We start from the raw sequence: 72,089 nt of genomic DNA, 5'->3' as shown, positions 1-72,089 counted from the left end.
GGTCTATTCAAGAAATGAGACCGAACATGTGAACACCTGTTAGTTAGTGCCGCAAATTTTACGGACAAGCAATTATATGCTAAGTTCAGCAAGTGTGAGTTTCGTTAAGAGAGGTTAGCTTCTTGGGTCATGTGGTATTCAGATCGGGTATTCGAGTCGAATTCAATAAAATTTCAGCCATACTAAATTGGAAGCCTCCGAGAAATATTATCGAGGTTCAAGCTTTTTGGGGCTTGCCGGTTATTACCGACGATTTGTAAAGGCTTCTCAACGATAGCCACGCCGATGACGGCTACTCCAAAAGGACGTTAAGTTCGAATGGACGGAGAAATGCCAAAAAGTTTCGATCAACTGAAAACTTATTTGATCGAAGCCCCAATTTAGTGCAACCCGAGTCCAAGCAAAGAGTTTGTCATCTATAGCGACGCCTCTCTACTTGGGTTAGGTTGCGTATTAATGCAAGAAGGTCGAGTTGTGGCCTGCGCGCCGAGGCAATTAAAGCCACATGAGAAAAATTATCCGACTCATGATCTCGAATTGGCCGCCATCGATTCGCTTTAAAGATTTGGCGACATTATTTATTTGGTGAAAGGTGCCATGTATACTCGGATCACAAAAGTCTCAAGTATTTGATGACCCAAAGAGACTTAAATCTGCGACAAAGACGTTGGCTCGAGCTGTTAAAGGATTATGAGCTGATCATTGACTATCACCGGGAAAGGCGAATGTGGTTATGGATGCCTTGAGTCGTAAATCGTTATTCACATTACGAGCGATGAATGTGCACTTGTCTATCCGATCCGACAAGGTGTTAGTGGCTGAATTGAAAGCCAAACCATTATTGACACACCAAATTCGAGAAGCTCGTAAAGTCGATGACGAGTTGGTTGCAAACGGGCTGCGTGTGTTCAACAAGGACTCGGAGTTTCAAATCAACGATGATGATTGTTTGAGGTTCAAAAGTCGCTCATGTGTCCCAAAGAATTCGAACTCATTTCGATAATTCAATGAAGCCCATTGTAGCCGAATGGCAATCCACCCGGGTAACGAAGATGTACAATGATTTGAAACGTCGGTTTTGGTGGCATGGTATGAAGCGAGACATCTCCGACTTTGTTTCGAGATGTTTAATATGTCAACAAGTGAAAGCGGAACATCAGGTGCCTTCAAGATTACTTCAGCCAATCACGATACCCGAGTGGAAATGGGATCGAGTCACAATGGACTTTGTATCCGGACTGCCATTGTCAGCGAGTAAGAAGGATGCGGTTTGGGTCGTGGTAGATCGATTGACTAAGTCGGCCCACCTTGTCCCCTGACGCACGGATTTTTCAATGGACAAATTAGCGGAATTGTACGCTTTCGATTGTGAAATTACACGGGTGCCTATTTCTATCGTGTGGATAGAGATCCGAGATTTACCTCGCGATTTTGGAAAAAGTTGCAAGAAGCTTTGGGTACCAAGTTGCATTTCAAAGACCGCTTTCACCCCAAACCGATGGTCAATCCGAGCGGATAATTCGGATACTTGAGGATATGTTAAGATGTTGCGTCCTCGAGTTTAGTGGTTCATGGGAACGGTATTTGCCGTTAATTGAATTCGCTTACAACAACAAATTTTCAATCAAGTATTAAGATGGCACCCCACGAGGCCTTGTACGGTCGTAAATGCCGCACGCCATTGTTTTGGACCGAGCTCGGTGAAAGCAAGATTTACGGTGGATTTGATTAGGGATGCTGAATGTAAAGTGAAAGTAATCCGTGAAAGTCGAAGATAGCCTCCGATCGTCGAAGTCATACGTGGATCCGAAGCGTAAGGATGTCGAGTATCGTGGGTGATAAAGTGTTTTCAAGGTATCGCCTTGGAAAAAGATACTGTGTTCTACCGTAAGGGCAAGTTGAGCCCGAGGTTCATTGGACCATATGAGATATCGAGCGAAGTCGGTCCAGTGGCATATCGCTTGATTTTGCCCCTCGAACTCAAAAGGTTCACGATGTCTTTCATGTTTCGATGCTTCGACGCTATAGATCCGATCCATCGCACGTGATTAGTCCATCGAAATTGAAATTCAAGCCAATATGAGTTATGAGGAAGAACCGATTCGTATCCTATCACGGAAGTGAAAGAGTTGCGAAACAAGCGGGTTCCACTAGTGAAAGTGTTATGGCTCAAGCACGGGATAGAAGAAGCTACTTGGGAGACCGAGAACTCTATGAAAGAGCGATATCCAAACCTATTTACAGTAAGATTTTCGGGACGAAAATTTCTTAAGCGGGGAGAGTTGTGACAGACCAAAATTGACCCTAGTCGGAATGTGGTTTCGGGACCACAAAATCGAGGCATAAAAATAATTAAAAATTATTTTGATGCCTATAATATGTGTGTGCTCATGTATGACATTTTATGATGATTGATTTAGTGTTATAAAGGTGAATTCCACTAGAAAGGACTTAGTAGTGAACTTTGAAAGTACGATAGGGAAATGTGTGATGACTAATTAAAGCATGCATGCAAAATAATGGACTTGCATGTCAAATTCCCTTTTACAAGTGATGGCCGCCATGACAAAGAGATATGGGCTAAACATGTCATGAAACATGTTTTGTTGGGCATTAGGGAGAAATAATAAACAAATAAGCATGGGTAAGAAAAGAATGAAAAAAATGTGTGTGAGAGAGTAGCATTCCCACCCCATTGCCGTGCAACCAAGAAGAGAAAAACAAAAAATTTGTTCATGCTTGCTCTCTCCCTTTTGGCCGAAAATACTAAGAGGAAGAAGGGATTTTGCTTCATTTCCTTTGTTTAGAAGAGATCTAGAAGGTGATTTGGCTAAATTTGCATCAAGAGTAAGGTATGTATGAGGTTGTGTTGGGAGTTTCATGCATGTTTTGGTTGCTAATTTGATGTGCATGTTAGCCATGGCTCAAATCTTTGTTATGCCATGAAAATGGCATTTGGCCAAAGTTGTTATGGTGATAAAGCCATTGCATGCTAAGTGTGAAACTTGATGATGATGCATGCAATGATGGATTGTTTACTCATGAGTAAGATTTTGAGCTTTCTTTTGTTTTATCATGATTGAAGTTGAAAAGAAGCATGATTGTCATATTCGCCATGATGCATTCTTGAGCATGATTCATGCTTCTTGCATGTTAGTTAAAATTTGTGTTTTGGATGGCTATGGACACCTTGAAAATTCGCCATGCTCATATATGCATATATATGATTGCACATTATGTTTGGTTATGAACTAAGTGATGAATATATTGGTTTAAAGAAGAAAATGTGGAAGAATGCTTGTGAAATTGCAAGCACAATTCGCCTAGCACACATATAAGTGCTTGATGCTATATTATAAGTTTTGGGCCACAATGTGCAAAGCATTAATTAGTAAATTGCATGCTGTTTTGTGAGGTATTATGCAAAATTGACCTCAACATGTACATGAATATTCGGCCTTGGGTAGCCTATTGAAGGCCTTAGCATTTCCTTGATGCTCAAATAAATTGTATTGAATTGCTTGATGTAGTATAAAATGTGCATGACCATTGTGTATTCAAGCTAAAGAGTGGCCATATGACCATTTAAAATCCTTGTCATATTCGCCATAAGCAAGCACAATGAGGTTTTAATAAATTGAATTTGTTTGAATTAGCTCAAGAGCTAAGAGGGCCACAATTGGACAAGGGAAGGAAAAGGTGATCGAATAGCCGAAAAAGCCGCTCGACAACATCCGAGGTAAGTCCTCAAGAAGTGACCTTACTTGAATTATGTGAGATAAAATATGGATGTGTATGATTGTTGATTATGTGTGTATGAGTATTTGAATTCCACCCGGCTAAGTCCCGAAGGCTAATATGCTAATGATTATAATTGTGTTTGAGCCTTAGTAACTAAAATGAAATATGTATGTCCAATGATTATTGATGTATGTGTGCATGAGAAATTGAATGATATCCGGCTAAGCCTCAAGACAATTATGTTGAATTTATATCCGGTTAAGACCAAGGCAATTGTGCTAGTGGCTATATCCGGCTAAGACCAAGGCATTCGTATGAAGTTATTCTATCCGGGCTAAGACCAAGGCATTTGTGCACGTGATTATATCCGGTTATATTCAAGAATCTTGGGCTGGAGGTGAGTGTTGGTTGCTGTAATGAATTCAATTAGCACACCGAAAAGCCCAAAGGATAAGGTACGTTATATGTGCATTGAAAGTCGACATGTTTGAGCAACATTCGCTCAATCGACTAATGAATTTCAGTTATTGAATTGTTTGATACTTTGTGAAATTATATAATGATGAAGTGTGAAGTAGGAATGTGTACAAATGAAATGATGCATTTGGCTATGTGAATGTATTGCTGTAATTAGAGTTGATTATATCCCTTGAGACTTACTAAGCATAAAAATGCTTACCCCGCTGCTTTGGCTCTCGGCTTTCTAGATTTCGCCGAGGCAATCGGATTTGGGATCGTTGAAGTCTAAGTCATCCACACTATCAAGCCTCCATTTTGGTATAAATTTTGGTTGAACTTGAGATGGCATGTATAGGACTACCCCTTGTTTGTTAAATATGTTGTAATGTAAGTATGTACGGCCATGCTAAAATGGCTCAAAAGGAAGCATGAACTTAGACTAATTGTGGGTTGTATGTATATATTTGGTGTCATGATGTGGCTATGGCTTGAAATGGGAATGTTGGTCATATGATCAGCCATTGGCATGGTTAAAATGATCATATATGAACCTATGTATGGCAAGACTAGTTGAATCATGGAGACTACCAAATAGGTAAGTCCTACCTTAAAACAGATGCTGCCAGCTGCAGTGGCGTGAATGTGAAAAATCACCAAAATTCATAGGAATGGAATTAAATAGTGAATAAGCTATGTAAATGAACCTTGATGAGTCTATTTTCATATGGAAGAAACGAAATGGTCATAGGAGTTACAGGTTAAGAGATATTAAAGCTATTAGAGACAGGGCCAGAATTTTTCTGTTCCTGTCGCAACTTTAAAATTCACTATAAATTATCCAAAAGAATTAGGAGACATACCTTATATGTACAGATTCCATTTTGAGCCTAGTTTCATTAGAAACAAACGACACCAGCATTAAAGCCCTGTACAGAGAGATATTCAAGTTATACCGCGCGAAGGTCAGAGCAGTCGATCCCTGTAACATGGGTAACTTTAACTAATAAACTGTACCAATTGGCCAGACCAAAATCCTAGAAATAAATCCATGGATGGATATATGAGTCTAAATCCAGGAAAATTTACGAAACCAGTTTTCAAGTTTTGAAACTCGAGATATGATTTTAAGGCGACAGTGACGCAGTTTTCCAGCCTGACTGGAAGTGTCAAATTGGTGGGCAAAAACATGTGAACTTGGCTTGTTAACCCCTCGGGTCCGACACCGGCGATGGTCTCGGGTTTGGGGTGTTACAGACACGAGGGGTTAACGAGACAAATCCTCTTAAAGTACCGACCAATTTGGCATTTCTGGACAGGCTAGAAAACTGCATCACCGTCGCTTTAAAATCATATCTCGAGTTTCAAAACTCGAAACTGGTTTCAGAATTTTCCTGAATTTAGACTCATATACCCATCCATGGATTTATTTTAGAATTTTGGTTGGGCCAATTGGTACAGTTTATTAGTTAAAGTCACCCATGTTACAGGGATCGACTGCTCTGACCTTCGCAAGCATTACAACTTGAATATCTCTGTACAGGGCTTTAATACTGGTGCCGTTTGTTTCTAATGAAACTAGACTCAAATGGAATCTGTAAATATAAGGCATGACTCCTAATTATTTCTGGATAATTTATGGTAAATTTTCAAAGTCGCGACAGGGGACCCAGAAACCGTTCTGGCCCTGTCTCACGAGAACTTTAATATTTCTCAGTATACTGCTCATATGGTCGTTTCGTTTCGTCCATATAAAAATAGATTCATCAAGGTTCAGTTCCATAATTTACTCACTATTTAATTCTACTTCTACTATTTTTAGTGATTTTTCAATCTCATCCCACTGCTGCTGTCCGCAACAGTTACTGCAGTAGACTATGCCAATTTCATGAATTTTTCCTTGGCCTTAATCATCCATCATACATGACACAAATTATGGCCACCTTATCAAAATTTGAGTTTCTAAGACTCGTGGCTATAGGTTCTAGCATCCCACTCGACGACCACATAGGCCATTTTCACATGGCTTAAAGTTTACAACCCACAATTCGACAAAATATAATAGCCTATACATGCCAAATGTTCTTCAACAACAAAAACAATACCACAAGATTTCAGCCGTGTGATGACTTCAACGACGTTCCGAGCACGCAACAACACGAGTCCAAGAGACCTAAAATGGGTGACAAGAAAACACCGAGTGAGTTTACAACTCAGTAAGTCATAAGCATTCATCAATCCATCGATAAAGTTACTACTACATGTACAACAAATGAGGCTAGGTACTCGCCCATATCGAATCTATACCATAATACCTCGGACCTTTCGGTCCAATCTCGCATCAATTCATACATCCACATTTCATATTCTACACAACAAGATAATCAAGCATTTTTACACATTAACTCATTTTCCAGCACAACCATACAATTTCAATCATCACATAGATTTAAGGCTTACCAAATTCAACCCCAAGCATGAACGTATTCTCTATTCGTCATGAGCTCGAGGTACTTACCCGATCCGCTGTCCATACTCAATTCAATGGAGACACACCTCCATATATATAGAGTACGCACAAAGTGCTTATTACTTGATTTCGCACACTTAGTGCCACGTAATTTAAGCCCGCACACACAAAGGCCATACCCTCCGAGCTCGCACACCCAAAGGTCGTATTTTTTCAGCTTGCACACTTAGTGCCATATATTTCCAGCACGCACACTTAGTGCCGATCTGCCACCGTACACACGTATTGTTCAAGACACTTAGTGCCGAAAGCAAACTTTCTACACATTTCACTATTTCTTTTACATTCAACAAATGTCATCACTCCATACACATACATTTTCATTTATATATATATATCATCCCATTAAACACAATTGCATAAATTTTACAATCATTTAAGCAATATCAAATACGTGCTTAATGACTTACTTCGTGTTGGGTAAAATAGTTCCAAGTCGGCTACTCGATGACCTTCGCCTTTCCCTTGCTTGATTCTCCTTCTTTAACTCCTTGAGCTTAATCAATAAATCACTAGTTTAACCATCTTGCTAAACATTCATAATTCAACTACACATGCATATGTATGCTTGTATATTCGGCAACTATTCTTACTAATCGCCCATTTGGTCGATTATACACCTAACCGAATATGCACCAAAACTTGATTCAACATTACCTACATACTCACTTTAATGGCCGAATATATATATATATGTACAATGTCAACTAACATCTTTTAATCACCTAATTTCATCTCATGAACATTTAATCAAATTTTCCCAATCTAGCATATATTTTCACATCCATTTGTAACATCATGTACAAACACATATACACATATATCAAAACACAAATTTTTACCTATCATGCAACAAGCATAAATCGCACTTATGAGCATGCCATGGCCGAATACATCCCACACCATCCCCCTTTCAATTTTTGGTCATGGTTAAACAAAGAAAACTCCATGTCTTACTCAAGAATGCTAAAAGAAATTTCAAGAGTAGTCAATCCATCATTACATGTATCATCAACAAGCTTCACATTTAGCATGCAATGGCTTTAACACAATATCAACCTTGGCCAAATACCATTTCCATGGCATAACAAGGATTTGAACCATGGGCTAACATGAACATCAAGTTAGCAACTAAAACATGCATGAATCTCATGACACAACCTCAAACATACCTTAATCTTGACACAAGTATGACCAAATCTCCTTCTAGTTCTCTTCTAAACCAAGCATGAAGCAAAAATCCTTCCTTTTTCCCTTAGTATTTTCAGCCAAGATTTGAGAATGGATGAACAAATTTTTTCCTTTCTTTTTCCTCTACTCACGGCAACAAAAGGGGGGGGGCATCCATGCTCATTTTTTTTCATTTCTTTATTTTTTTCTACATAATCCACTAACTAAACATGTTGGAAACATGTTCCCTTGCCCATATTCTTGTCATGGCCGGCCACTCTTCCCTTTTTTTGGGCAAATTGACATGCAAAACCACTCTTTTGCATGCATGTACTATTAGACCATTGTAAGATTAGCCTATCACCTTTCAACAATGTTTCATACAAGTCCATTTTAATAAATTCACATAGAAATGATCAAATTAATGCATGAAACTTTCACACATGCATTTACTAACATCATAAACATAGAATATAACTTTTAATTACTTATAAGACTCGGTTTAGTGGTCCCGAAACCACTTTCTGACTAGGGTCAAATTAGGGATGTCACAAAGGTTTCGCATATATAAGAATGAGTAGAACTAGGGTCAATCAAAGCAATCACATTAGTATCAAAAAGAGTGAAAGTACCCGTAATAACATCTGGCGAGGAAGTATCCTCGCAGCGCCAGATAGCATAAGCCCTAGCAGAGCGCGAGCCTCGGATCTGGTTGTAGCATCTCTAGATCCTCTCTGACCACCACTAGCATTGCCCCTATTTCTAGATGGTCTACCTCGAGCAGTGATAGCACCCGTTTTCCACTGATTTGTATTCTGCTCAGCAACCCGGGCAATCTTTAATAAAGTGGTCGATCGATCCGCACTTGTAACAGAGCGGTCACGGAACCCACACTTCCGAATGCCATTTGCCATAATGTCGACATTCGCTCGTCTCGACGCTCATTCCCAACATCGGCGACCGACGTGCCTCGTACCCATAGGGGTCGATCACGATCTCGCCTAAAAGGCCAAGTGCCTCTAGACCGCCCACATCATATCTAAATTTCTTCGATGCATGTTGAAGAGACTTTCCGAGGATCTTTTACTTAAACTCTCCGGCCCCACATCAACTTTTTGTTTTTCTTTTCTAAGCTCTTCTACTTTACAAGCTCGCCGACAAGTACTACGAACTCTCGATTTCAAGAATGCCAACGAACATTTTATGTCCTCATTCAGCCCATCCTCGCTGCTTTCACATAACAACCTCTGACGAAACACATTCTTGAGCGATCTACTAAGTCTAACAAATTTTCGTCAGAATCAATAACCGACATAGAACCTTGCTTAAGCTCAAGAAATTCTTCCGCTTTTGACCAACAAATCTCGATCGATATACTTTTTTCCAAACTCCGCTTGGAAAAACTCCCAAGTTACTTGCTCTCGAGGCACAACAAGTCGAGTGCTCCACCAATAGTAGGCGTAATCACGAGCAAGGAGATAGCACACTTTAGGCATTCATCGGTGTACAAGATAGCTCATCGAAAACCCGGATAGTGTTGTCCAACCAAAATTCAGCTTGCTCTAAGCATCGCCGCTATCCGTAGCTTTAAATTCAGAGCCCCATGTTTTTGGATTCTCATCAACTGGGGCTTATTGGACCTTATTTGGTCGGGCCATCAAGGCATTGTAGGTGCGGGGTCGATTAGCCAGAATGGAGGTTGTGGAACAAATGTGTTAGTTTGAATGTATTGGTTAAACCAATCATTCATCACGCTTATAGAAAGCTTGCCTAGCCTCATCATTCAGATTGCTAGCAACAGTTGAGAGTCCACCGCGCTGCTCTCTTGCGGAGCAGCGCCACACTCTCCACATCATCGCCTATCGCCGTTGGGATCGGATCCATTACTATAAAAACACAAATTAACGTTAGAAATCACCATACTATCAAATAATCACATAAAATGGCATGTATAGCTAGACCCAAACGCATTACGGTAGTCCTAGAATCGACTAAACCGTAGCTCTGATACCAATAAAATTGTAACACCCCAAACCCGAGACCGTCGCTGGAGTCGAACACGAGGTGTTAACAGGCTTCAAACCACTTATTGAGAATTTCCCAGACAAGCTGCCAATCTGTGTACTAGTCGCTTCAAAAATCATAACTTGAGTTTTACAACATGAAAATCAGTTTCGTAATTTTTTCCTGAAGCTAGACTCATATGTCCATCTACAAATGTTTTTCTAGAATTTTTGGTCAATCCAATTAGTACATTTTATTAGTTAAAGTCTCCCATGTTACAGGGGTCGACTACACTGACCTTCATGCGTTACAACTCGAATAAATCCCTGTCCAGGGCTTCAATACTGATGCCGTTTGTTTCTATAGAAACTAGACTCAAATAGGAATTTATACATATATGGTATGACTCCTAATTATCTCTGGTTAGTTTATAATGAATTTTCAAAGTCGGAACAGGGAATCCAGAAACCGTTCTGGCCCTGTTTCACGATAACTTTAATATCTCTTAACATATAACTCATATGACCGTTTCGTTTCGTCCATATGAAAGTAGATTCATAAAGTTAATTTACATAATTTATTCACTATTTAATACCATTCCTACTATTTTTAGTGATTTTTCACATCCACATAACTGCTGCTGTCAGCATCTGCCTTTAAGGTAGGCTTTACCTATTTCATGATTTCCATGATTCAATTGGCCCTTTTTACATACATAGCACAAAGTGTGATCATGATTAACCATTCCAATGGCTAATCGTTTCAAAACAATTCCATACCTCATAATGATCAACATACAAACGATTATGGTACTATGCTAAAACGATATAAGCCATTTTCGCATGGCCATCCAAGTTTACACAAAACCGAAAGGTACATGACCTTCAACAAAAGGGTAGTCCTATACATGCCATTTCAAAGTTCAACCAAAATTGTACCAAAATGGGGGCTTTGATAGTGTGGGAGACTTCGACTTCCAAAAATCCCGAGTCCGATAAATGACGAGCCAAAATCTATAAACAAAGAAACAGAGAAAACGGAGTAATCAATTTATGCTTAGTAAGTTTGAGCAAGAAATTCCAGCACAACAAAAGCATAGCATTCGTAAAGCTAACGGATAATTTCATATGCACAAATTCTCAATATCCTACTCATTTCACATTCCAACCCCTATGTTCATACATAAGGGATCATCTTAACCAAATACCGAAACTCATTACTCGATCGAGCTTAATATTGTTCAAGGAATCAACTAATTCAAGCACATACGAACATACCTCATTGCTGGAATTTTTCAAGCGTATTAACTGAAAATTTTACAGCAAGATCGCCATTCTCGAATCACGTACCTTCGAATTTAACCGGATATAACGACTCGCTCAAATGCCTTCGTGACTAAGCCCGGTTATAGTGACTCGCACGAATGCCTTCGGACTTAACTCGGGTTTAGTAACTTGCACAAATGCCTTCGGCTTAGCCCGATTTATTAACTCGCATTTAATGCCTTCGGATCCTAATCCGGATATAGTCACTTAGCACAAAGCCTTCGGACTTAGCCCGACATCATTCAATAACCGAGCACAATTATCAATCAATTATGACACATTCGTATTTCATTTTCAATAGCAAAACTCAAACACAAGGCACTTTTCACACTTTCAATTTCGCTCAATAGCCACACACAAAGAGCATGATTTTAATTTGCTTTAAACATGATCTAATCAATTCGAATTTAAGCTCTATTACTCAAGAACTTACCTAGGATGTCGTCGAACCATTTCAATGGCTATTCGACCACTTTTTCCTTCCCTTTGTCGGATCTAGTTCCCCTTTGCTCTTGAGCTTAATTTAACAAATAAATCGATTTAATCATTTGAGTATCGAAAGAGGAATTCAAGGTACTTAGTCAATATATATACTCATTAGGCATCAAAGTCGCATATGTACGAAATCATGAATCGAACTCAACACATTAGTTAATATTCCTGTGACAGCCCTAAATTGACCCTAGTTGGAAAGTGGTTTCGGGACCACTAAACCGAGTCATAAAAATAATTAATTGTTATATTCTATGCTTACTATGTGTGTGCATGCATATGTGGAAATTTCATTCTCTAATTTTACCCATTTGTATGAGAAAGTATTAAATAGGGATCAAAATGAAACATGGTGAAATATGATAGGCTAATTTTAAATGGCTTATTAGTACATGTTAACAAAAAGGTGGAGTTGCATGTCAAATAATCCCCTTCCTAAGGAGGAGTGGCCGGCCATGACAAGGTTATGGGCAAGGGAACATGTTTCCAACATGTTTTGCTAGTGGTGTATGTAGGAAGTCATAAAATAAAGACTAGCATTAAAGAAATAAAAAAAAATGATGAGCATGGATGCCCCCCCCCTTTGTTGCTGTGAGTAGAGGAAAAAGAAAGGAGAAAAAAAAATTTGTTCATCCATTCTAAACTCTTTGGCCGAAAATACTAAGGGAAAAAGGAAGGATTTTTGCTCCATTTTTTTTTGGTTTAGAAGAGATCTAGAAGGAGATTTGGCTATACTTGCATCAAGATTAAGGTATGTATGAGGTTGTGTCATGAGATTCATGCATGTTTTAGTTGCTAACTTGATGTTCATGTTAGCCATGGTTCAAATCCTTGTTATGCCATGGAAATGGTGTTTGGCCAAGGTGGATTTTGTGTTAATGCCATTGCATGTTAAATATGAAGCTTGTAAATGGTATATGTGATGGGGGATTGATGGCTCTTGGACTTTCTTTTTAGTATTTTTGAGTAAGACATTAAGTTCTTTACTTAATCATGACCAAAATGATGGTGTTGTGATGTATTCGGTCATGGTATATCCATTAAGTATGATTCATGCATGTTGCATGGTAGGTAAGATTTGAGCTTTGGATATGTGTTTATATTTGGATATAAACAACTTAAGATTCGCCCTTGCACCTACATGAATATGTGTTTGCACATGATGAATTGGTATGACATATATACTATTTCAAGGTGTATATTTGCTTGTGATGATGTTTTCGGTTATGTAGTACATGAGAGATGTGTATTGAGCTACAATATGTAATGCGTTAGTTAGTAAAATGCATGCTGTTTTGTGTGGTATTAAGTGCATAATTGGCCTCAACATGGACATGCATATTCGCCACATGAGGGAAATTGGTGTGCATGCATTCGGTTAGAGGCAAGCATATTGATGCCTATTCTTGGCTTAGAAAATTCGCTAAGAGGAATACTAACTAAGGTGTTGAGTTCGATTCATGATTTTGTACATATGCGACTTTGATGCCTAATGAGTAGATATATATATTGGCTAGGCATCTTGAATTCTCTTCGATGCTCAAATGATAAAACCAATTTATTTGTTAAATTTAGCTCAAGAAGCTAGAGGTGGAGAATCAAGCAAAGGCAAAGGAAAGATAATCGAGTAGTCGATTGGAAATCGTTTCATCCAATATAAGGTAAGTCATTAGCATATATTTGATATTGCTTAAATGATTGTAAAAATCTATGCAATTGTGTTTAATGGGATGATATATATATATATAAATGAAATGTATGTGTATGGAGTGATGACATTTGTTGAATGTAAATGAAATAGTGAAATGTGTAGAAAGTTGCTTTCGGCACTAAGTGTGGGCAATACGTAAAAGCGGTGACGAGATTGGCACTAAGTGTGCATGCTGAAAATATATGGCACTAAGTGTGCATGCTGGAAATATATGGCACTAAGTGTGCATGCTGGAAATATACTGACCTTGGGTGTGCGAGCTCAAGGGTATGGCACTAAGTGTGCGGGTTTAAAATTGTACAGCACTAAGTGTGCGAGTTTGATTATATAGCACTAAGTGTGCGAGTTGAATACATATAGCACTAAGTGTGCGGATTCACTATATGCTCTTGCATTACAATTGGCACTGAGTGTGCGACATCATCGAGCTAATCCCGGACAGCGGATCGGGTAAGTACCTCGAGCTCATGACGAATAGAGAATACGTTCATGCTTGGGGTTGAATTTGGTAAGCCTTAAATCTATGTGATGATTGATATTGTATGGTTGTGCTGGAAAATGAGTTAATGTGTAAAAATGCTTCGATTATCTTGTTGTGTAGAATATGAAATGTGGATGTATGACTTGGTACGAGATTGGACCGAAAGGTCCGAGGTATTATGGTATAGATTCGATATGGATGAGTACCTAGCCTCGTTTGTTGTACATGTTGTAGTAACTTTATCAGTGGATTGATGAATGCTTATGACTTACTGAGTTGTAAACTCACTCGGTGTTTTTCTTGTCACCCATTTTAGGTCTCTCGGACTCGTATTGTTTGCGTGATCGGGACCGTCGTTGAAGTCATCACACCGGCTGAAATCTTGTGGTATTGTTTTTGTTGTTGAAGAACATTTGGCATGTATAGGCTATTATATTTTGTCGAATTGTGGGTTGTAAACTTTAAGCCATGTGAAAATGGCCTATGTGGTCGTCAAGTGGGATGCTAGAACCTATAGCCACGAGTCTTAGAAACTCTAATTTTGATAAGGTGGCCATAATTTGTGTCATGTATGATGGATGATTAAGGCCAAGGAAAGATTCATGAAATTGGCATAGTCTACTGCAGTAACTGTTGCGGACAGCAGCAGTGAGATGAGATTGAAAAATCACTAAAAATAGTAGAAGTAGAATTAAATAGTGAGTAAATTATGGAATTGAACATTGATGAATCTATTTTTATATGGATGAAACAAAACGACCATATGAGCAGTATACTGAGAAATATTAAAGTTCTCGTGAGACAGGGCCAGAACGGTTTCTGGGTCCCCTGTCACGAATTTGAAAATTTACCATAAATTATACAGAAAGAATTAGGAGTCATGCCTTATATGTACAGATTCCATTTTGAGTCTAGTTTCATTAGAAACAAACGACACCAGTATTAAAGCCCTGTACAGAGAGATATTCAAGTTGTAACACGCGAAGCTCAGAGCAGTCAATCCCTGTAACATGGGTGACTTTAACTAATAAACTGTACCAATTGGCCCGACCAAAAATTCTAAAAATAAATCCATGGATGGGTATGTGAGTCTAAATTCAGGGAAAATTTACGAAACCGGTTTCTGAGTTTTGAAACTCGAGATATGATTTTTAAGGCGACGGTGACGCAGTTTTCCAGCCTGACTGGTAATGTCAAATTGGTTGGTACCTTGAGAGGATTTGGCCGTTAACCCCCCGTGTCCGACACCGGCGTCGGTCACGAGTTAGGGGTGTTAAAATTCCTCTTAGCCGAATTTTCTAAGCCAAGAATAGGCATCAATATGCTTGCCTCTAACCGAATGCATGCACACCAATTTCCCCTCATGTGGCCGAATATGCATGTCCATGTTGAGGCCAATTATACACTTAATACCACACAAAAACAACATACATTTTACTAACTAACGCATTACATATCGTAGCTCAACACACATCTCTCATTTACTTCATAACCGAATTCCTCTTTCGATGCTCAAATGATAAAACCAATTTATTTGTTAAATTTAGCTCAAGAAGCTAGAGGTGGAGAATCAAGCAAAGGCAAAGGAAAGATAATCGAGTAGTCGATTGGAAATCGTTTCATCCAATATAAGGTAAGTCATTAAGCATATATTTGATATTGCTTAAATGATTGTAAAAATCTATGCAATTGTGTTTAATGGGATGATATATATATATATAAATGAAATGTATGTGTATGGAGTGATGACATTTGTTGAATGTAAATGAAATAGTGAAATGTGTAGAAAGTTGCTTTCGGCACTAAGTGTGCGGGCAATAAGTGTGTGCGGTGACGAGATTGGCACTAAGTGTGCATGCTGAAAATATATGGCACTAAGTGTGCATGCTGGAAATATATGGCACTAAGTGTGCATGCTGGAAATATACTGACCTGGGTGTGCGAGCTCAAGGTTATGGCACTAAGTGTGCGGGTTTAAAATTGTACAGCACTAAGTGTGCGAGTTTGATTATATAACACTATGTGCGAGTTGAATCCATATAGCACTAAGTGTGCGGATTCACTATATGCTCTTGCATTACAATTGGCATCGAGTGTACGACATCATCGAGCTAATCCCGGACAGCGGATCGGTAAGTACCTCGAGCTCATGACGAATAGAGAATACGCTCATGCTTGGGGTTGAATTTGGTAAGCCTTAAATCTATGTGATGATTGATATTGTATGGTTGTGCTGGAAAATGAGTTAATGTGTAAAAATGCTTCGATTATCTTGTTGTGTAGAATATGAAATGTGGATGTATGACTTGGTACGAGATTGGACCTGTGACAGCCTTAAAACGACCCTAGTCGGAATGTGGTTTCGGGACCACAAAATCGAGGCATAAAAATAATTTGATATTTATTTTGATGCCTATAATATGTGTTAACTCATGTGTGACATTTTGATGCTTTAATTTAGAGTTATAAATGTGAATTTCACTAGAAAGGACCTAGTAGAAAACTTTGAAAGTATGATGGGGAAATGTATGATGACTAATTAAAGCATGCATGCAAAACAATGGCCTTGCATGTCAAATACCCCTTTTACAAGTGATGGCCGCCATGACAAGGAGTATGGGCTAAACATGTCATGAAACATGTTTTGTTGGTGCATTAGGGGAAACAATAAACAAATAAGCATGGGTAGTAAAGAAAGAAAAAAAACGTGTGTGTGAGTGAAACCCCCATTGCCGTACATGGAAGAAAAGAAAAGAAAAAATTTTGCTCATCCATTTCATTCTCTCTTGACCGAAAATACTAGAGGGAAGGAGGAATTTTGCTTCATGCTTGGGTTGGAAGAGGATTAGGAAGAGGTTTGGCTATATTTGCATCAAGATTAAGGTATGTTTGATGTTGTGCCATGAGATTCATGCATGTTTTTGGTTGCTAACTTGATGTTCTTATTAGCCCATGGTTCAAATCTTTGTTATATCATGGGGATGGTATTTGGCCAAGGTGGATTTTGAGTTAATGCCATTGCATGTTAAATATGAAGCTTGATGATGATACATGTGATGGTGGATTGAGGACTCTTAGATTTTCTTTGAGCATTTTTGAATGATATACTAAGTTCTTTGTGTAATCGTGACCAAAATTATGGTGTTGTGATGTATTTGGCCATGGTACATCCCCAAGTGTGATTTATGCTCTTTGCATGGAGAGTAAGATTTGTGTTTCGAAATCATGTTCATGTTTAGTTACAATCAACTTGAGATTCGGCTCTAGCATACATATATGTATATATGTTTGAGCATGATGTATTGGTATGACGATATACTATCTTAAGGTATATACTTACTTATGATGATGTTTTGGTTATGAAGGAAATGATAGATGTGTATTGAGTTACAATATGGAAAGGTATTAGTTAGTAATGTATGCTGTTTTTGTGTGGTAATAAGTGCATAAATGGTCTCAACATGGACATGCATATTCGGCCACATGAAGGGAAATTGGTGAGCATGTATTCGGTTAGAGGCAACCATATTGAAGCCTTATCTTGGCTTAGATTGTTGACTAAATGGGTAATAAGTGAGGATGGTTGCCGAATATACAAACATACATATGCATGTGTAATTGAATTATGAATGTTTAGCAAGATGGTTAAACTAGTTGATTTATTGATTAAGCTCAAGGAGTTAAAGAAGGAGAATCAAGCAAGGGAAAGGCGAAGGTCATCGAGTAGCCGACTTGGACTATTTTACCCAACACAAGGTAAGTCATTACATATATTTGATATTGCTTAAATGATTGTAATATCTATGCAATTGTGTTTAATGAGATGAAATATATACAAATGTATGTGTATGAAAAGATGATAATGTTGAACGAAAAGAGATAGTGAAATGTGTAGGAAGTTTGCTTCGCACTAAGTGTGCGAGAAATAGATGTGTACGGTGATTTAGATTGGCATCGAGTGTGCGAGCTTGTAATGTACGGCACTAAGTGTGCGAAGTTTGGACTATATGGCACTATGTGTGCGGGCTTGAATCATATGGCACTAAGTGTGCGTGATTGAGTATTAAGCACTATGTGTGCGAACTCTACACATATCTCCGATTGAACATTTATATGGAGGCGTGACTTTATCGAGATGAGTATGGACAGCGGAAAGAGTAAGTACCTTGAGTTCATGGCTAATAGATGCTATGTTCATGCTCGGGTGGAGTCGGTAAGATTTAAATTTATGTGATGATTTCAATTGCATTCCGTAAATAAGGTATCGTGGAATAGATGAAAGTTCATTTGATTGCATGATTGTTGCGGAAATGAAATGATGTATGGAAATTGCTTCAAATATCCTATTGAACAGATATGAAATGTAAATGTATGACTTGGTATGAGATTGACCCGAAGATCTAAGGAACTATGGTATAGTTCGGTATGGCTGGAACATTTGGCCTTGTTTCATTATTTCATTTTATGATAATTGTATTAATGGATGGTTGTGGAATGCTTATGACTTACCGAGTTATAAACTCACTCGGTGTTTTCTTGTCACCCATTTTAGGTTCCTTGGGCTCGTCTCCTTTTGGTGTTCAGAATCACAACTAAGTCATCACACCGTGAGCAATCTTTGGTATTATCTTCTTAGTCGACTTAGGAGAACATTTGGCATGTATGAGCTATTTTGTTTTGTTAAATTTTGGGTTGTAAACTTTAAGCCATGTGAAAATGGCCTATGTGGTCGTTTGAGTGGGATGCTAGAATCTATAGCCACGAGTCTTAGAAACCTTAATTTTGATAAGGTGGCCATAATTTGTGTCACGATGATGGATGAGTAGTAAGACTAAGGAAGGATTCATGAAATTGGCATAGTCTCATCGCAGTAACTGTTGCGGACAGCAGCAGTGATATGAGATCGAAAAATCACTAAAAATAGTAGAAGTGGAATTAATAGCTAAAAAAATTACGTACTCGAAGCTTGATGGGTCTATTTTCATATGGATGAAACAAAACGACCATATGAGCTGTATTTTAAGAGATATTAAAGTTCTCGTGAAACAGGGCCAGAACGGTTTCTGGATCCCCTGTTCCAACTTTGGAAAATCATTGTAAATTAACCAGAGATAATTAGGAGTCATGCCATATATGTGTAGATTCCTCTCTGAGTCTAGTTTCTATAGAAACAAACGGCATCAGTATTGAAGCCCTGTACAGGGAGATATCCAATTCGTAACGCACAAAGGTCAGTGTAGTCGATCCCTGCAATAGGGGAGACTTTAACTAATAAACTGTACTAATTGGCTCGACAAAAAATTCTAGGAAATAATCTGTAGATGGACATATGAGTCTAGTTTCAGGGAAAAATTACGAAACTGATTTTCGAGTTGTAAAACTCAAGATATGTTTTTGAAGTGACTAGTACACAGATTGGCAGCTTGTCTAGGAAATTCTCAATAAGTGGTTTGAAGTCTGTTAACACCTCGTGTTCGACTCCGGCGACGGTCTCGGGTTCGGCGTGTTACAATTTTATTGGTATCAGAGCTATGGTTGTCGGTTCTAGGATTACCGTAGCGCGTGTGAGTCTAGCTATACATGCCAATGTGTTAGTGCTTAAAAATGTGATGACTTCTGACGGTTGAAATTTTTGTTTTGATTAGCAAATGAAACCCGGGATAGAGAGACCCTTGGCGGATGACGTTGAAAGTGTAGCTGCTGCTCCTGCTCAAGGGACACCGCCTGTTGAGCCTCAGTCATCCGCGAATAATCAAGATGAATGGGCGAAATAAGCCTTCTTCACCATGAACGAGTGGGTCGCGATTATGCCCGAACCAATCCGGCTGTCCAACCATTCCCAAATATAAATAATCCACCCCAAGAGCCCGTAATGCCATCGCTGTTGATCCCGTGAGGCCGAGTAAACTACCGTGGACTTGATTAGGAAGCGCGTGGGGCCGAGGAGTTTAAGGCCATAGTTACCGATAATGCCGAAAGGGCTGAGTTCGCTTGATAACACCATTAGAGTGTTTGATGAACTATCATGCACACCGATGAATGTCTTAAGTGTGCTATATCCTTGTTGTAGACTCAACCTACTATTGGTGGAGGACCTTAATTTCCATAGTCCCAAAGGAGCAAGTTACTTGGGATTTCTTCCAAACGAATTTCAAAGAAATACATTAGTCAACGGTTCATCAATCAAAAGCGTAAGGAATTCTTAGAGCTCAAGCAAGGTCGTATGACGGTATCTGAATACGAACATGAGTTCGTAAGACTTAGTCGGTATGCTCGGGAGTGTGTCGCTGATGAGGTTGCTATGTGCAAAAGATTTGAAGAGAGATTGAATGAAGAGTTAAAGCTACTGATGGGTATTTTGGAGATAAAAGAATTTGTAACACTAGTTGAACGAGCCTGCAAGGCGGAAGAGCTCGGAAGGGAGAAGAGGAAGGCTGAATTTGAAGCTAGAGATTATCATAAAAGATCGACGGGCAAGGCTCCATTTTCGGCTGTAAAGAAGTTCAGAGAGGACACAAATAAGTCGAGGGCGATCATGGGATTTCCATTAGAGCACGACCATCGATGGACTCACGAGCTACCTCGGTAGCTAGTGTGGGCAATAATCGTCAAGAAAAGCCCGAATGCCCCCAATGTGGAAGACGACACATAGGTGAATGTTGGGGTAAGTCTGTTAATAGGGCCTGTTATGGATGCGGTTCGAGGGACCACTTCATTAGAAATTGCACGGAGCTAGATGAGAAGAATAAGATGCAAGGTGTAAGATCTAGTAGGACGACGGCTAGAGGTAGACCCCCGAGGATTTCAGGAGGTAGGGGTGGTAATCAGAGAGAGGGTCTCGATACGCTTGTTCGATCCGAGACTCGTGCTCTCGCTAGAGCATATGCTATCCGCAAGACGAGAGGAGGCATCCTCCCCGACGTTATCACCGGTACTTTCACTCTCTTTGATACTAGTGTGATTGCATTGATTGACCTCGTGATCTACTCATTCATATGTATGTGAAACCTTAGCATCCAAGAAGACTCTACCGTTGAGTCTATCGAGTTCGTAATTCGGTGTCAAATTCCTTGGGTCGTTATACGCTGGTCGATAAAGTGTGTAAGAAATGCCCCTAGTCATTCGAGGTTCTGCTTTTCCTACGGACTTGATGCTTTTGCCGCTCGATAAATTTGATGTTATTCTTGGGTTGGATTGGTTGACCGTGCATGATGCGGTTGTGAATTGCAAAAGCAAGACTATTGATTTGAGATGCTAAATAACGAGATGATCCGAGTTGAGTCTACGGACTTGAAGGGATTGCCACCGTAATATCATCAATGTTGGCCTAGAAATATGTAAGAAAAGGGTGCGAAGCATACCTTGCGTATGTACTTGATGATAAGGAGTTAAAATAAAACCCGAATCTGTGCGGTGGTTTGTGAATACCGAATGTTTTTCCCAAGAATTATTGGGTTTGCCACTTGGAGATAGAGTTTGGTATTGAGCTTGTACAGGACCACACCGATTTCGATAGCTCTGATCGTATGGCACCAACGGAATTAAAGGAGTTGAAAGCTCGCTTGCAAGAGTTGGTGGATAGAGGTTTTGCTCGCCTCGAAGTTTTTCACCTTGGGGTGCACTAGTGTTGTTTGTGAAAAGAAGGACGGAACCATGAGGTTGTGCATCGACTATCGCCAACTTAATAAAGTGACAATAAAGAACAAATATCCGCTACTGCAGATCGATGATTTGTTCGATCAACCAAAGGAGCCTCGGTGTTTTCAAAAATAGATTTGAGATCGGGCTATTATTAGTTGCGAATCCGAGATTCGGATATACCCAAAACCGCCTTCGTAACGAGATATGGTCACTACGAATTCTTAGTGATGCCGCTTTGGGCTCACAAATGCCCTCGCGGTATTTATGGATTTGATGAATCGGATCTTCAGATCATATTTGGATCGGTTCGTAGTGGTGTTCATTGACGACATCTTGGTCTATTCAAGAGATGAGACCAACATGCGAGCACCGAGATTAGTGTTGCAAATTTTACGGATAAGCGTTATATGCTAAGTTCAGCAAGTGTGAGTTCGTTAAGAGAGGTTAGCTTCTTGGGTCATGTGGTATCTCAGATCGGTATTCGAGTCGATTCGAGTAAAATTTCAACTATACTTAACCGGAAGCCTCCAGAAATATTAATGAGGTTCGAGCTTTTTGGGACTTGCGGTTACTACCGACGGTTTGTAAAAGGATTCGCGATGATAGCCACACTCATGACGTAAACCGCTTCGAAGGATGTCAAGTTTGAATGGACGGAAAAGTGTCGTAAAAGTTTCGATCAATTGAAAACTCATTTAATGAAGCTCCAGCTTTTAGTGCAAATTATCGGCAAAGAGTTTGTCATTTATAGTGACGCCCCCTACTTAGGTTAGGTTGCGATTAATGCAAGAAGGTCGAGTTGTGGCCTCACGCTACGAGACAATTGAAGCCACATGAGAAAAATTATCCGACCCATGATCTCGAATTGGTCGCCATCGATTCGCTTTAAAGATATGGCGACATTACTTATTTGGTGAGAAGTGCCATGTGTATTCGGATCACAAAAGTCTCAAATATTTGATGACTCAAAGAGACTTAAATCTGCGACAAAGACGTTGGCTCGAGTTGTTAAAAGATTATGAGCTTGTCATTGATTATCACCCGAAAGGCTAATGTGGTTGCGGACGCCTTAAGCCGAAATCACCGCTTGCTTTACGAGCAATGAATGTACACTTGTCTATTCTACCCGACAATGTGTTAGTAGTGAATTAAAGGCCAAACCATTGTTGACTCATCAAATTCGTGAAGCTCGTAAAGTTGATGATGAGTTGGTTGCAAAACGGGTGAGTGTGTTCCAACAAGGAATCGGAGTTTCATATTGGTGATGATGATTGTTTGAGGTTAAGAAGTCGTCTCTGTGTTCCAAAGAATTGAACTTATTTCAATGATTTCGAACGAAGCCCATTGTAGCCGAATGGCAATCCACCGTGGAGTACGAAGATGCACAATGATTTGAAACGACGGTTTTGGTGGCATGGTATGAAACGAGACATCTCGACTTTGTTTCGAGATGTTTAATATGTCAACAAGTGAAAGCGAACATCAAGTGCCTTCAGATTACTTCACCGATTACGATACCCGAGTGGAAATGGGATCGAGTCACAATGGACTTTGTGTCCGGACTGCCATTGTCAGCGAGCAAGAAGGATGCGATTTGGGTTGTTGATAGACTGACTAAGTCGGCTCACTTTATCCCCGTGCGTACGGACTTTTCATTGAATAAACTAGCTGAATTGTATGTTTCTCAGATTGTGAGATTACACGGGGTACCAATTTCTGTGGTGTCGGATAGAGATCCGAGGTTCACCTCGCGATTTTGGAAGAGATTGCAAGAAGCTTTAGGTACCAAGTTGCATTTCAGCACCGCCTTTCACCCCCAAACCGATGGTTAATCCGAGCGGATAATTTAGATACTTGAGGATATGTTGAGATGTTACATCCTCGAGTTTAGTGGTTCATGGGAACGGTACTTACCTTTGATTGAATTCGCTTACAACAATAGTTTTCAATTAAGTATTAAGATGGCGCCTTACGAGGCCTTATACGGGCGTAAATGCCGTACACCATTGTTTTGGACCGAGCTCGGTGAGAACAAAATTTTTTGAGTGGATTTGATTAAAGATGCTGAACTGAAAGTAAAAGTAATCCGTGAAAATCAAGATAGCCTCCGATCGTCGTAAGTCGACGCGGATCTCAAACGAAAAGACATTGAGTATCAAGTGGGAGATAAAGTGTTTCTTAAAGTTTCACCTTGGAAAAAGATACTCGATTTGGCCAGAAGGCAAATTGAGCCCAAGGTTCATCGGGCCATATGAGATATCCGAACGAGTCGGTCCAGATTATGATCGCTTGATTTTGCCCCGAACTTGAAAAGATTCACGACGCCTTTCATGTTTCGATGCTTCGACGCTATAGGTCTGATCCGTCGCACGCAATTAGTCCATCAGAGGTTAAAATTCAAGCCGATATGAGTTGTGAAGAAGAACCGATTCGTATCCTAGCTCGTGAAGTGAAGGAGTTGCGAAACAAAAGGGTTCCGTTAGTAAAAGTGTTATGGCTCAAACACGGGATGGAAGAAGCTACTTGGGCACCCGAGAACTCTATGAAGGAGCGATACCCAAACCTATTTACCGGTAAGATTTTTGGGGACGAAAATTTCTTAAGTGGGGGAGAGTTGTGATAGCCTTAAAACGACCCTAGTCGGAATGTGGTTTCGGGACCACAAAATCGAGGCATAAAAATAATTTGATATTTATTTTGATGCCTATAATATGTGTTAACTCATGTGTGACATTTTGATGCTTTAATTTAGAGTTATAAATGTGAATTTCACTAGAAAGGACCTAGTAGAAAACTTTGAAAGTATGATGGGGAAATGTATGATGACTAATTAAAGCATGCATGCAAAACAATGGCCTTGCATGTCAAATACCCCTTTTACAAGTGATGGCCGCCATGACAAGGAGTATGGGCTAAACATGTCATGAAACATGTTTTGTTGGTGCATTAGGGGGAAACAATAAACAAATAAGCATGGGTAGTAAAGAAAGAAAAAAAAACGTGTGTGTGAGTGAAACCCCCCATTGCCGTACATGGAAGAAAAGAAAAGAAAAAAATTTTGCTCATCCATTTCATTCTCTCTTGACCGAAAATACTAGAGGGGAAGGGAGGAATTTTGCTTCATGCTTGGGTTGGAAGAGGATTAGGAAGAGGTTTGGCTATATTTGCATCAAGATTAAGGTATGTTTGATGTTGTGCCATGAGATTCATGCATGTTTTTGGTTGCTAACTTGATGTTCTTATTAGCCCATGGTTCAAATCTTTGTTATATCATGGGGATGGTATTTGGCCAAGGTGGATTTTGAGTTAATGCCATTGCATGTTAAATATGAAGCTTGATGATGATACATGTGATGGTGGATTGAGGACTCTTAGATTTTCTTTGAGCATTTTTGAATGATATACTAAGTTCTTTGTGTAATCGTGACCAAAATTATGGTGTTGTGATGTATTTGGCCATGGTACATCCCCAAGTGTGATTTATGCTCTTTGCATGGAGAGTAAGATTTGTGTTTCGAAATCATGTTCATGTTTAGTTACAATCAACTTGAGATTCGGCTCTAGCATACATATATGTATATATGTTTGAGCATGATGTATTGGTATGACGATATACTATCTTAAGGTATATACTTACTTATGATGATGTTTTGGTTATGAAGGAAATGATAGATGTGTATTGAGTTACAATATGGAAAGGTATTAGTTAGTAATGTATGCTGTTTTGTGTGGTAATAAGTGCATAAATGGTCTCAACATGGACATGCATATTCGGCCACATGAAGGGAAATTGGTGAGCATGTATTCGGTTAGAGGCAACCATATTGAAGCCTTATCTTGGCTTAGATTGTTGACTAAATGGGTAATAAGTGAGGATGGTTGCCGAATATACAAACATACATATGCATGTGTAATTGAATTATGAATGTTTAGCAAGATGGTTAAACTAGTTGATTTATTGATTAAGCTCAAGGAGTTAAAGAAGGAGAATCAAGCAAGGGAAAGGCGAAGGTCATCGAGTAGCCGACTTGGACTATTTTTACCCAACACAAGGTAAGTCATTAACATATATTTGATATTGCTTAAATGATTGTAATATCTATGCAATTGTGTTTAATGAGATGAAATATATACAAATGTATGTGTATGAAAAGATGATAATGTTGAACGAAAAGAGATAGTGAAATGTGTAGGAAGTTTGCTTCGCACTAAGTGTGCGAGAAATAGATGTGTACGGTGATTTAGATTGGCAATCGAGTGTGCGAGCTTGTAATGTACGGCACTAAGTGTGCGAGTTTGGACTATATGGCACTATGTGCGGGCTTGAATCATATGGCACTAAGTGTGCGTGATTGAGTATTAAGCACTATGTGTGCAAACTCTACACATATCTCCGATTGAACATTTATATGGAGGCGTGACTTTATCGAGATGAGTATGGACAGCGGAAAGAGTAAGTACCTTGAGTTCATGGCTAATAGATGCTATGTTCATGCTCGGGGTGGAGTCGGTAAGATTTAAATTTATGTGATGATTTCAATTGCATTCCCGTAAATAAGGTATCGTGGAATAGATGAAAGTTCATTTGATTGCATGATTGTTGCGGAAATGAAATGATGTATGGAAATTGCTTCAAATATCCTATTGAACAGTATATGAAATGTAAATGTATGACTTGGTATGAGATTGATCCGAAAGATCTAAGGAACTATGGTATAGTTCGGTATGGCTGGAACATTTGGCCTTGTTTCATTATTTCATTTTATGATAATTGTATTAATGGATGGTGGTGGAATGCTTATGACTTACCGGGTTGTGGAATGCTTATGACTTACCGAGTTATAAACTCACTCGGTGTTTTCTTGTCACCCATTTTAGGTTCCTTGGGCTCGTCTCCTTTTGGTGTTCAGAATCACAACTAAGTCATCACACCGCGAGCAATCTTTGGTATTATCTTCTTAGTCGACTTAGGAGAACATTTGGCATGTATGAGCTATTTTGTTTTGTTAAATTTTGGGTTGTAAACTTTAAGCCATGTGAAAATGGCCTATGTGGTCGTTTGAGTGGGATGCTAGAATCTATAGCCACGAGTCTTAGAAACCTTAATTTTGATAAGGTGGCCATAATTTGTGTCACGATGATGGATGAGTAGTAAGACTAAGGAAGGATTCATGAAATTGGCATAGTCTACTGCAGTAACTGTTGCGGACAGCAGCAGTGATATGAGATCGAAAAATCACTAAAAATATTAGAAGTGGAATTAATAGCTAAAAAAATTACGTACTCGAAGCTTGATGGGTCTATTTTCATATGGATGAAACAAAACGACCATATGAGCTGTATTTTAAGAGATATTAAAGTTCTCGTGAAACAGGGCCAGAACGGTTTCTGGATCCCCTGTTCCGAATTTGGAAAATAATTGTAAATTAACCAGAGATAATTAGGAGTCATGCCATATATGTGTAGATTTCTCTCTGAGTCTAGTTTCTATAGAAACAAATGGCATCAGTATTGAAGCCCTGTACAGGGAGATATCCAATTCGTAACGCACAAAGGTCAGTGTAGTCGATCCCTGCAACAGGGGAGACTTTAACTAATAAACTGTACTAATTGGCTCGACAAAAAATTCTAGAAAAAAATAAGTAGATGGACATATGAGTCTAGTTTCAGGGAAAAATTACGAAACTGATTTTCGAGTTGTAAAACTCAAGATATGATTTTTGAAGCGACTAGTACACAGATTGGCAGCTTGTCTAGGAAATTCTCAATAAGTGGTTTGAAGTCTGTTAACACCTCGTGTTCGACTCCGGCGACGGTCTCGGGTTCAGCGTGTTACAGGACCGAAAGGTCCGAGGTATTATGGTATAGATTCGATATGGATGAGTACCTAGCCTCGTTTGTTGTACATGTTGTAGTAACTTTATCAGTGGATTGATGAATGCTTATGACTTACTGAGTTGTAAACTCACTCGGTGTTTTTCTTGTCACCCATTTTAGGTCTCTTGGACTCGTATTGTTTATGTGATCGGGACCGTCGTTGAAGTCATCACACCGCTGAAATCTTGTGGTATTGTTTTTGTTGTTGAAGAACATTTGGCATGTATAGGCTATTATATTTTGTCGAATTGTGGGTTGTAAACTTTAAGCCATGTGAAAATGGCCTATGTGGTCGCCGAGTGGGATGCTAGAACCTATAGCCACGAGTCTTAGAAACTCTAATTTTGATAAGGTGACCATAATTTGTGTCATGTATGATGGATGATTAAGGCCAAGGAAAGATTCATGAAATTGGCATAGTCTACTGCAGTAACTGTTGCGGACAGCAGCAGTGAGATGAGATTGAAAAATCACTAAAAATAGTAGAAGTAGAATTAAATAGTGAGTAAATTATGGAATTGAACCTTGATGAATCTATTTTTATATGGACGAAACGAAACGACCATATGAGCAGTATAATGAGAAATATTAAAGTTCTCGTGAGACAGGGCCAGAACAGTTGCTGGGTCCCCTGTCGCGACTTTGAAAATTTACTATAAATTATCCAGAAATAATTAGGAGTCATGCCTTATATGTACAGATTCCATTTTGAGTCTAGTTTCATTAGAAACAAACGGTACCAGTATTAAAGCCCTGTACAGAGAGATATTCAAGTTGTAATGTGCGAAGGTCAGAGCAGTCGATCCCTGTAACATGGGTAACTTTAACTAATAAACTGTACCAATTGGCCCTACCAAAAATTCTAAAAATAAATCCATGGATGGGTATGTGAGTCTAAATTCAGGGAAAATTTACGAAACCAGTTTCCGAGTTTTGAAACTCGAGATATGATTTTTAAGGAGACGGTGACGCAGTTTTCCAGCCTGACTGGTAATGTCAAATTGGTTGGTACCTTGAGAGGATTTGGTCGTTAACCCCCGTGTCCGACACGCGCCGGTCACGAAGTTAGGGTGTTACAATTTTATTGGTATCGAGCCAGGTTTAGTCGGTTCTAGGACTACCATAGAGCGTGTGAGTCTAGCTATACATGCCAAATTGTTAGTGCTTAATAATGTGATGACTTCGACGGTTGAAATTTTTGTTTTGATTAGCGATGGAACCCGGATAGAGAGACCCTTGGTGGATGACGTTGAAAGTGTAGCGGCTGCCCTCGCAAGGGACACCGCCTGCTGAGCCTCAGTCATCCGCGAATAATCAAAATGAAGGCGAAACAAGCCTTCTTCACCATGATGAATGAGTGGGTCGCGCAATATGCCCGAACCAATCCGGTGTCCAACCATTCCCGAATTTAAATAATCCACCCCAAGAGCCCGTGATGCCACTGCCATCGATCCTGTGAGGCTGAGTAGACCACCGTGGACTTGATTAGGAAGCGTGGGGCCGAGGAGTTTAGGGCCATAGTTACCGATCTTATGCCGAAAGGGCCGAAGTTCGCTTGATAACACCATTAGAGTGTTTGATGAACCATCATGCACACGATGAATGTCTTAAGTGTGCTATATCCTTGTTATGAGACTCACTTACTATTGGTGGAGGACTTTAATTTCCATAGTCCCAAAAGAACGAGTTACTTGGGATTTCTTTCAATCCAATTTCGTAAGAAATACATTAGTCAACAGTTCATCGATCGAAGCGTAAGGAGTTCTTGGAACTCAAGCAAGGCCAGTATGATCAGATTCGAATACTGAACATGAGTTCGTAAGACTTAGTCGGTATGCTCGGGAGTGGTGGCTGATGAGGTTGCTATGTGCAAAAGATTTGAAGAAGGATTGAATGAAGATTTGAAGCTGCTAGTGGGTATTTTGGAGATAAAGGAGTTTGTAACACTAGTCGAACGAGCCTGCAAGGCGGAAGAACTTGGAAAGGAAAAGAAGAAGGCGGAATTTGAAGCGAGAGATTATCGTAAAAGATCGTGAGTAAAGCTCCATTCTCGTGGTAAAGAAGTTCGTGGAGGACACTAATAAGTCGAGGCGATCGGGAATTTCCATCGAGCCGACCATTGATCGACTCGAGCTACATCGGTAGCTAGTGTGGGCAATAATCGTCAAGAGAGACCTGAATGCCCCCAATGTGGAAGACGACACCTAGGTGAATGTTGGGGTAAGTCTGTTAACCGGGCCTGTTACGGATGTGGTTCGAAGGACCACTTCATTAGAGATTGCACGGAGCTAGATGAGAAGAATAAGATGCAAGGTGCAAGATCTAGTGGGGCGACGGCTAGAGGTAGGCCCCCGAGGATTTCAGGAGGTAGGGGTGGTAATCAGAGAGGAGCCACTGATGCGGCTGTTCGATTCGAGACCCGTGCTCCTGCTAGAGCATATGCCATCCGCGCACGAGAGGAGGCATCCTCCCCTGACGTTATCACTGGTACTTTTACTCTCTTTGATACTAGTGTGATTGCATTGATTGACCCCGGCTCTACTCATTCATATGTATGTGAAACCTTAGCATCCAAAGAAGACTCTACTGTTGAGTCATCGAGTTCATAATTCGAGTGTCAAACCCTTTGGGTCAATACGTACTCGTTGATAAAGTGTGCAAGAGATGCCCCTAATAATTCGAGAATCTGCTTTTCTACCGATCCGATGCTTCTACCATTTGATGAATTCGATGTTATTCTTGGTATGGATTGGTGACCGTACATGATGCAAATGGTGGACCGCAAAAGGAAAACCATTGATTTGAGGAGTGCAAATAACGAGGTAGTCCGAGTCGAGTCTCTTGATTTAAAAGGAGTGCCAGCAATAATATCTTCTATGACCGTTCGGAGATATGTGAAAAAGGGGTGTGAAACATACCTTGCGTATGTGTTGGAAAGTAAAGAGACGGAAAAGAAACTCGAATCGGTATCGTGGTTTGTGAGTATTCAGATGTTTTCCGGAGGAGTTACCGGATTGCCACCGGTTCGAGAAGTAGAATTCGCATCGGTTGTACCGCACTACGCCGATCTCAATAGCTCCGTGATCGTATGGCATTAACGGAGTTAAAGGAATTGAAGGTACAATTGCAAGAATTGACGGATAGAGGTTTCGCTCGATCGAGTTTTTCTCCATGGGGCGCACCAAGATTGTTTGTGAAAAGAAGGATGGAAGCATGAGGTTGTGCATCGACTACCGTCAACTCAATAAAGTGACGATAAAGAATAAATATCCGCTGCCACGAATTGACGATTTGTTTGATCAATTAAAGGGAGCCTCGGTGTTTTCAAAGATAGATTTGAGGTCGGGATACTATCGTTGAGGGTCCAAGAATCGGACATACCCAAAACCGCTTTTAGAACAAGGTACGGTCACTACTGAATTCTTGGTGATGCCGTTTGGGCTCACTAATGCCCCGCGGTGTTTATGGATTTAATGAATAGAATTTTAGGCCATACTTGGATTGGTTCGTAATTGTATTTATCGATGACATTTTGGTCTATTCGAGAGATGAAACCGAACATCTTTGAACACCGAGGCTAGTGTTGCAAATCTTACGAGATAAGCGCTTATCATAAAGTTCATAAATGTGAATTTTGGTTGAAAGAGGTTAGCTTTTGGGGCACGTAGTGTCCGTGATCGGTGTCGTGGTGGACCCGAACAAAATTTCGACCATAGTCGATTGAAACCACCAAGGAATGTTAACAAAGTTAGGAGCTTTTGGGGCTTGCGGATACTATCGACGATTTGTGAAAGGTTTTTCGGTGATAGTCGCTACCGATGACAAAACTACTTCAAAAGATGTTAAGTTCGAGTGGTCGAACGTGTCAAGAAAGTTTCGATCGACTAAAACCTGCTTAACCGAGGCCCGGTACTAGTACAGCCAGAGTCCAGTAAAGAGTTTGTCATATACAGTGACGCATCCTTGCTTGGGTTAGGTTGTGTATTGATGCAAGAAGGTCGAGTTGTGGCTTACGCGTCGAGACAACTAAAGCCGCATGAGAGAAACTATCCGACCCATGACCTTGAACTAGCAGCCATAGTGTTCGCCTTGAAGATATGGCGGCATTACTTGTTTGGAGAAAGGTGTCACATTTATTCGGACCACAAAAGTCTAAAATATTTGATGACTCAGAGAGATTTAAACCTGCTACAAAGACGTTGGCTTGAGTTGTTGAAAGACTATGAACTCATCATTGATTATCACCCGGGAAAGGCCAACGTGGTGGCCGATGCTTTAAGTCGCAAGGTACTGTTTGCTTTGAGAGCGATGGATGCTCATCTATCCGTTTCACCCGATGAGGTGCTAGTAGTCGAATTAGAGACCAAACCGTTATTGATTCATCAAGTACTTGAATCTCAGAAGGTCGACGCCGAACTGGTCGCTAAGCGAGCCGAATGTGTTTCGAAGGAGGAATCGAAATTTCAGATTGACGACCATGATTGCTTGACGTTCAAGGGTCGATTATGTATTCCAAGGAATTCGGAACTTGTTTCGATGATTTTGAACGAGGCTCACAGTAGTCGAATGTCAATCCACCCGGGTAGTACTAAAATGTACAATGACCAAACGTCGGTTTTGGTGGCATGGTATGAAACGAGACATCTCGACTTTGTTTGAGATGTTTAATATGTCAACAAGTGAAAGCGGAGCATCAAGTGCCATCGGGATTACTTCACCGATCACGATACCCGAGTGGAAATGGGATCGAGTCACCATGGACTTTGTATCCGGACCGCCATTGTCGCAAGTAAGAAGGATGCGATCTGGGTCATTGTTGATAGATCGACCAAGTCCGCTCATTTTATTCTGTCCGCACGGATTTTTCGCTGATAAATTGGCGTAATTATACGCCTCCCAAATTATTCGATTGCATGGGGTGCCTATTTCTATCGTGGTCGGATAGAGACCCAAGATTTACATCGCGATTTTGGAAGAAATTGCAAGAGGCTTTGGGTACCAAGTCGCATTTTAGCACTTTTCACCCCCAAACCGATGGTCAATCCGAGCGGATAATTCAGATACTTGAGGATATGTTGAGATATTGCATCCTCGAGTTCAGTGGTTCATGGGAACGGTATTTGCCGTTGATTGAATTCGCTTACAACAACAGCTTTCAATCAAGTATTAAGATGGCACCCTATGAGGCTTTGTACGGTCGTAAATGCCGTACACCATTGTTTTGGACTGAGCTCGCGAAAGCAAAATTTTCGGTGGATTTGATTAGAGATGCTGAATGAAAGTGAAAGTAATCCGTGAAAGTCGAAGATAGCCTCCGATCGTCGAAGTCGACGCGGATCTGAAGCGTAAAGACATCGAGCATCGTGGGAGATAAAGTGTTTCTCAAGGTTTCACCTTGGAAAAAGATACTCGATTTGGCCGTAAGGGCAAGTTGAGCCCGAGGTTCATTGGGCCATATGAGATATCCGAGCGAAGTCGGTCCAGTGGCATATCGTCGATTTTGCCCCGAACTCGAAAAGATTCACGATGTCTTTCATGTTTCGATGCTTGACGCTATAGATCTGATCCATCGCACGTAATTAGTCCATCGAGGTTGAAATTCAAGCCGATATGAGTTATGAAGAAGAACCGATTCGCATCCTAGCTCGTGAAGTGAAAGAGTTGCGAAACAAAAGGGTTCCGCTAGTGAAAGTGTTATGGCTCAAACACGGGATAGAAGAAGCTACTTGGGAACCCGAGAACTCTATGAAAGAGCGATACCCAACCCTATTTACGGTAAGATTTTTGGGATGAAAATTTCTTAAGTGGGGGAGAGTTGTGACAGCCCTAAATTGACCCTAGTTGGAAAGTGGTTTCGGGACCACTAAACCGAGTCATAAAAATAATTAATTGTTATATTCTATGCTTACTATGTGTGTGCATGCATATGTGGAAATTTCATTCTCTAATTTTACCCATTTGTATGAGAAAGTATTAAATAGGGATCAAAATGAAACATGGTGAAATATGATAGGCTAATTTTAAATGGCTTATTAGTACATGTTAACAAAAGGTGGAGTTGCATGTCAAATAATCCCTTCCTCAGAGGAGTGGCCGGCCATGACAAGGTTATGGGCAAGGGAACATGTTTCCAACATGTTTTGCTAGTGGTGTATGTAGGAAGTCATAAAATAAAGACTAGCATTAAAGAAATAAAAAAAATGATGAGCATGGATGCCCCCCCTTGTTGCCGTGAGTAGAGGAAAAAGAAAGGAGAAAAAAATTTGTTCATCCATTCTAAACTCTTTGGCCGAAAATACTAAGGGAAAAGGAAGGATTTTTGCTCCATTTTTTTGGTTTAGAAGAGATCTAGAAGGAGATTTGGCTATACTTGCATCAAGATTAAGGTATGTATGAGGTTGTGTCATGAGATTCATGCATGTTTTAGTTGCTAACTTGATGTTCATGTTAGCCATGGTTCAAATCCTTGTTATGCCATGGAAATGGTGTTTGGCCAAGGTGGATTTTGTGTTAATGCCATTGCATGTTAAATATGAAGCTTGTAAATGGTATATGTGATGGGGGATTGATGGCTCTTGGACTTTCTTTTTAGTATTTTGAGTAAGACATTAAGTTCTTTGCTTAGTCATGACCAAAATGATGGTGTTGTGATGTATTCGGTCATGGTATATCCACAAGTATGATTCATGCATGTTGCATGGTAGGTAAGATTTGAGCTTTGGATATGTGTTTATATTTGGATATAAACAACTTAAGATTCTACCCTTGCACCTACATGAATATGTGTTTGCACATGATGAATTGGTATGACATATATACTATTTCAAGGTGTATATTTGCTTGTGATGATGTTTTCGGTTATGTAGTACATGAGAGATGTGTATTGAGCTACAATATGTAATGCGTTAGTTAGTAAAATGCATGCTGTTTTGTGTGGTATTAGTGCATAATTGGCCTCAACATGGACATGCATATTCGCCACATGAGGGGAAATTGGTGTGCATGCATTCGGTTAGAGGCAAGCATATTGATGCCTATTCTTGGCTTAGAAAATTCGGCTAAGAGGAATACTAACTAAGGTGTTGAGTTCGATTCATGATTTTGTACATATGCGACTTTGATGCCTAATGAGTAGATATATATATTGGCTAGGCATCTTGAATTCCTCTTTCGATGCTCAAATGATAAAACCAATTTATTTGTTAAATTTAGCTCAAGAAGCTAGAGGTGGAGAATCAAGCAAAGGCAAAGGAAAGATAATCGAGTAGTCGATTGGAAATCGTTTCATCCAATATAAGGTAAGTCATTAAGCATATATTTGATATTGCTTAAATGATTGTAAAAATCTATGCAATTGTGTTTAATGGGATGATATATATATATATATAAATGAAATGTATGTGTATGGAGTGATGACATTTGTTGAATGTAAATGAAATAGTGAAATGTGTAGAAAGTTGCTTTCGGCACTAAGTGTGCGGGCAATACGTGTGTACGGTGACGAGATTGGCACTAAGTGTGCATGCTGAAAATATATGGCACTAAGTGTGCATGCTGGAAATATATGGCACTAAGTGTGCATGCTGGAAATATACGGCACTGGGTGTGCGAGCTCGAAGGGTATGGCACTAAGTGTGCGGGTTTAAAATTGTACAGCACTAAGTGTGCGAGTTTGATTATATAGCACTAAGTGTGCGAGTTGAATACATATAGCACTAAGTGTGCGGATTCACTATATGCTCTTGCATTACAATTGGCACTGAGTGTGCGACATCATCGAGCTAATCCCGGACAGCGGATCGGGTAAGTACCTCGAGCTCATGACGAATAGAGAATACGTTCATGCTTGGGGTTGAATTTGGTAAGCCTTAAATCTATGTGATGATTGATATTGTATGGTTGTGCTGGAAAATGAGTTAATGTGTAAAATGCTTGATTATCTTGTTGTGTAGAATATGAAATGTGGATGTATGACTTGGTACGAGATTGGACCGAAAGGTCCGAGGTATTATGGTATAGATTCGATATGGATGAGTACCTAGCCTCGTTTGTTGTACATGTTGTAGTAACTTTATCGCTGGATTGATGAATGCTTATGACTTACTCAGTTGTAAACTCACTCGGTGTTTTTCTTGTCACCCATTTTAGGTCTCTCGGACTCGTATTGTTTGCGTGATCGGGACCGTCGTTGAAGTCATCACACCGCTGAAATCTTGTGGTATTGTTTTTGTTGTTGAAGAACATTTGGCATGTATAGGCTATTATATTTTGTCGAATTGTGGGTTGTAAACTTTAAGCCATGTGAAAATGGCCTATGTGGTCGCCGAGTGGGATGCTAGAACCTATAGCCACGAGTCTTAGAAACTCTAATTTTGATAAGGTGGCCATAATTTGTGTCATGTATGATGGATGATTAAGGCCAAGGAAAGATTCATGAAATTGGCATAGTCTACTGCAGTAACTGTTGCGGACAGCAGCAGTGAGATGAGATTGAAAAATCACTAAAAATAGTAGAAGTAGAATTAAATAGTGAGTAAATTATGGAATTTAACATTGATGAATCTATTTTTATATGGATGAAACAAAACGACCATATGAGCAGTATACTGAGAAATATTAAAGTTCTCGTGAGACAGGGCCAGAACGGTTTCTGGGTCCCCTGTCACGAATTTGAAAATTTACCATAAATTATACAGAAAGAATTAGGAGTCATGCCTTATATTTAGAGATTTCATTTTGAGTCTAGTTTCATTAGAAACAAACGACACCAGTATTAAAGCCCTGTACAGAGAGATATTCAAGTTGTAACGCGCGAAGCTCAGAGCAGTCAATCCCTGTAACATGGGTGACTTTAACTAATAAACTGTACCAATTGGCCCGACCAAAAATTCTAAAAATAAATCCATGGATGGGTATGTGAGTCTAAATTCAGGGAAAATTTACGAAACCAGTTTCTGAGTTTTGAAACTCGAGATATGATTTTTAAGGCGACGGTGACGCAGTTTTCCAGCCTGACTGGTAATGTCAAATTGGTTGGTACCTTGAGAGGATTTGGCCGTTAACCCCCCGTGTCCGACACCGGCGTCGGTCACGAGTTAGGGGTGTTAAAATTCCTCTTAGCCGAATTTTCTAAGCCAAGAATAGGCATCAATATGCTTGCCTCTAACCGAATGCATGCACACCAATTTCCCTCATGTGGCCGAATATGCATGTCCATGTTGAGGCCAATTATACACTTAATACCACACAAAACAACATACATTTTACTAACTAACGATTACATATCGTAGCTCAACACACATCTCTCATTTACTTCATAACCAAACATCATCACAAGCAAATATACACCTTGAAATAGTATATATGTCATACCAATACATCATGTACAAACATATATACATATATATATGCTAGAGCCGAATCTCAAGTTGATTGTAACTAATCATGAACAAAATTTCAAAACACAAATCTTACTTTCCATGCAATGAGCATAAATCACACTTTTGGATGTACCATGGCGAATACATCACAACACCATAATTTTGGTCATGATTAAACAAAGAACTTGATGTCTTACTCAAAATACCAAAAAGAAAGTCCAAGAGCCATCAATCCACCATCACATATACCATTAGCAAGCTTCATATTTAACATGCAATGGCATTAACACAAAATCCGCCTAGGCCAAATACCATCCCCATGATATAACAAAGGTTTGAACCATGGGCTAACAAGAGCATCAAGCTATCCACTAAAAACATGCATGAATCTCATGGCACAACCTCAAACATACCTTAATCTTGATGCAAGTATAGCCAAACCTCTTCCTAATCCTCTTCCAAACCAAGCATGAAGCAAAGTTCCTCCCTTCCCCTCTAGTATTTTCGGTCAAGAGAGAATGAAAAATGGATGAACAATTTTTTTTTCTTTTCTCTTCCTCAATACACGGCAATGGGGGGGGTTCACTCACACACACATTTTTTTTTCTTTCTTTATTACCCATACTTATTTGTTTATTGTTTCTCCCTAATGTACCAACGGAACATGTTTCATGACATGTTTGGCCCATACTCCCTTGTCATGGCCGGCCACCTCCTATAAAAAGAGGGATATTTGACATGCAAGGCCATTGTTTTGCATGCATGATTTAATTAGTCATCACACATTCCCCCATCATACTTTCAAAGTTCTCTACTAGGTCCTTTCTAGTGAAATTCACATTTATAACTCTAAATTAAAGCATCAAAAATGTCACACATGAGTTAACACATATTATAGGCATCAAAATAAATATCAAATTATTTTTATGCCTCGGTTTTGTGGTCCCGAAACCACATTCCTACTAGGGTCATTTTAAGGCTGTCACATTCATTGTTTTCATACCTTCTTTTCATGTCAAAGGCGCATTACTACTTAGGCATAACACTCAAGCCCATCAAGCATAAATCTTTCACAGGGATATCATATCACACATGCATCATTCACATTTCTATTGCATAGAATGCCATTTATCATAGATGAAACATGCATATAAACATACATGCAATAGATAAATAGAAACACTCAAAGTGTCATAAGGAGTTCACGAAGTACTCACTTTTAAGCTCGTACTACTCACTATTAGCAACTTCGGACATCAGACCTAGGTTTCCATCGAGTAGATCGAACAGGCCCTAAACAATAATTTTGAGCACCAAAATTACTAAGTAAAACTTTGTCATACTTGCTTCGCTAAGCTAAACAGATCTCCTCTTAGGTAGCATAACATGTAAGATCGTGAATCTTACATTGAAAATGGGCATCTCAGATATTAGATTTATTCCCTAGCCTCAGCTCAAGTATCTATCTTGGTTTTCCTTTGATCTAAGCTGAAATGCTCTTCAAAGAGGAAGAGGAAGAGGAAGACTTTTCTCTTTGTATCTGATACTTTCGATTTATACAACCCTTGTCCTTATGATAACTTGACACTTGTTACAATCCTAATCATTTAGCCATATGGGTGGTTTACAGTTTTATGGAGACATGCATGACAATCCATCCACATACATATCTATGTGCACATGAACTCGATACATGGCTGGTTCCTAACTACTCATTGCAATACAACTGGAATCGTTAGTCAAACAAACTTGGCGATATCGCCTTTCAAGGTTCCTGGTTTCCAGAAGCATTATCCTTTATTACTCCCATTTGAACTGTTCTCTTTATGGTTCCACCATGAACACCGTTGGACAGATAGAACCACATCACTTCATTTTTCTTCCGACTTGTTCCTACAACGAAGGCTTCGCCAAAAGGGCATGCTCACAGACTAATCATGTAGTCAATTACAACACTTTACTTAGTTAAAGCGTATCCCCTAACTCTCTCTCTCTCCATTGGACCCTACCCAGTCTCAAGGACTTCGCCGAACGGGGTATTACATGTTAAGTTTCCATAGGAATAAAGGTTGTATATCTAGATAATCAGGATTGAAAAATGAAAGTTTTTCTTCTTCCTTCTTCAAGAAGTATTTTTGTCTATATCTAAAAAAACCTAGAGTATTTCCTTCTTTCACTTAAGCTAACTTTTAGATCTGGATCTTTACCTATGAATGTTCCATGTCAAGTAGTTGCTGCTAATATTACAAGGGAGGTCTGAATCTGGAGTTTGGAATTGCTGTGGGTGAGAATCAAGTGAGTCTCTAAACTAAATCATGTGTGCATATTGTTTATTCTAGATGCTTCTGTGGAGAAACATATGAACTATGAACTAAAACTAGAGAAGGATGGTATAATGAATATGCTGATGTGTGAATATTAGTTGAGGATTATATGTATGATTCATCTGAATCTTACATGTATAGAGAACGTGATAAATAATTTGAAGTTGAAGCTTGACTGCATGTGCATGTTTTGAACGTATGAGAAGAACAGTGTGTTAAGCTTAAATGGTATCAATATATGAAAAGTTTGCTAGTGAGTCTGTGTCTGTCTCAGTGAAGTCGTTTAAAGGGGTCTATCGAGACTTTATAACAATCTATAAAAGGAAAATTCCATGACACTATATCGTGTAAGACCATAATTGGTGGGTTATGGCATCATATGTGATTATTTAAATGAATATTATTACTTAATGGGGTTTTCTGCATGACCCAAGATGATGAGGGGCAAACCTCACGAAACGTAAGTCTAGGTGAATGCCTATCATGAACATGCGAGAAAATGAAAGCATTTGTGGCATATCTGAAATGGAAGCCTTTGTGGCATATTTAAAATGGAAGCCTTCGTGGCATTTCCTAAAAGAATGGCCCTTGTGGCAACCATCTAAAAGGAACACCTCTATAATGGACCTTGAATGAAAGAAATGGAATATATGACAAACTCTGAAAAATGGAATTTTTGGAAAAATTTGAAGACATGGTATGAAAGGCAATCTCTGAAATGAAAGTCTTACTGTGGTAGATTGTGAAGAAACAATCTCTATGGCGAATTCTACAAAGAAGGTTTTTATGGCACACACAGTATGGACTACTCTCGTGGCGTAATCTGGAAGGGCTATCAATGATGAACCATGAAGGATGCTCTTATGGTGGACTCTGTACTACGCAATTGGTGTATCCAACATTGTCCCTAAATGCTAATAATAAGACTAGTAAGTACAAGACATGTCCATAGGTATAACAGTAAGACTAGTAAGTACGAGATGTGTCCATAGGTATAATAGTAAGGTATTTAATATGATTAAGACTTGTATAGAGATAGGGAATTAAAGAGATATAGCAAAGTAATGGAAATATATTTTGGAAATAAATGTAAACATGATCCGCTCTAAAGGAAATACCGATCATCTGTTTATGGGTCTCTTTTTGAAACTCGATGGAGTCATGGCTTAGTGATTGAAGAATGTAGGTAAGGTTTCAAAGACATTGAAGAGATGGAAAAAGGCTTTAGGGTAAGGTATGGAAATGAACGTAAGTATAAGAAAGGCAATTGAAGAAGTAATCGTCAAAGGCAAAATGAATAATAAAGGTGAAGAGAGAATAATTGAAACACTGAATGTAGTGCGTAAGTATGATTTAGGTAAATAAGTGTTTGACTCACTAAGTTCTTTCGAACTAACTTTTGTGTGTTATGTTTCAAGTGGGTTTTTTTAGGGTCTTAGCCTGAAGGGAGGACACTAGGACTGTGCTAGAGGAGTGTCATATTGGGCTATTATGCATACAGAGTGAGCTTGATGGTGAGATTGAGTCTGAGCTGATAATTATAGAAATTTCTACATGGATAACAATGTAGACTAGGGCATTACTTTAGTCCTAATTGTAATTAAATTCTCTATGTATACCATTTGAATTTTTTCATTGCTTACAAGTATGTATTTTGTAACACCCCATACTCGTAACTCATGCCGGAGTGAAATATAAGGCATTACCTAATTCGATCTCATGCACACAAACGTTCCCCAAGTCACCAAAACTTGGTCCAATTTAGAACTTTTTCAATTTCTACTTTGGACTTCTTATTATGGACCTACGAGCCCTAAATCGACCATTGAAAACTATTCGGAATCAACCCGGGTCCTTAAACTATCTATAGAAAAATTTGACTTTGAAACAGGGCACATGCCCGTGTAGAAGAGTAACACGCCCGTGTGGCCATTTCAACATGGTCATGTTGATGGCCTCCACCTGTGTGGAATTAATTCTAAATGCACACCTGTAGGGGTTTTCACACGGCCTAGCACACGCCCGTGTACCTGACACGTGCCCTTCACACGGCCATGACATGCCCGTGCCCTAGCCTGTATGCAAAAACATGGACATTCTGTTTCTGACGTTAGCATTCCCAAAATGTCACATGGCTAAGGCACACGCCCGTGTCCTAGGCCGTGCCCCTCACAGGGCTGAGACACACGGTCGTGTCTCTATCTGTGTGTTTACTATCATGCATACTGTCTTGAAATTTTTATGTGCAGGGGATACATGGCCAGACCACACGCCCATAGGAAGACCGTGTGTCACACATAGCCTAGACATACGCCTATGTGTTTACCCGTGCAAACAATATAAGGCTATTTACCAAACCTAATTGCCACCCTTACTTACCCAACCTATAAAAAAGCAACCAAACCAATAAAATAATAACTTATTTAAACCAATCAGCCACAATAGACAAAGTTCCAATAGTGCATTTTATTCATATATGAAAATACATCTTTTCTTATAAATCAAAATGAATATTTGCCACCATTCAAGGCTTAATACAAAATGAAAGGTTTCCAACCCAAGCCAACACATTTAGCCAGTTCTCAATGATACAAAAGTAGTAAGTCTAAGCCCTATACGTGCCATATTCAAAAATATAAATCAAACTATACCGAATGCTTCGATTGATAGTGTGATCGATATCTCTGACCCCTTTTGGTCCTTGAGCTAGATAGGTGGCACTATAAGAAAATGGAAAAGGAGGAGTAAGCATAAAGCTTAGTAAGTTGCACATAAATGAATATACAACATAACTTTACTATTCATCAATAAACTCATAACATACATTTAGGCATAAGCAAAACTTACTCATCGATATTCGGTACACATCGTATATCGTAAAATGGGCTCATATTCTATATATATCAAATAAGTATCTGTACCATTCATAACATATTTACACTTTTCTCATTAACTTGAAATCATAGCTTTCATCATTGAACCATTTGGAACACTATCAGATGTTCATCAAGCCTCAAACATGGGTAAGGTGCCAATGTCATGTCCCAGACATGGTTTTACATTGACATATCTTGTAGCCGATAAATGTCCCAGACATGTCTTACATTGGCTTACGTCTCGAGGCCAATGCATGTCCCAGACATGTCTTACACTAGCACTCATTTCAATGCCGATGCCATGTCCCAGATATAGTCTTACACTAGCTTACAATAACCCATATGTTATGGCATGAATATCCGATTTATTTCCTAGGTTCAAACGAGAACTCTACTATCTTTATTACCATCGTGCTTTCTCAATTCCACAATCAAGCAATTCACGCTATATTAAATTCACGAACAATTCAACACATACATTAATATTATAGTTGTATTATTTACATACAACTTACTTCAGATTACAAAATGTGGCGACTAGTTGATTTAGTAGATTTGTTTGGCTTTCCCCCGGTCTAGGTTCGGATTCGGTATTTCTTGATCTATAATAACAAAATGCACTTATTTAGTCACTTTATCAATCTAGGCATTCTACATTCATAATTGGGCAAAATGACCAATTTGCCCCTAGACTTTTATAAAATGACCATTTTACCTTTAAGCCTGAAAATCAATTTTTATCTAATATCTTTGCATCTTAAGCCTAGCCGAACCCTTTCTACTCTTATAGCAACTCCAAATTCCCACTACTTCACACATTTAACATCTATTTTACAACTTATGCAAAATAGTCCTTTTAGGTGTTTTCATTGTAACACCTTTCACAAAAGTTGTTCATAACACACCCAAGACTTATTTTCTTCCATAAAAACTCAGAAAACATCACAAATAATTTCATGGAAAAACCCTACACTCTTGATCATTTTGCAAAGTAGTGGCCTCCTTTGAAAGCTCATGCTTCAAGGTTTCTCAAAAGTACAAAAATATTCAAGAAAAATCATTAAAATCACTTACTTGTGAAGGCTTAAAGTATCTGAAATTTCAAGCTCTTAAAACCCCATTTCTTTGCTAAAAATTTCGGTCAAAAGAAAGGATGGAGAGAAGAAAATGATAACTAGGCTTTTTGGCATTATTGTATCATACCTTATGTCATCAAATTACCTAACATTTTGACCATTCACTCTTCTTGTCTCATGGCCGGCCAAGCTCTTTTAAAAGGGTATAATTGCCCTTTTAAGACCCCCAAATTTTATTCTCTAGCTATTTAACACTTCTAGCTATCAAAATAGGACTTTTGCATTTTATGCAATTTAGTCTTTTTTTCACATTTGGGCTTACAAACGTCACAATTAACTCACCAAATTTTTCATGCACTCTTAAAAACATGCTATAACATCTAAATAATAATAAAACAATTTATTCGACTCCGATTTTGTGGTCCTGAGACCACTATTCTGACTAGGCCCCAAATCGTGCTGTTACATATTTTATTAAGAAATTTGAAATTTAGTAGTTGTAATCGTTTGCAGCTTGAATAAATAGGTTTAAGTGCATTGTATTGTAGTGGTAACACCTTAGATTTGGATTCGTCTCATTGGATCAGGTTTGAGGCATTACACCATTCATGCGAGCCTGGCAGTGTCTAGCTTGGCTCCTCCACATGACCCTTGAGTCAATCCTTGACCCTGCATTCAAGGTAAAAACTCATATAAGTTCAAGTGAATTTAATGAGATTCTGTACAACAGTACTCATAAAAGACTCTGTATATTTCCAGGAATAAAAATAAAATCGCAAAATTTCAAACTCCTTGAGTATCTTAGAAGGTTCCACCGATTTTCTAGCGTAGCAAATGTATTGCATTCTCTTAGCAAACTAATGGTGAACACATCCCCTAATTTAGACATAGGCATGCTATTCCAATAACAATTCCTTTTGGGACTTGACCTTGTCCCGCTTCATCTTAGATTCCTAATTTACCTTTCCTAGTTTGACTCATTGAATATGAATATATACACTATTTTCCAGATCGGTAGCTATTATTGGCGAATTAGCATATATCTCACCACAACTGTGGATTCTTACCTTAACCTCTTTATTCCATACTGACTTAATATGTATTTATTACATTACCCCGATAATTACCTTTTTAGGACTTAGCCTATTGTATAGAACTCTCATTTTAAGGAAATCCATTTAATGATACCCTCATTTGCGACCCTAAATATGCAATTTGACTGATGATTAAGCACCCCTTCTTTTGCAGACTTGTACTTATAAGATAACCCTATAGGAGTTCTCCCACTTCAGATGTAACATCCCGAAATAGGGCCTAGTCGGAATAGTGGTTTTGGGACCATAAATCTAACATCAAAATATTTATTTTATGATTATTATGAGGCATAGAATATGAGTATATGCATATGTTAAAGTTTCATGAAGAGATTTTAAGTATAAGGTGTCCAATTGGAAATTAAGGACTAAATTGAATAAATTGAAAAACTTGGTTTCTAGAAGCAATTCGTATGAAATTTCTTTAGATTATGAATTAGAAGGTCTTCGAGAGCAATTTTCCCAAAATATAAATTTTTGGACAAAAATGGGCTTGTATGGATGAAATTTTAAAGAAATGGCATAAGGGCATAAGGGCATTTTGGTCATTTATCATTTTAATGAATTAAAATGAGAAATTAATGGATAATGTGGGCTACCATAAGAAGGAAAAGTGTTTGGCTAGGCTTGGGTATGATAGAAAGTGTATGTGTTTCATTATCCGAGCCTAGGGACTAAATCATAAAAATGTGATAGGTTAGGGGCAAAATGGTCATTTGGATCGGGGGTAGATATTAAACTCAAAATGCATAATGTAGTGTATAATGAGTTAATTTTGTTGTTATAGACCCCGAGGAACAAATTTTGGAGGTCGATCGAGGTAAACCCAAGGTTTCGGAGTAATCGAAACATAATCCCAAAAAGAATACCAGGTAAGTTCGGAAAACTTAAAGTAAACCCCTAATATGTATAATTGCATGATTTATGAACGCATGATATTTTGATTTATTGATGGCATGAAAATGTATGAAATGCATCTTAGATAATGAATTGTTGATAACTGTCTCGGTTGAGGTTAAAAAGGGAATTCGATGGATAAACCATGTTTTACATGTGGAATGAGATCCTGCATGTGTTGCAGTAAGGATTTAGCCCGGATGGGTAATCCGTGATCTCAACTATGAAAAGGAATCTAGCCTGGACGGGTGTTCCTTGAATGATCAAGCCTCCCAAAGAATATATGTGCACTATAGATTTAGCCCGGACGGGTAATTCGATTAGGGTCTGAATTTAGCCTGGACTGGTAATTCAGATCTGAGCTCATTAAGGGTGTTTGTCACTATAAGGAATTTAGCTTGGACTGGTAATTCCGCCATGAAATGTGAGGTTCGCGGGAGTGCATATATGTGAAATGATCATTCATGAGAATTGATGGATACTGGGTATTCCATCGAGATTTCCTAGCAACTCAACGGGGTTAATATGATGTATGCTAACAAGATGATGAATGATGAACTCATCTATATAAATTACATGATGTTTTGTTAAGTAACTAACTCATTGATTGAGTGCATGTGATAGGAAATCATTTTATAATAGATGATTCCATGATTTAAGTATGGATGTATGCTAATTACTCGGTAAGTTTACTTTCCGGTTATTCGAGCTTACTAAGAATGTAAATGCTTACCCCTCTCTTTTTCCTTGTTTCACAGATCTCGAGGACTCGAAAGGATTGAAGGACAACTGGAGAGTCAACATACTATCAACTAAATAAGCTTTGGTATCGAGACTTTGTTCATTTTGTTCAGTGGCATGTATAGTATTTTTGAGTATTTTGTTATATGTGTCATTTGATTTGCCAAATGAAGGCATGTAGAAATATATTTATCTCTTTGTATATAGCCATGAAAGTTGGCTTAATTTAAGTAGGCTATGACCTACGATTTTATGCATGGTTTTATTTACAAACGATGGGTTGCTATCAATTTGCAACGAGTCTCTTGAACGAGCCAATTTTGGATGGATTAATGCAACATGGGAACCCATAAACACTAAATGGGAAATAACCTACAATGTATGAAACCAATGATATGAGGTTTCCATACAATGAGTTTTATTAAGATTATTTACAAATGTAAAATTGTGTTTTCTCTCAAACTTGGAAATTTCTAAACATAAGAGGTAGAAAGGGGTGACTTTAGGCTTGGAAAATAGCCTATTAGAGTCTACATGGTTGGACACATGGGCGTGTGCTAAGGCCGTGTGTCCCCTGCACTTAAAAATTTTTAGCTTGAAGTTGTACACGGGTAGGACACACGGGCGTGTGTCTGGGTCATGTTAATCTAACAGAATGCTCAAGTTTTGAACATGGGGTAAGTCCACAGGCGTGTGCCATGGCCGTGCCTAAATGTCAATGTTGCCCACGGGTTAAAGGCATGAACGTGCCCCAAGTCACACGGGCGTGTGAGTCCACATGGCCCACCTGTATGGGCGTGTACCCCTTTTTGCTAAGGAAAATGTTCTGAGGAGCCCAAGGGAAATTGAATGAGCCCGAATTTGTCCCACATTGCCTTCTGATATGTTATAGGTTTTGAAGGCCTATATAAGGGACGAGATGTTCATGATTGGAAGGTTTTAAATTTAAATGAAATTTTGTGACCTGAGTTCGTGTACCGAAAGTGTAAAGTCCCCGTAATGCATCGAGCCCTGTTCGGAGTTGGATATAGGTTAAGGGTGTTACATTTATTGGTATCAGAGCTACGGTTTAGTCGGTTCTAGGATTACCGTAGAGGATTGTTAAAGTTCACTATACATGCCATTGTTTGAGTGTTAATAGTGTGACGTCTCCTAATTCTTTAAATTGTTTTGAATATAGTAAATGTCTTCCAATCAAGCACAAGATAAGTCTGAGGGAGCCGAGAGCCATGCTCCAACTTCCATACAACGAACTGTATCTAGTAGTAGTAGAAGGCTGATGTTAGAAGGCCGAGAAGAGGCCCGAGCTGCCTTCTTTGATATGATGGATGAATGGTTTGGGGATTATCTAAGAAATCGCCCTAATATACCAAGACCTCCCCTGCCCCCTAACTAAACTGATGAGGGTGTGCCACGAGGTATGGCACCAGTGAGAATTGGTAAAGCCCCAGTAGATAAACTTGGAAAGTATGAGGCTGAAGAATTCAGAGCGAAAGTTGATGATGACACTGAAAGAGCTGGGTTCTGGCTCGAGAACACCACGCGGGTGCTAGATGATTTGTATGCACACCCGAAGAGTGTTTGAAGTGTGCTGTGTCCCTTTTGAAGGATATTGCATACAATTGGTGGAAAACCATATCCTCGGTAGTGCCGAAAGAAAATATTACTTGGGATTTCTTCCAAGCAGAGTTTAGGAAGAAATACATTAGCCAACGGTTTTTGGACTCGAAGCGAAAGAAGTTCCTGGAACTCAAACAAGGGTACAAGACTATAGCGGAATATGAGAGAGAGTTCGTATGACTAAGTCAGTATGCAACTGAATGGGTCCAAATGGAATTGGCAATGTGTAAATGCTTCGAGGAAGGTTTGAATGAGGACATCAAGTTGTTGATTGGGATCTTGGAAATACGGGAGTTTTCCGCATTGGCCGATCGAGCCAAGAAGGCTAAGGAACTCAATAATGAAAGAAAACAAGCTAAGCGAGAGGTTCAAGTTATAAGTAAGAGGTCTAGCGGTAAGACACTCTCGTTCTCCACGAAGAAAGCCAGAAGCCTGCATGAGCGCTCCACTTCGTCAGTAGGATATTCGGGTAGATCAAGAAGCTCTAAGCGACGAGGTCAAAAGTCCTCCTCCCCGATGGTAACTAGTGTGAGGAGTGTAGATGATCAAAAACCAAAGTGTAAGAGTTGCAAGAAATTTCACTTCGGAGAATGCCGAATGAAAAACGGCGCATGTTTCAGATGTGGTTCTCTTGATCATTTTCTTAGAGACTGCCTAGAACGAGCTGAAAAAGATGAGGAATTAGCTCAGAAGACGAATGCTCCCATTTTACGAGGTAGACCTGTGAGGTATCCTGGGAGTGCTAGTGGTAGTCGAGTTGAGACGAAAGGTGCTGCAAAACCAGAGGTTCAAGCCCCGGTAAGAACGTATGCGATACGTGCTTGAGAAGAAGCCTCTACTCCTGATGTTATTACTGGTACTTTCTCTATTTTTAATACAAGTGTAGTTGCTTTAATTGACCCGGGGTCAACGCATTCATATATCTGTATGAGATTGGCGTCTAGTATGAACATATCTGTTGAACATACATAATTCATCATTAGAGTATCGAACCCACTACGCAAATCAGTCCTAGTTGATAAAGTTTGTAAGAATTGTCCTTTCACGATTCAAGGTCATTGTTTTTCGGCTAACCTTATGTTGTTACCATTTGATGAATTTGATGTAATACATGGTATGGATTGGTTAGCCCTTCATGATGTAATTATGAATTGTGGTAGTAAGTATATTAAGTTGAAATGTCTGGATGGTAAGATTCTACAGGTCGAATCAAGAGAATTGGGTTCACCGCTGGCTGTAATTACTGTAATGGTTGGCCAGAGATATATGAGGAAAGGATACGAAGCTTACCTTGCATTTGTGATGAACACTAAGGAAATTGAATTGAAGATTGAGTCTGTGCCGATAGTATGTGAGTATCCAGATGTGTTTCCGGAGGAATTACCGGGATTACCTCCTGAAAGGGAGATAGAGTTTGGCATTGAGTTGGTGCCAGGGACGACTCCCATTTCTATTGCCCTGTACAGAATGGCACCTACCAAGTTGAAGGAGTTAAAAGAACAGTTGCAAGAGCTGACGGATAAAGGATTTGCTAGGCCAAGTTTTTCACCCTGGGGTGCCCCCGTGTTGTTTGTAAAGAAGAAAGATGGTTCAATGAGGTTATGTATCGATTATCGGCAACTGAATAAGGTGACTATCAAGAATAAGTACCCTTTGCCAAGGATTGACGATTTATTTGACCAGTTGAGAGGAGCCACAGTATTCTCTAAGATAGACTTGAGGTTTGGCTATTATCAGTTGCGAGTTAAAGACTCAGATGCACCAAAGACGGCTTTCAGAACGAGGTATGACCATTATGAATTTCTTGTCATGCCATTTGGACTGACGAATGCACCAGCTGTGTTTATGGATCTAATGAATAGGATATTTCAGCCATATTTGGATAAGTTTGTCGTTGTGTTTATTGACGACATTTTGATCTACTCTAAAGATGAGACAGAGCATGCAAAACACTTGAGAATTGTGTTGCAGACCTTGCAGGAAAAACAACTGTATGCTAAATTTAGCAAGAGTGAGTTTTGGCTTCAAGAAGTTGGATTTTTGGGTCATATAGTTTCGGGTGAAGGCATCCGAGTTGATCCAAGTAAGATTTCTACAATTGTTGAATGGAAATCGCCTAAAAATATAACCGAGGTTAGAAGCTTTTTAGGCTTAGCCAGTTACTATCGAAGGTTTGTAAAAGGATTTTCTATGATAGCGATGCCGGTGACGAAGTTGCTACAGAAAGATGTTAAGTTTGAATGGACGGAGAAGTGTCAGTAAAGTTTTAAGAAGTTAAAGACATTGCTGACCGAAGCTTGATCATGTGATTAGTAACAAGTAATAAATATTTATAATGAAGATCAAACCTAGACTAACTATTATCACGACGAAAAGGCAAGCATACCTATCGAACAATAGTATAGTAATGGCAAGACCAGGATATCGCACCCAAGGGAACCAAAAGTACTAGTAATAACTATCTTTTTATTATTTAACCTAGAAATAAAGAGGGGTTGTTTATTAAACTAATTAACTAAACTAATTAACTAATTAAACTAAAGCAAAGAGAAAATTTGGAAAAAGACTTGAAGAAAAGTAATTGATGCAGACGACACCCAATGAGGAATCGACCTAGATTTCACTTGTTATCTGACTCTGAACCAGACGATTTATTCACTTGACTTGATCCATGAGACTCCCTAACCTATATTATTATCTCTTTTGAGACTAATAATGTCTAACCCTCAATTGAATTAATCGAAATCTCTTTTTTAATTAAAACCCCTAGGGAAGCAGTAAATCAATCTATGGACTCCCATATTAGGTTCCACCCTAATCTGGCAAAATCTCGTAACCCTATTTCTAGGCATTCGATCAACTCCTCTTAATTATGCCAAATCTACTCTTAGACAGGGACTTTGCTCCTCTGCATAAGCACATCAAATCATGAATTAATACCCGGAATATTAAATCAAGCATTAAGAACACATAATTAAGAACAAATCAAGTATTTATCATATAGTTTAGATAATAATAACAAGATCCATCATTGGTTTCAACCCCCTTAAGTATCTAAGGGGTTTAGTTCATAATAAAATAAAAGTAAATCTCAAAAGTATGAAAATAACAAAACATAAAGAAGACTCTAAAACCCCTAAAGGAATTCTGAGAGAGATCTTCAGTCTTGGAGTAGCTCCGGCTTTTGGGATGGATCATCTGGCTTCCTTCAAGTAATTCCAGGCGTGTGGTTCTGTACTCTAGAAAAGTTTTGGAGAGAGCGGCCCCTTTCTAAGTCATACTTAGGGTGTTTATGTAGGCTTTGGATTGACTTTCTCCCTCCCTAAGTATCCTTTTCCATGTAAAATACATCTCTTTGAAAAAAGGACATGCCCGTGTGCCATGGCCGTGTGATGTGATTGCTAGGTCGTGTTCGATCTGTTAAATTGCACACAGTCGTATGGGTCAATGGCCGGACCATGTGAATCGTGAAAGCCTTGGTCGACACCCTCAAAAGGCACTGGCATGTGAGCTACCCATGTGGCAAGGCTTAGGTCGTGTCATCTTCTCGATTTGGTCCGTTTTGTCCCTTTTTGGCTCCTTTTGACTCTTGGTGCTCTCCTGAGTACAAAACATTAAATAACCGGATTAAGAGCACCAAAATCCATAAATCTAGTAATAAACATCCATAAATATGCTAGGTATTTGGGGTAAAAATATATATAATTTGGCATTTATCAAATACCCCCACACTTAAGCATTTGCTTGTCCTCAAGCAAAACTCTCATTTACTGCTAGAATTTATTCCTTTCAATCACGTAATCATTATTGATAATGTTACAAATTATTTCATGGAATATCATACAGTGAGAATTCAACTATAGGGGCATTAAAAGCCTCAAACAATCTGATACGAACCACCTCGGGGAGAGTCGAGTAGTATGCTGAGTTGCCCGATCGTCTACGAGAAAGTATCGTTCAATTCACTTTTGAAATGAAGTTGATGGAAAAAATAGGATGGAAGATGGAAGCTATGTATAATGGTTCTATGATGGTTTATGGATAAGAATAATATGAATATTCGGCTAAATTGGAAGGGAAAGTGAAAGAAGTAAATAGATGATGGATATGGAAGAAAATGGTTCTTAAAAGCAAGCACGAACCAATATTAGAAAATATCGACCCAAAATGCTTATAGGCTTTCAAGGAGGAGGATGAAAGTGATAAACCTCGACCCACTACTTAGCAAAGTAGGAACCTCGGTATATGGGTGAACGCCACACTATTTGATAGTGATAAGTTCAGATAGTGAAGAATGTGGTTGACGCCACTAGGCTTCCTAGATAAGCCAACGAAGTCCTCAACGAAATATGAGAGAAAGAAATCTCACAAATTCCATAAAAGTTTAACAAAGTTTCATTAAGTGAAAAGTCTAACCTTTTACAAATGAAATTTAACAATTATTTATAGCCTAAAACATGGTCAACCGAATGGCCTCAAAAAGTAGTGAATGGTCACTTAATTAAACCTTTAAATGAGCTGAAATTTCCGAAAAATTTAGGAAATTCTAGGATGCTTCCTCCAGCCTTAAGAACGATTTGGATAGCTTCCAAGGTGTCTTCATGCAGCTGGTTTCATTTAAAATAAAGGTGAGCTAATTAGCCACCTAGAAAGCCGAATGGTCACTTTGTAATTCAACTAGAAGAGTTGAGAATTTTCTTAGAAGTTTCCTCATCATTTGGAGAATTAAATGAGCTGAAAAATCTTGTAATATTCGCCAAAGAGAGTGCATGATATTAAATATATTGCTTTGACCAGCTGGATAGGCTTGGGAAGCTTAAATGCTCCTTGAGGACGCGTAATGGACAATAAATATAGAAGCTGAATGTGAGTAGCTGAATGGGATTAATTATAATCACCATGGCCCTTGTTATTCGAAAAAGCACCTAGAGAAACTTAAACAAAGAATGGCCTTTTAATTCACTTGGAACATTGAATATTCAGCCATCTTTTTGGTGAATGGCCATTTGGGAACACCAACCGAAGCCTTCAAGCATTAATCACGTTCATGCTCCTAGGCTATTCATGCACCAAAGACTTTTTAATGCATTAATCACGTTTCATGCCCCTATGCACCAAAGACTCTTTAATATGCCGTCCATGCCTTGTTCACTAGTTAATTCTAATTTGTAGCAATAAGAACATTGAATTCGCATGCTTGCTCCTTTAATGTTGAAAATAGCTGCACATTTAAACCAAAATTAATCACTTTGAACATATTAAATTGACAAAGAAATTTAAACCACATTCTTTGGACAAGAAATAAATGTGTCCTAAACTAAGAGAAGTTAAATGGTGTACTAGAACAAATTAAAACATGTTCAATTCGGACATATTAATTTCGGTGGAACATATTAAAACCCAATTATTAAGCTAAACATAATTATGAGCTAAGCAAATTAACTAATTTAACTAACACATTTAAACATAATTAAAAATGTCCAGACTTTAATTTATTAAAATAACACAACCAAATTATTGAGCTGATTTAATTAAGTTTAACTAACTCAATTAATTTATTCCAAAGAACTAATAAAATGCTTAAATTAAAATAAACTAGAAAAATGAGCAAATGAGCTCATTGAGCTAAAATCGGGCTGAATTGAGCTCGTTGAAATTTAAGATCAGGCTTCATTTTGAACTTGGGCCCTTCGAACTTAGGCCATGCTTGATATTGTCGAATTGTGTCGAACCATGATACGTTGGGATTCGTATCATTCCCTCCCACTTGAAGATGATTTGTCCTCAAATCGGGCCACTTGCTAGAAATTTTTTTTCCAAGATCACAAACATCTTGTTCATGATCGATACGGAATTATTTCCAAAAGCCAAGGAACCACAAATGGTTCGAAAAGGAAATGGGTTATTTCCACGCCCTCCCTCTTTAGGGGGACGCCATCTCCAAGTGTCACCTACAAAAGAGTAAAACAAATTAGTGACACTAGGAATAAAAATCTCTAAAGAAATTTTCTCATTCTCATTCACGAATTTATTGTACAAACTAATACCAAGGTCAAAGATGGAAAACGACCTCACTGTTTCACAATGGATAAAATGATCAAGCATAATCGTCAGAACAGAACCATTAAGCACTCGAAAATTATGGTTTTGGACAACAAAAGTACTTGATTCAAGTTCTTTGGACAACTCAATACCAAACGATGTAAGACAATAATCTCCGGTGTCAGAAGCAAAGTTTTCTCTTATTGTTTCATTTCGATTTGAAGGTTTCATTGAGAACAACACAGGGGAAATGTGAAAAAATGGAAAGTTAAACTCATGCAAGACATGCTTGAATCCTTCAAATCCTACTATAGTGCAATTTCTAGAATCAAAGGTTTGATTTTGCATTCGCATATTATCACGGTACAACGAATTTGTTTTCAGATTTAGAAACACATCATCAAGTAAGCAAAAGTTGTTCACACATTTATCTAAACAGAAATTATAATGCTCACCTTTGCTTGGCAACAACTTAAGATAAGTTGCTCCGGGCTTAAACACACGATTTTGGTCATTCATTGTTACAAGAGACAATGGCCTTTCTTTCATCAACAACTCACACAAGTGAGACAAAGAAAATTTGAGCATGCATATTTTCAAACACTCATACATCATAATTCCCATTTGATCAGACTTACACAAACATGCACAACGATATAGAGAATTCACATTACCATCATAAACAAACGAATTAGGCATTTTACGTGACAATTCTTTATCACATAAGATCAAATTTTTTTCGTACCTACTTAGTCGTACTTCATCAACAAGCTTGCCAACACCGTACTCATTGCAAGAAAAACTTTTCATACCACTTTTAAAAACAAAATCATCAATAATCAGAGAATGGCAATTAATCGACAAAGTGAGCAGCGATCTTTCGAAGATTAAGTCATCGATACCTTTTTCAACAATGTTCAAATCAGTTTGCCGTGATGTAATTGTTAAAGACTCCTTACCTTGCTTGCCTTTAAGCTCTTGAGGGAGAATTTCATTTTCGATATTGCCTTTCTCGATCATTCGAAATCGTCTCTCTTTGGAAATATATTGAAGTTGTAGCTTGTCATTGGAATCTTCAAGAACCTGAAAAGAAACAATATAAGGAGAACTCATAGAACGATTAGTTAAAACACTTCTCACTTTTTCTTGTTCTCTCTTGTCTTCTCCTCTCAATTCTTTTGCAATCTCATGTTCAAGCTCTTTCTCTTTTTCAATTGTTTCTTTCAAAGACTCACTCTCAATCTCTTTTTCAATTTTATTTTCTCATTCAAGTTCTTTTTCTTTTTGCTTTTCAAAGGCTTTTTCAAAGGCTTTTTCAAGTTCTCTCAAGATTCGCTCATTTTCTCTCTTACTTGCCTCTTGCCTCTCTTTTCTTTTTATTTCATTTTCTTTTTCTTTTCTTTTCTTTGTTTTCTCTTTACAAGAATGTACAAAAGAACGATGAGAATACAAATCTTGTTCGAAAGATGAAGAACTATTTGCGTATGATTCACAATCAAAACTTCGTGAAGAATACTCCTTGAATGATTTCTTTGAAGATATACTAGAGTATGCCTTTCTCCTAACGCCATCTTGGAACGAATCAAAATTGTAATCGCTTCGTCTTCTCGAATTTCTTGATGAAAAGACTTTCGATGGAAGTCACTTCTAATTCATCGATGAATATGAGTCATAGTATGAATCTCTTTGTCTCGACGTAGATGGCGAAAAGGAGTCACGATTGGAACTTTTTTTTAGGTAGTAGTCGGGGGTATATCTCCGTGGGGTTCTTGGTTCCGTTTTACGACTTGAAGAAACTCGATCACTTTGGTCTCGTTTAGTCGCCATTCTTCGCATTTCTTGAACCAAGTATTGGTATTTCGATTCGGTGAACTCTTCACGTGACATTATTTTTGTTGCTAAAAAGAAAACGTTAGATCATAAAACAAAATAAAAAAAAATTAAGTACCTCACCACAAACCTCACAATTTCGCTCGAAAAGAAGAAGAAAAAAGGTGTCACTCCTGCTCGTGTTTACACTCGTTTGGCTTTTACCTCCACTCGAATGATCTCACTCACTCGTGCCTTTTACCTCTCAATCTTTTCTCTCAAAACTTCGTAGTCGGACTTGCCAAGGCTTTATCATAGGCTTAGGGGTCGGTTTCAATAGGGTAACAAGGGAAATGCGTAAAGGTTTAAGGTTGGCTGAAAGAACAGGGAATTGGGTAAGAAAGTGTGGCGTGCATATGATTAGGGGGTTTAGAACAGAAGATGGACTGGGAAACTATATCAGATCAAAGCTTGACGATCAAATAACAATTGAATTCATAAATCACTTTTTTTTTCAATTTTTTTTTGAATTTTTTTCGAATATTTTTTTCGGTTTTTTTTTTCAAACTTGTATAACTTTTTTTTTGTACTATATCAGCAAACTAAATACAATAGAAGCACTTTTGTACACGGTTTATTTTTTCTTCGGCTGCGTAGATTTTTGCTTTTATAATAACAGCAACAAACCAATCAAAATGAGAAAACTTCGGTATACGATTTTTTTTTCTTTTCTATACTTTTTTTTTCCGGATCCTACTTACTTGCGTACACTTGGACTAACTCGGGATTAATTTCGTCACACGATCTTCTCGTTTTAGTAGCTCTGATACCAAATGATACTGAACGCCTCGGGAGAGTCGAGTCGATGTCGAGTTGCCCGATCGCTCACGAGAAAGTATCGTTCAATTCACTTTTGAAATGAAGTTGATGGAAAAAATAGGACGGAAGATGGAAGCTATGTATAATGGTTCTATGATGGTTTATGGATAAGAATAATATGAATATTCGGCTAAATTGGAAGGGAAAGTGAAAGAAGTAAATAGATGATGGATATGGAAGAAAAGGGTTCTTAAAAGCAAGCACGAACCAATATTAGAAAATATCGACCCAAAATGCTTATAGGCTTTCAAGGTGGAGGATGAAAGTGATAAACCTCGACCCGCTACTTAGCAAAGTAGGAACCTCGGTATATGGGTGAACGCCACACTATTTGATAGTGATAAATTCGGGATAGTGAAGAACAGGGTTGACGCCACTAGGCTTCCTAGATAAGCCAACAAAGTCCTCAACGAAATATGAGAGAAAGAAATCTCACAAATTCCATAAAAGTTTAACAAAGTTTCATTAAGTGAAAAGTCTAACCTTTTACAAATGAAATTTAACAATTATTTATAGCCTAAAACATGGTCAACTGAATGGCCTCAAAAAGTAGCTGAATGGTCACTTAATTAAACCTTTAAATGAGCTGAAATTTCCAGAAAAATTTAGGAAATTCTAGGATGCTTCCTCCAGCCTTAAGAACGTATTTGGACAGCTTCCAAGGTGTCTTCATGTAGCTGGTTTCATTTAAAATAAAGGTGAGCTAATCACCACCTAGAAAGCCGAATGGTCACTTTGTAATTCAACTAGAAGAGTTGAGAATTTTCTTAGAAGTTTCCTCATCATTTGGAGAATTAAATGAGCTGAAAAATCTTGTAATATTCGCCAAAGAGAGTGCATGATATTAAATATATTACTTTGACCATTTGGATAGGCTTGGGCACTTAAATGCTCCTTGAGGATGCCAATGGACAATAGATATAGAAGCTGAATGTGAGCAATTGAATGGGATTAATCATAATCACCATGGCCCTTGTTATTCTGAAAAAGCACCTAGAGAAACTTAAACAAAGAATGGCCTTTTAATTCACTTGGAACATTGAATATTCAGCCATCTTTTGACCGAATGACCATTTGGGAACACCAACCAGCACCTTCAAGCATTAATCACGTTTCATGCTCCTAGGCTATTCATGCACCAGCACTTTTTAATGCATTAATCACGTTTCATGCCCCTATGCTCCAAAGACTCTTTAATGTGCCGTCCATGCCTTGTTCACTAATTAATTCTACTGTAGCAATAAGCACATTGAATTGCATGCTTGCTCCTTTAATGTTGAAAATAGCTGCACATTTAAACCAAAATTAATCACTTTGAACATATTAAATTGACAAACAAATTTAAACCACATTAATTTGGACAAGAAATAAATGTGTCCTAAACTAAGACAAGTTAAATGGTCAGTACTAGAACAAATTAAAACATGCTCCAATTTAGACATATTAATTTTGGTGGAACATATTAAAACCCAATTATTAAGCTAAACATAATTATGAGCTAAGCAAATTAACTAATTTAACTAACACATTTAAACATAATTAAAAATATCCAGATTTTAATTTATTAAAATAACACAACCAAATTATTGAGTGATTTAATTAAGTTTAACTAGACTCAATTAATTTATTCCAAAGAACTAATAAAATGCTTAAATTAAAATAAACTAGAAAAATGAGCAAACGAGCTCATTGATCTAAAATCGGGCTGAATTGAGCTCGTTGAAATTTAAGATCAGGCTTCATTTTGAACTTGGGCCCCTCGAACTTAGGCCATGCTTGATATTGTCGAATTGTGTTGAACCATGATACGTCGGGATTCGTATCACAATCTAAATCGAATATTTTGATAATAAAATCATAGGTAATCTCCTTCCTCTAAATAATTAACTTTAGTCCTAAATATACAAGAGATGACATCCTCACTAAAGACTTACTCAAATCACTCAAAGTGTTTAAGGTTCAAGATTAAGCACTCGATTGTCTAACATGAGAAGTTATTACTATAGGCTTGCATAAAAATCAAATCTCTACCACTTGTAAATGATATGATACACTAATCAAAAGGTCTTTGCATGTTTGTAACGGGGTTTAGGTTATAGGAATGGATACAAGCTGAAGAGACAAAGGTTAGAATTGAGATAATTTCAATATATTACCCCATTATCAAAAACTTAACTACTGAATCACAAACAAATATCTAGAACTATATTACATGAGCTCATGACAACTTTAGCTTGCTGAGGATTACAATAATGATACTGGTTTTTTTTTTTAAATCAAATCAAGTCAATACAATATAGAAATCATACTTCATGATTCAGTAAAAAATGGTGAACATAGTGAGGTAACAGTATTAAATTTAATCTCAATAAAAAGGGTAAATTAAGTAAAAGGATTTCAACAATAATGGGTTAATGGGTTAATGATGAAGGTTAATAAAAAGGGTTAGTAGGCTCAAGGGGGTTTACTAAGGGTTTAATTATGTGGGAAGGCTTTTTATGGAGTAAGTGTGTTAAATCCTAAGTGCCATTATCATCTCAATATATCAAATCACGACATGTATAATCGAAGCAAGTTCTAGAATAACAGTTCAATGTTGACACACTCAAACCACAAAAGAAGTGAGCAAGAAAGAAAGGTATATGCTCAAAAAGGCTCAAAAATCTCACCAAAAATTTGGGTTTTTGATGTCATTCCTGCATACTTAAGATTTCAAGATAATACCTCAATTTAGGAAAATAGTCTAAAAATATTAGTTCTCAAAATATCAACTTATCATGCTCGATTCTCTAATGTCCCATAATCAAATAATCATGCATAATTCCCATGGTCTAATTCATGACATATCAACAATAATTATAGATCAATCAGAATTCATTCGATCAAGATTATGAGAAAATCACTTAAGCATAAGACCAAATTCAAGGATTTGAGAATAATGCAAAAAGTTAGGTTTCATGTTCATGTTCACCCCCCACACTTAAGATGTACATTGCCCTCAACGTACAAAGATAGACTATTCAAAATAAAGAAAATCATAAGAGGGAATGAGGTAAATGTAACGCCCCTTACCCGTGTTCCACATCGAAACAGGGTACGAGGTATTACCAGATCATAATATATATCATTAAACGAAACCGAAATAGAAATATGTCATCCAAATAGATAATGTATCATTATAACATATGTCTTGAACAATATTAGCCAACTTCAATGGCTTATACAAAATAATTTGGTTAAATAATGTAACCAATATTTTAAATCTAGGTAATTATGACATGTAACAAAATAACGAAGCCTACTATACATGCCATAATTCAAAAGAAATGTTTAGTTCAAATACCCAAAAGTATTGATAGTGTGGCGGATCGTCAACGATCCTTAACTCCCGAGCAATGCCGGACGACACTATAAGACAAAAGAGAGAAAAGAAAGTAAGCTTATATAGCTTAGTAAGTAAGTATATAAATAATAATTAAAGAATCTAATATGTTTACACATTAACTCAAGTGTATTTACTTTTAATTTCAATATTTACTCCACTTTGATTGAGCTGTCTCTCCTACGTCATGTTCACTAAATAAATCATAACTCGAGTTACAAAATTCGAAATTCAAATCCATAAAATTTTCCTAAAACTAGACTCATATAACTTCTTACTAATTTTTTTCTAGAATTTTTGGTCCAGCCAATTAGTACAGTTTATTAGTTAAAGTTTCCCCTGTTATATAGCTCGACTGATCTGACCTCTACACAATTCAAATAGCCATGAAATTTGTTTCATTTAAAACTAGACTCAATAAGGAATCTAGACATATAAACTATATTTCTTAATTAGTTTTGTACAATTTTTAATGATTTTTCAAAGTTAGAACAGGGGATCACATAGTCATTCTGAGCAAGTCGCACACAAATATAATTATCTCAAAATATAGAGTTCCTTTACTTGCTCTATTTATTTTACATGAAAATAGACTCATTAAGCTTTAAATCCATATCTCATTCAGCCTCGAATTAAATTTCTACTATGTTTGGTGATTTTTCAAATTCACGTCACTGCAACTGTCCAAAATAGTATTATTGCTAATTTACTCTTTCACACTTTCTTTGTATTTACCTCATTTAGCCTACATATCACAATTCACTTTCACCACATTTCATACATCACAAGTGTAGGTTCATGATTACAATGTCACTATAAAATCATCTCGTTGAACAATTCGGATCAATCCTTGATACTTGGTGGTTTCAGCACACAGCTCCACCATCATATTTCATATAATTCAGCTCTCTTGTACACATGGTGAACACTTAGTACCACCCATGTGACCTAGCCAATTTATCTCGTAGCTCTCTTGTCTACATGGTGTCCTTCACTTGGAATCACACATGCGACCTAGCTGCATTTATCTCTCCCGTAGCTCTCTTGTCTACATGGGATACATCCCGTATCACACATGTGACCTAGCTACTACATAGTATCTCGTAGCTTTCTTGTACACATGATGTGCACACAGCACCATACATGTGACCTAGCTACGCTCCATCTATATTATTCAATCTTTCCGAATGTTTAATCGGGATTTCTCTCTCTATTACTTATTTCCATTCCTCCAATAGTCGATTTATGCTTCAAAATTAGCTAAAATACATATAATAGGCTGAAATATAAAAATGTAAATGAAGTTAATGTATTATTTACATACAAACTTACCTCGGTGCAAAATATAAAAATTTTGCAATTTAGTCCAAAACCTTTTCCTTCCCCCGTTCGAGATCGATTCCAAGCCTTTCTTGGTCTATAACAATACATTTAGCTCATTTAACACTCATACTATTTATTTCAATCCAAAAATCACATTATGGAAAATTACATTTTTGCCCCTAACTTTTACAAAATTACAATTTTTCCCCTGGATCAGAAATTTAATTTAAGCCCTTATTATTATGTTTTATGACATGTTGATCATTTTTCCCTTCTATGACAACATCAAATTCTCACTCTAACACATAGTTATGAACAATAGGTGTTTTTACCGATTATGCCGTTTTGCTCGTTTTCGCTAAAAATCGCTTAGAAAAGATCGTTCTCCTAACTTCAAACATTCATATTCTACCATCAAACATCAAAATACATGCATATCATTCATGGGTAAAATTTTAAACATAAACCCTAACTCGAAATAAGGGTAGAAATAGGTAGACCGAGCTACGAGGATTTCCAAAATGTAAAGAACATTAAAAACGAGGCTTGAATGCACTTACTATTGAGCTTTAAAGCTTGGGAAAAACCCTAGCTATGGAGAACATGTAAGTTTCGACCAAGCTTGAATGAAGATGAACACATTTTTGTGTTATTTTTCCCATTTTATTTCATTTAATATACAAATGACCAAAATGCCCTTACTACTAAACTTTCTTAAAATTCCATCCATGTCCTAATTTTTGTCCACATAAAGTATAATGGCCTAATTTCCATTTAAGGACCTCTACTTAAAACCCCCATTTCAATCAAGTACTTTATGAACTAGAACACACATTTATTTACCTATTTCAATTTAGTCCTAAATATCAAATTAAACACCCAACCGATAAAATTTCGCAACAAAATTTTCACACAATTATGAAATCATAATATGAACACTAAAACTTAATCAAAATAATTTCTTTCAACCTCGGATTCGTGGTTTCAAAACCACTATTCTGTTTTGGCCCTAAATCGGGCTGTTACAACTCTCCCCCCTTTAAGGATTTTCGTCTCTAAAAATCTTACCGGTAAAGAGATTTGGGTACTGTTTTCTCATGGCTTCCTCTGGTTCCCACGTAGCTTCTTCTACTCCATGTCTTTGCCATAACACTTTCACTAAAGCTATACTTTTCTTTCTCAACTGTTTTACTTCTCGAGCCAAAATCTTAATCGGTTCCTCATCATAGGTCAAGTCCGAACGAATCTCAATTTCTGTTGGAGAAATCACATGTGAAGGATCAGAACGATAATGTCGCAACCTTGATACATGAAACACGTTATGAATTCTTTCTAACTCTGCCGGTAAGGCCAACCGATATGCCACTGGTCCAATTCTCTCAGTAATCTCGTACGGCCCAATAAAATGCGGACTCAACTTGCCTTTTCGGCTAAATCTCAGAATCTTCTTCCATGGTGACACCTTCAAGAACACTTTATCACCTACCTGGAATTCAATCTATTTTCTTTTTAAATCTGCACATGACTTTTGTCGATCTGAAGCAGCTTTCAAGCAATCAGAATTACTTTTACTTTCTCTTCGGTTTCTTTAACTAGATCAACTCCGTGAATCTGTTTCTCACTAAGTTCGGTCCAATATAAAGGAGTCCGACACTTGCGACCATACAAGGCTTCGTACGGTGCCATCTGTATACTTGACTGAAAACTGTTATTGTAGGCAAATTCAACCAAAGATAGATATTTCTCCCAACTGCCTTCAAATTCTAAAACACAGCATCTAAGCATATCTTCGAGTACTTGGATTACTCTTTCCGACTGACCATCTGTTTGTGGATGAAACGCTGTACTAAAGTTCAATTTTGTACCCAAAGCTTCTTGTAACTTTTTCCAGAATCTCGAGGTAAACCTCGGATCTCTATCGATATTATAGACATAGGTACCCGTGCAACCTCACAATTTCAAAGAATATATAATTCACTAATTTATCAAGTGAGTAATCAGACGCTTCGGTATAAAGTGAGCCGACTTTGTTAACCTATCAACCACTACCCAGACAGCATCCTTCTTTTAAGGAGTCAGAGGCAAACTGGTTACAAATCCATGGTAATCCTATCTCATTTCCACTCAGGCACCATTACCGGTTGGAGTAATCTTGAAGGCACTTGATGCTCACTTTTACTTGTTGATGATCAAACACTTGGTTACAAATTCAGAAATGTCCTTTTTCATGCCTGGCCACCAATATAACTTCTTTAAATCATTATACATTTTTGTGCTACCAGGGTGTACCGACAAACAACCACTGTACGCCTCATATAATATTTTCTGAATCAATTCATCATTTTTCGGTACACATATCCTATCTCGAAACATTAAACAGTCATCCGGTCCAACTCGAAAATCTGAGTCGTAACCCGATTCGCACTGAGTTCTCTTGGTTCGCAACTCACTATCATTCTTTTGAGCATCACAAATTAGTTGGAGAAATAACGGTTTAGCCCTTATCTCTGCTAAGATTGACCCATCATCAGACAATGCTAACCCCATATTCATGGCTCTCAAAGTAAAAAGAGATTTCCTGCTCAAAGTGTCAGCAACTACATTCGCTTTTCCCGGATGATAATCAATCATTAACTCATAATCCTTTAATAATTCAAGCCATCTCCACTGTCCCAGATTCAAATTCTTTTGATTCATCAAATACTTCAAACTTTTGTGATCAGTAAAAATTCAGCATTTTTCACCATACAAATAATGTCGCCAAATCTTCAAGGGGAAGACAATAGCGGCCAATTCCAAATCATGTGTAGGATAGTTCTTCTCATGCGGTTTTAACTGTCTCGAGGCATAAGCTACCACTTTACCCTCTTGCATTAGTACACATCCAAGGCCTGTCAATGATGCATCACTATAAATTACAAACTATTTCCGGCTCAAAGTCAGTACTAAAATTGGTGCTTCAGTCAATCGTGCTTTCAGCTTTTCAAAACTCTGCTGACATTTATCAGTCCATTCAAACTTAACATTCTTTTGCAGCAACTTAGTCATAAGAGAGGAAATCATCGAAAATCCCTCGAAAAAGTGTCTATAATACCCGGCCAAGCCTAAAAAGCTTCTAACCTCGGATACATTCTTTGGTAGTTTCCAATCAACGATCGCGGAAATCTTGCTCGGATCCACTCGAATACCATCACCTGAGACTATATGTTCCAAAAATCTGACTTCACGAAGCTAGAACTCACTTTTACTAAACTTAGCAAATAATTTCTTTTCTCTGAAGATCTGCAATATGGTTCTCAAGTGTTCGGCGTGCTCAGATTCATCCCGAGAATAAATTAGAATGTCATCTATAAACACTACTACAAACTTATCTAAATATGGCCGAAAGATTCGGTTCATCAAGTCCATAAATATAGCTGGAGCATTTGTTAGGCCAAAAGGAATCAGAAGGAACTCATAATGTCCATACCTTGTCCTAAAGGCGGTTTTCGACACATCCGGCTCCTTAACTCTCAACTGGTAGTAACCGGACCTCAAATCGATCTTTGAAAACACTGTGGTCCCCTTTAACTAATCGAATAAATCATCAATCCTCGGCAACGGGTACTTGTTCTTTATAGTCACCTTGTTGAGCTGACGGTAATCAATGCAAAGCCTCATTGAGCCATCTTTCTTCTTTATGAACAATACGGGAGCACCCCAGGGAGAGAAACTCGGTCTCACAAATCCCTTGTCTGTTAACTCTTGCAACTGAGCCTTCAATTCTTTTAATTCAGCCGGAGCCATTCTATATGGAGCAATCGAGATCGGTGCAGTACCCAGCAACAAATCAATGGCAAACTCTATCTCCCTGTTCGGAGGCAATCCAGGCAATTCCTCTGGAAATACATCTAGAAATTCACAGACTATCGGTACTGATTCATGCTTCAATTTAGATAGCTCAGTATTCATTACATAGGCCAGATAAGCTTCACATCCTTTCCTTATGTTTTTCTGTGCAGACATGTGCGAAATCGCCATAGGCAATTTATTTGATTCATCTGTTTCAACCCACAGAGTTTCACCATTTTCACATTTCAACTCCAGTGTTTTCTGTTTACAATCTACCTTGGCATCATACAATGTCAACCAGTCCATTCCCAAAATAACGTCAAACTCATTAAATGGTAACAACATCAGATTAGCCGGAAAACAGTAACCTTGAATCATTAATGGGCAATTCTTGCAAACCTTATCAACAAGCACATATTGGCCTAAGGGGTTCGACACTTTAATCGTAAATTTAGTAAACTCAACAGGAAACTTTTTATTAGATATTAAATTCACACAAATATAGGAATGAGTAGACCCGGGATCAATCAATGCAATAACAATAGTATCATAGAAAGAAAATGTACCAGTAATGACATCGGGAGATGATGCATCTTCTCGGGCACGTATGGCATAAGCTCTAGCAGGCGTTCTAGCTTCTGATTTCGCTGCTGAATCTTTCATCATAGTTTTACTGCTAGCCCCATCTCTAGTATTTCTCAGTGGTCTACCTCTGCTAGCGGTAGTACTCTGTCTAGCACTCTGAAATTTTTCTTCTTTAACTTTCTCCAGACAGTCTCTGATAAAATGTTCGCGAGAACTACACCTGAAACAAGCTCGCTCATTTCTCCAACACTCACCAAAATGTTGCCTACCACATTGCTGACATTCGGGCTTTCTAGGCCGTACATTACCCACACTTTCCATTGAAGTAGCTTGAGCTTTAGACCCCGAATATGCCTTACCACGATCTCTGTGTGATTCCCCAGCTGAGACTGTCATTCGAGGGTTTGTCTCTTTAGACCTCTTTGATTGAGATTGAAATGACTTGCTTATCAGCCTCTTCCTAACATCTCGAGCCTCAACAGTAGCTTTTCTTCTTTCTTTGTTCAATTCTTCGGCTTTAAGAGCTCGGTCAACCAATACTACAAATTCTTTCAGCTCCAAAATTCCCACAAGCACTTTAATGTCCTCATTTAGCCCATCCTCAAACCTTTTACACATAATGGCCTCGGTGGACACACATTCCTGGGCATACTTGCTGAGCCTTACAAATTCGCGTTCATACTCTGCCACAGACATCTTGTCCTGCTTCAATTCAAGGAACTCCTTCCATTTTTGATCAATAAATCGCTGACTTATGTATTCCTTTCTGAATTCTTCCTGGAAGAAATCCCAAGTAACTTTTTCTTTTGGCACCACTGCTACCAAAGTCTTCCACCAATGGTAGGCCGAATCTCTCAAAAGTGATACAGCACACTTTAAGCACTCCTCTGGTGTACATGAAAGTTCATCAAATACACGGATAGAATTTTCAAGCCAGAACTCCGCCTTCTCGGGATCATCATCGATCTTTGCTCTAAACTCTTCGACCCCTTGTTTTCAAATGTTTTCAACCGGAGGCTTGTTCATTCTTACCAAATCTATGCCTTGAGCAGCTACAGGAACCATTTGAGGTATGGAAGGGGGTGGAGGAGGTTGAGCATTTGGGTTTGCTCGAATAAACTCAGTATACCAATTGTTCATCATTTGGAGAAAGGCATCCCGAGCCTCATCTCCATGTCTCAATGTCTCAGGTCTACTTTCTACAGGAGCGGTCCCTTGTGTGGGAGCCGGTGCATTACTAGCAGCATCATCAGCCGCAGTTCCATCAGGATCGATTACTATATTAAAACAAAACACAGTTTAGAATAATCAGGAGTCGCCACACTATCACAGTGTATTTATGGCATGTATAGCTAGACTTTTACACACACTTTATTAGTCCGAGAACAGACTAAACCACAGCTCTGATACCACTAAATGTAACACCCCTTACCCGTGTTCCACATAGAAACAGGGTACGAGGTATTACCATATCATAATATATATCATTAAGCGAAACCGAAATAGAAATATGTCATCTAAATAGATAATGTATCATTATAACATATGTCTTGAACAATATTATCCAACTTCAATGGCTTATACAAAATAATTTGGTTAAATAATGTAACCAATATTTTAAATCTAGGTAATTCTGACACGTAACAAAATAACGAAGCCTACTATACATGCCATAATTTAAAAGAAATGTTTCATTCAAATACCCAAAAGTATTGATAGTGTGGTAGATCTTCAACGATCCTTAACTCCCGAGCAATGCCGGACGACACTATAAGACAAAAGAGAGAAAAGAAAGTAAGCTTATATAACTTAGTAAGTAAGTATATAAATAATAATTAAAGAATCTAATATGTTTACACATTAACTCAAGTGTATTTCCTTTTAATTTCAGTATTTACTCCACTTTGATTGAGCTGTCTCTCCTGCGTCATGTTAACTAAATAAATAATAACTCGGGTTACAAAACTCAAAATTCAAATCCATAAAATTTTACTGAAACTAGACTCATATAAATTCTTACTAATTGTTTTCAAGAATTTTTGGTCCAGCAAGTTAGTACAGTTTATTAGTTAAAGTTTCCCCTGCTATACAGCTCGACTGATTTGACCTCTGTTCACTACGAGTTGAATTTCTCCCTGTAAACAATTCAAATAGCCATGAAATTTGTTTAATTTAAAACTATACTCAATAAGGAATCTATAAATATAAACTATATTTCTTAATTAGTTTTGTACAATTTTTAATGATTTTTCAAAGTTAGAACAGGGGATCACATAGTCATTCTGAGCAAGTCACACACAAATATAATTATCTCAAAATATAGAGTTCTTTTACTTGCTATGTTTACTCATTGAGCTTTAAATTCATATCTCATTCAGCCTCTAATTAAATTCCTACTATTTTTGGTGATTTTTCAAATTCACGCCACTACAACTGTCCAAAACAGTATTATTACTAATTCACTCTTTCACACTTTCTTTGTATTTACCTCATTTAGCCTACATATCACAATTCACTTTCACCACATTTCATACATCACAAGTGTAGGTTCATGATTACAATGTCACTATAAAATCATCCCGTTGAACAATTCGGATCAATCTTCGATACTTGGTGGTTTCAGCACACAGCTCTACCATCATATTTCATATAATTCGGCTCTCTTGTACACATGGTGAACACTTAGTACCACCCATGTGACCTAGCCAATTTATCTCGTAGCTCTCTTGTCTACATGGGATACATCCCGTATCACACATGTGACCTAGCTACTACATAGTATCTCGTAGCTTTCTTGTACACATGATGTGCACACAGCACCATACATGTGACCTAGCTACACTCCATCTATATTATTCAATCTTTCCGAATGTTTAATCAGGATTTCTCTCTCTATTACTTATTTCCATTCCTCCAATAGTCGATTTATGCTTCAAAATTAGCTAAAATACATATAATAGGCTGAAATATAAAAATGTAAATGAAGTTAATGTATTATTTACATACAAACTTACCTCGGTGCAAAATATAAAAATTTTGCAATTTAGTCCAAAACCTTTTCCTTCCCCCGTTCGAGATCGATTCCAAGCCTTTCTTGATCTATAACAATACATTTAGCTCATTTAACACTCATACTATTTATTTCAATCCAAAAATCACATTATGGAAAATTACATTTTTGCCCCTAACTTTTACAAAATTACAATTTTTCCCCTGGATCAGAAATTTAATTTAAGCCCTTATTATTATGTTTTACGACATGTTGATCATTTTTCCCTTCTATGACAACATCAAATTCTCACTCTAACACATAGTTATGAACAATAGGTGTTTTTACCGATTATGCTGTTTTGCTCGTTTTCGCTAAAAATCGCTTAGAAAAGATCATTCTCCTAACTTCAAACATTCATATTCTACCATCAAACATCAAAATACATGCATATCATTCATGGGTAAAATTTTAAACATAAACCCTAACTCGAAATAAGGGTAGAAATAGGTAGACCGAGCTACGAGGATTTCAAAAATGTAAAGAACATTAAAACGAGGCTTGAATGCACTTACTATTGAGCTTGAAAGCTTGGGAAAAACCCTAGCTATGGAGAACATGTAAATTTCGGCCAAGCTTGAATGAAGATGAACACATTTTTGTGTTATTTTTCCCATTTTATTTCATTTAATATACAAATGACCAAAATGCCCTTACTACTAAACTTTCTTAAAATTCCATCCATGTCCTAATTTTTGTCCACATAAAGTATAATGGTCTAATTTCCATTTAAGGACTTAAAACCCCCATTTCAATCAAGTACTTTATGAACTAGAACACACATTTATATACCTATTTCAATTTAGTCCTAAATATCAAATTAAACACCCAATCGATAAAATTTCGCAACGAAATTTTCACACAATTATGAAATCATAATATGAACACTAAAACTTAATCAAAATAATTTCTTTCAACCTCAGATTCATGGTTTCAAAACCACTATTTTGTTTTGGCCCTAAATCGGGCTGTTACAGTGAAACTCCCTGTTATATGGATGCGGAGCTTAATTCTGAGGCTGGAGTGTTTGGGAAAAGTGGTAGCTGCCACTGTTCTTGGCTAGATGAAGAAATTGGGTCGTTGAACATGGCACTCATGGGGTATTGTTCCCTATTTGTTTCCTCATTCCGTAAAATACTCCTAGAAGCTTTGCTTAGAAGTCTGTAGAATCATGAAGAGCTTATTAAGTGTTGGTGTGGAAGAGAGTGTAGTGGGATTACTTGTTAGTGATACCAGAAAAATGAAGAAAGTAAAATTTACTAATACAGATATGTCTTTCAAAAGAAAATAATAAAATTGAAATGAAAATAAAAATAAAAATAAAAATAAAAATAAAAATAAAAATAAAAAGATAGGAGGATTCAATGATCCTCATCAGTAGGGCCCTCAAATGGTGGCGTTGGAGTGGCGATGTGAAAGTGCTGGCACAGCTGCTGCATCATGGCCTACATGTCGTCCATCCGTCGATCATGTCACCGATCTCGCTCATGAATCATCTCGAACTGTGTAGTGCAATATTGCTCGAAGTGAGCAGGTTAGTCAGAAATGTGTGCCAATGAAGTAGCCGCGTGAACTGGTTACTCCCTAGCTGGCGTGGTAGAAGGCTCCTCGTGCTGTGGGGGGATATCATTAGGAATGTCCTTTAGATCCTCCTCGTCATGGCATGAGTGAGATGGTACTAAGGAGGATCGGTCCCACGGCGACGCTCAATCATCTTCATGTGTAAAATAGTCATGATGCCCTGTGGGGACATCTGACCTATCAGTGTAAGTACTGATGACTGGACCACAGTGTTGAGGAGGCCAAAGTGTCTGGTAAGGTGCGTCACATAGGGGCCGATAAAGATTACTCCCTTTCGATGCCTCTCAGTCTGATGGCGCATGGCGAAAGTGATAAAGTACGCCAAGTCAGTCACGAGTGCATTTGCCATGCACCAGAAATAGTAGGCGTCGTGGGTGTTGACGACGACGGTGCTTTCTTTCCTTCCAGTCAAAGTGTCTGCCAATATGGCATGTAGATAGCGTAAGGAAGGGGCAAGAGCTGAGGCCTTTGAGTTACTAGGGTCGTAGGTGGAAGAGAGTGGTGCCAAAGCTTTCCAACACGAGGAGGGCGAACTGTGGATATTGCATGGTAGTGCATTCATGTCCTCCTCCTCCATAAACTCATCGGTGTAAATCCCAGAGCGACTCCAAACTCTGGGACACTCATCGCATGAACTAGACCTCCTTATTGGAAGTGAATGGTGCCGGGGTCATTGTTCGTCATCACCACCTGTAAATGAAAAGTAGAGCACAATTCTAAAGTTAGCTCTAAATAAGTAGGTTCGATGATATCAAAGAACCGTTCCCATGGGTCTATGGACAGGAGGGCGCGGATGGCATCAGCTAGTTGGACTTGCTCTACGGCAGCCCAGTCAATGCAACAACTTGTAGTGAGGGGTCGCGCGCGTAGTATCTGAAATAGCTCCTCCTGTGAAGCTTGCAGAAACTCAAGGAATGGGTGCCGAACTTCAGTTGTAGCACGTACCGAGGAAGAACCCGATCCCTTACGTCTCTTTGAGGATGGGATCATGGCCTTCTTGCCTCTCGATGATGACATAATGTACCTGAAAAGGTATGAGCATTGATATAGTAGTTCCAAATGTGTTAACATTTACCGATATCAAGCGAGAGGTGAAAAATTTATATGATTATTCAGAAACATGTACTGAAATAAAAAATGCATCATCGGTTAAGCAAGAATCCTAGAACTAGTATATGCTATTTAGTAGTTTAAACAATCCAAATATAGAAAATACGAAAGCAAATTCCTAACTTAATTAGAACAAATTGGTAATATTAACAATATCTTTGTAAAGCATATAGAATACTAATGTAGCAACATAAATTGGAAAAACAAGGTTGAGAAAGTGAACCAAAAACTGCTGTAGGACGGCGCACAAGTGTGTTGATGGCGAACACAGGCGTGGGGCGTGAGTGTACAGCCATGTGGAGGAAAAATAGAGGGAAAAGAAAGGGGAAAGTGAGGATTGATGCAAGGGGAGTGGATTTGAGGGTGGTTTGGGGGTTGGGAAAGTGAGAATCTGGGGAATGATGGCTGGAATAGGGATTAGGAAGTTAAGAAGGGAAGATTTCGGCTAGGGTTTTGAAAGGAAGAAGAAAATGAACAGTGATTTGCTTATATAGGGGAGGTGCACACAGCCTAGGCCCACGCCCGTGTACTCTGAAGGTGAGCCCGTGTTTTTTGAATTTTGCAATTTAGGTAGTGCCCGGCTCTATCCCACGCCCGTGTGTCTTGGGTGTGTGTGGCACACGGCCATGTCACACGGTCGTGCCTAGCTTTATTTACTTCTCCCACACCCGTGTGTTAGTGTACCACGCCCATTTATTATTGTCCACGGTTTAATGGCACGGGCGTATCTCAAGCCCGTGTCGAAGAAACAGAACCGAGCCTTGCCCCTGGCACGCCCGTGTTTTTCTATTCCCACGCCCGTGTTCACCTATCAAGTTCACCCACGGCCATGTCGCAAGACTGTGGGGATTTATCGCATCCCGTGTTTTGGGGAAATCATGTTCTGCTTCCACACGGCTGTATCGCACGACCGTGTCTCTTCCCCTCCTTGGCCACGGCCTTAGGCAAGCCCGTGTACCTGGCCATGTGTGCTGAAAAACTTTGTAATTCAAAGATAAAATTAATGATTCAAAGTGTTAGAAATTAAAAATAAAGAAATCAAAATATGTTAGTGCTCGGGTT

This window comes from Gossypium arboreum, chromosome 4, assembly GCF_025698485.1.
Source record: "Gossypium arboreum isolate Shixiya-1 chromosome 4, ASM2569848v2, whole genome shotgun sequence".
Lineage (NCBI taxonomy): Eukaryota > Viridiplantae > Streptophyta > Magnoliopsida > Malvales > Malvaceae > Gossypium > Gossypium arboreum.
The sequence above is the reverse complement of the archived record's forward strand: the minus strand, read 5'-3'. Positions refer to the sequence as shown.